The 62,121-nt window shown below is 36.6% G+C and overlaps 1 long non-coding RNA gene across 1 annotated transcript; it reads left to right on the forward strand.

The window, feature by feature from the left end:
- The first annotated feature begins 46,418 nt into the window (after positions 1-46,418).
- LOC149785196 (uncharacterized) lies at positions 46,419-59,740 on the forward strand. Its single transcript, XR_016425372.1, has 4 exons — positions 46,419-49,279; positions 51,469-51,729; positions 55,628-55,816; positions 57,506-59,740. It is a non-coding gene; the product is annotated as an uncharacterized LOC149785196 (long non-coding RNA).
- The last annotated feature ends 2,381 nt before the right edge of the window (positions 59,741-62,121 follow it).

Consider the following 62,121-nt stretch of genomic DNA (forward strand, 5'->3'; position numbering starts at 1 on the left):
TTTTTTAATAAATCTAAATTTTTTTATACCGCATCGTTCACACTTGCCCGTGAGCGCTTGTCGATTATTTTTTGTTGTAATTGTTGTTGTATCCCCAGTTGGGGTATGTGCTCGGCATTTCACACAATATAAATTCATATTTATTTTATGATATATCTAATGGAAATCACTGACTTTTCCGCGACAAAGCGACGAGAGCCAATCAAACATAACTCAGTGCTACCAAATTCAATCCGAATGATTATCATAGGTCCATCTGGGTCGGGTAAGACGCAGTTGTTACTTAATTTGATAATGAAGTGGATGAAGTGGGATAAATTATATTTGATAGCCCCGTCAGTGGACGATCAGCGATGTTATGAAGTGCTAAAAGATTTTAACGAAAGTGCAAAATCGATAAACGACGAAGATGTTATTAATTTTATAACTGATATCAATGAAGCACCGAGTATTGATGATATCGATGGGAGTATTAATAATTTAGTCGTGTATGACGACATCATGTTGGACAAACAATTAAATCCTGCCAGGATATTTTCCCGCGGTAGGCACAAATACACCGATGTGATTTATGTGACACAACGGTATACACAAATTCCGAAAGTGATCAGAGATAACTGTAACATTCTCGCGGTATTTAACGGCGTTGACGCACACACGTTACAAAATATTCATCGAACTTGGTGCGGCGGTGACATGGACTTTAATAAATTCAGAAATTTCTTTAGTCATGCTCAACGAAAACCACACGGATTTGTGACGATAAATTTACATGATCCTCGGACACGATACCGAGTTGGGTTGGATACAATTTTTAAATAGAAATCCTTTAAGATTAAAAATATTTTACATGATAGCAGCAGAGAGACTGAGCCCCACGAGAAGTTCGTCGACGTAACCCCGGTCAAGAAATATTTTTATAGTGAGTTATTTTTCATGAAATAACTCTTCTAGTCAGCAGAGAAGGCTTATTTATCATAGTTTTCTGAATAGAGGGTTGATTTTGTGAAATAAGACCTTCTATCAAAAATGTTTTCGATAGGGGTTCTGTTGAAACGAAATAGTTGGTGGGCTCAGTCTCTCTGCTGCTCTTCATCAGGAAGATAAGGTTACAATTCTGTTACACATGCAATAGTTAAACATGTCGGGAAAATGTTTTTTGATAAAAGAAAAGAAAAAAACTATAACGCTGATTATATTATTGCAGAAAACATTTTATGTATTCATTATAGTAAAAACGTCAGTTAAGATGTAGTTTATACGTGATCGTTATAGTGATGCAAGATACCAAAGAGCAACAACCAAAACGATTTTCTAATAATTCATTATTCATGCATGCCTTTAAAGTCTGTAAAGATATGAAATTGGTTGCTGCATGTGGACTACTTGAAATTTTAGAAAATGCTCCAATTTCAGTGCACAATGGCTAATTCATAGTCAAACAAGTCGCCATGAGCACGTGCGTATGACATCATATTAAATATTTTAAGAAGTATTAATTGCAATTTGAAGTTTCTCTAATATATATCACTATTTTGCCATGGTACTATCAATTAATCTCCTTTTTTGAAAATTTACATTTTTGGGGCCAAAATGGGACCTTAAGTACCTAAATAAATTGTTTTATGACTGATTTTTTGGCAATATATAGAATAATATCGAACATACTTAGGCCCTTCCCTACAATTAGCCTTAGGCCCTATAGCCTTAATCCGGCCCTGATGATCATAATATATGCACTGAAAATTCAAGTGTAGTTGCACTCACTTCTGTCTTACACTGCATCTAGCTGCAATGGGTAGTTCCGGTATCGAAAGATAAGTTACTGTTGCTCCAGCTCACAAGTACTCGTGAAAATGGCGGATTCAGTCGCATCAGCAATAGATTCATAGGAAAATAATCCCGACAATATTTCTGACACTTTTCTACCTGATTGCAAGAATTTTCAGATCATGTGTTAAAGACATGCTTTAACTATTACACACGAGGATATGCAGTGGCATCACTCGGGTTGGTGTCACCCAGTGCGGTAGCTCATGGTGTCACCCCCATGGTCCTCCTTCCGTAACAGACCATACAGAATCCTTAATAATGTCATTTTGGTGTCACCCCCTCTGATGGTGTCACCCGGTGCAGTCCGCACCCCCCGCATCCCCCTAGCGACGCCACTGCTGTGCCTGCTAGTCATGTATTTAACTATGATCGGTTATCCGCTTATGAAATCCGACTAGACCGAGCAGTGTGTGCTCTGTAAAATTTGAAATTTTTCATTTTGGTGTCACCCCTCTGAGATGGTGTCACCCGGTGCGGTCCGCACCCCCCGCACCCCCCCCCCCCCCAACGACACCACTGAGGATATGTCAATGAAATTGTGATTTTTTATGGCGAAAATCAGGTGAAAGTTGCAGCACGTTGTTTGCGGTCTATGAGAATGAACCAACATCCTCACAAACTTCAAGCAGACATTTCGCGAGAATAGGACAACATAACAGAACTTTTCTGTTCTTGCAAAGTTCGGTATGTTTTATAATTAAATCAGAATTTCTAGCATGACTTCAGTAAATGTTTTTATTTAGAAAAAATGTAAAATAAAGCTTTCGTTATGTATTCGCACCCGTTACGTTTATATCGTATATGTATAATTATCATGTTAGAATAAAAACCAAGTACTTTTTCTGATTTAAGATTTAAAAAATTGTATTTTTATCAATTAATAATTTAATCATGTTTATGAATAACATTAAAGTTACAATAATTAACAAACAATGTATACAAAGTGTCCCGAGTGATTGAAGGTAGTGTTTTACGTTCTTTACACCGTGTTAACACGCACCCTCAGTTGGAGGGATAAAAGCATTTTATAAAGATATAATTGATAAACCAGTAAATTTAAATTATTTCAGATTCATGTCAAACGATCATCATAATTTCTTGAAAAAGGAAGAAATAATAATGCACCTCGAAATAAACAACTACATACACTTTGGCACGGAGTATATTTTCATCCGTTTTTACCTTTATTCGCTAATAAGTGTGACGTGTTTTATCTTATTTCATAGATTTCCTAATATTTTTAAGGTGTTATAAAATCAGCAATTTGTAAGAGAAGTTTTATTTGAAGTCAGCATGACAACAATACATTAAATGGCAGGACATAACTTGCTGTTATTTAAAGTCTCAGACCTAGAAAAATAAAATAAATATTTTTTTTACAGTTTCACCTCTTCATAAAGTTCAAATATTTTTTTAAAAAAACTTTCATAATAAAACATTGTTACAAACAATTAAATTTAAATGTTAAAATAAAATACATGTCAAAATCCACTTTGGCAAGCATAAATACTGAATAAAATTAGGGTCATTCTAGACCTTAATGTATAAGGTGGAAATTGTTCAAAAACCCAACAACCAACATTATTTTATTACAGTTTTCCAATTAAAATAACATGTGCCAATCAACCATATAGTTGTTGCCAATCCATCAGATAATAGAAAAAGAAAACCATTTTTTTGGTCGACATCGGTTACAAGTAATTGCGAAAATTGTAAACTTTTAACAAATGCAACAATAATGAAGTATGATTCAGGATTCCAATATTCCAAATTTAATTTTTTTTTTAAAAAAAACAAACAATCCAAGGTAATAATACATGTAAAGACAAAAATAAACAACACATTTACACACAACATTTTCTTTATTGCATGCAATATTTTGACTGAAATAAGATATATAACCATATAATTAGCATAAAACTGTATTCAAAATTTTCACATCACAACAATTAATGTCATTATTTTAAAACAGCTTCATGTATTTATATATGAAATATTATTATAATTAAATGTACCACTTCCAACGCAGAAATTTTTCCATGTGCCCCAAGCACAATGGGGAACCAGTTGTCTGATACATTTTCAGTGATTTTCTGCGTAATGTCAAAATATTTCGCAACGTAACAAGAAGGTAATCAAGTGTGGTTGTTTGTTTGTGAGAAAATGTGGTGGATATCAATGCATAACTACACAGACAAATCAATCCATATTTTTGATTGGGCTAAAATGATCAATGTGCCTGGTTTAATTGACAGGTCGGAACTATCCATTCAAATGACTCCTACAAAAATCATGGGAGCACAAAGATTTGTAAATATGTACAACTATTAATGATGGCTTTAATATGTCAATAATCTCACAGTAATCCATAAACAAGAGGCCCAAGTCAGCATGATCCCACTCATTTGTCTTACATGACTTTGACAGTTGACCATTTCACTAAGCAGGCTTATGTCGTATTATAAAAGCACAACCTCAGTAAACCATCTCCCAAAATTTATATTCTGTTCATTCTACCCATTTCAGTATGTACAATTTCTTACTTATATTCAAAGTCCTATAAGATCTTGACAATACAAACTCATTTTCCAAGTATAGAAATTGGATAAGAAATGGTCTCTAGCTCAAGTGAGGTAACAAACTCATCCAATCTGATACTTGGTATCGCATTTATATGGCCTAGATTTGAAGTTTGATCAAATATCATAAAAAAAAATATGGTTTCATGAGTGGCAATAAACTCAACCTATCAGATTCAAAATTACCTCATTAGTATGTGTAAAGTAACAACAATACATGTATCTGGTACAAATATTCACAACTCCTCTACCTTCAACTCCCAGTGCATGTTAAATCTTTGGAGTATCCATCCTTACAACACAACTCCTCTCCCTTCGATTCCCAATGTATGTGAAGCCTTTGCAGTCGCCAATAGTAATAATTGCCTTTATCTTCAATTCTGAATTATATGCATTTAAATTCAGTTTCTTCCATTTTACAGCTTCAAACCAGCCTGAAAACGCAAGAAGCAATTAGAGAGGTAAACCATTTTCTTATTGTGTATTCACTTTCATTTAATTTGTTCTTTATTCTGGGATGTGATTTTTCAGTTATATTAAGAAGATCGCATTTAAACTTCACAACTGTATTATTCCCCTAAACATTTAAACAAGATGCTCCAGTGATGGCCATAGAAACTAATGGCAATGGACCAATAACCTGAAGGGGCCAACAGGCCGGGGATATGGCAGTCAAAAATAGATTTAGGAGCTTTTCAATCCCTTTAAATCTTTTCTCTTTGCATCCTTTTTTTTCATAATTACTTATTCAAAATTCAACTCTTAACAGTCATATTTTAAGCCACGCTTAACCACAATCTGAAAAGTTACACAATTAGAAATAATCAGTATTTACTGTGACAACATTTAACATGGCTGCAGCTTAAATGGTTTTGCACTGTTGACGTGATCTTCTTAGCTATGCATTAGACTATCGGAGTCCTAAAACTCAGCATGACCTGGGGACTCCTACTGAGCATACATACATAGAAGTTTACTATCATAATAAGTTCACTTGCAATCTTCTGTGCAATATGAACCACATGAACCACCTCATTCTGAAATCCCATTTTCAACAGTTCTGGAAGAATTTCAGTGTCGGGTTTGAATTTATTTGATTTAACACCATTATCAGCTTCACCAATGGAAGATTCAAAACTTCCATTTCCGAGATGTCATGTTGATCCCTGCCATCACAGATTAGTTTTGGTTTTCTATTTGTCGAAGCCATCACTTTAAATACGGAACATGACATTGGCTGAAGGTGTTTGCAAACCAATCAAAAATAGTTTAACATCATATCTTACACACATGCTAGAAAAAGTATTTTTACATGCAGCATAGCATCACCTGGATCAAGATTAGGCAATGACCTAATTCAGCAACTGACAATACAATTCATAACCTACAACTTCCATAAGTCGCACAGACCTAAATGCATTTCATAGATGACTGTTTGCCAGTTTGTCCCATATATATTTTCAATGCACCTTATATGATTTCAAGGCGCCAGTAGCTCAGCCTAAAGTGATCAGTGCTCCAATGTCCCCCCGCCCCATAATCCATATGTTTGGTGTAATGTTTAACATCAATTTTGAATTGAAACAGCAGGCCAGAATATCTGAGAAATAATATACATATTCTGAAGTTTTATAAGAAAATATATTTAATTCTAATTTTGTTAATGGTGGTCAAACTGGATGGTAGATCACCATCATCTGCACAAATTTTAAAGGCCTTTGGGCAAAAATGCTTCCTGCAAAATTTCCTTAAATTGTTTTCATTAGTTGAAGAGCTGAATGCACATTTGAAAGATTGTTTTTTATTGTTTTGTTTTTTTTATATTCCAGCCAGATTAATACAACAGTTAAAAGTATGACAAATATTTATTCAAATTCTGTATTTAACCAACAAGATTTCACAGTGCCTTGCATTTTACTGTGGACAGTTACATTTGTGAGCAATCCAATCTTGTGTTTTTAAAATCAAGACGCTAACTGTGGTATTTTCAAAGGTGACAATACATGACTGGCTGAAGAAGTTGCAGTTGTTTGTGTCAAATGTTGATTTATCCATCGTAACTTGTGATAGGCTGTTGTAAATATGTGGATTAGCTAGTTATACATGTAATTGTATTTCTTAGACCAAACTTTGATGGATTTATCAGGTATCAGTCACTATTTACCGACAAGTTTAAAAGGGTGTAAATTCAAGAATATCTATATACATATTTAAAAATAGTCATATCAAGGCGGATAACATTCAACTAATGTGATCCCCTAAAAACTCATTCATGGAGTTGCCTTTTATAAAAGTGTCACTTTGCATTTTTGCTAGTTCTTGCCAAGTTGTGCATTTTTTTTAATTGGTGGCTAACTGGAAAAAAGAACAGAATTGGGTAGCTTTTCGCATTCATTTTTTTTTTGGGGGGGGTGTTTTGAGAATAAGAATTAATGCAGACATTGTATATAACCATTTTAATGGAATATTTAAAAAATGGTGAGTTTTTTTGACTGAAAAGAATTTCAAGGAATTTAAGAAGACAATTTCTTCTTTTAAACTTCTGAATGCCGAAATCACCTGATATATTTTTTTATATATAGCAACAACAAGATTTTCCATTCAGGACCAGTAGTTACAAGATTTTTAAATGACTGCTAAGGCAGCAATATAAAATGTCAGATCAGAAGCAATTTCATTTAGGCCCAGCTACACGTGATAAAAAGTCTTTCAGTGAAAATTCAATGTTAATATGAGCATCCATTCTGGGGGATTAGCAATTCTTATGTCACGTGTTTAGGCCCGAATAAACAGTAACACAAGAACGAGTGAAAACAACAAGCTTTGAAAAAATACAATAATTTATTTCCCTGGAGAGAAAAAAAAATGTGAACTTACGGTTTTATAGAATCAAATCCAAAAATAATCCAAGAATAAAATTTTAGTATTCCTAATAACAACATGTTCTACTGATGTCACGTTCGAATCCCGACGAAGAATCTAAGATGGAAGACGATGACGTATGCTGCAATCTGTAGTTCTGTAGTACTGAAGTTTACAGTTCCTTGTAGAAACAAGAATTATCAGTCTGGTTTCTGATAGCTGAGTAATTTTTATAAAACAACTGTCCTTATTCCACAATATTACATGAGCACGCGCATTTTCCAGAAAAATAACATAATTAATCCTTTTGAATCCAATTAATTTGAAATAACTCCAAACCAAATAATTTGAAATAACTCCAAACAACACAACATACAACTAACAGTTTAACAGCCCAGCTTCTACTGAAATTAATTCTCCAAAACATGGGTTATATGGTCTTTCTAAAATGTAAACAAGGGGTCACGTGATCATCTTCTGGAAGATTTTAGAAGCAAGTACTCGTTCCAGATCACGTTTACCCAGTGTGACCCTGACGAAAACCAATCATTTTTACTCTAAAAAAAAATATAAAAAAATTGTTTTACATCTTAAAGACAAAGTCCCATCAAGACCTTGGAAACAACCAATCATTTTAAAATAAAATTAAACTTGTTTACGAAGGTTGCTACGAATTCCGAAACAATGTCAGGATTTAGATCAACACCTGGTGTTTATAAACAAACAGTCAAGGTCAAACTATTTTCTAAAAAAGTGTCCTCTCTAGCGAATACATTTGCATTACAATATCATATAATAATAAAATAAAAAAAGAAAACTGTCGAAACATTAAATTGAAATAAATATATCTAAAATCAGATATAATTCAATCAAATATACATAACACAATGATTTTCAAGATGGTCACTGTGGTTGCCATAGTGGGGGCCAGATCAGCACTACCTGTATGAAAACTTCTGCCCTAACTTTAACCAGATTCTAGGTGGAATTTTAAAGCAGATTCAGGGTGGAATATTGAAACAATCCTGACTATCTGTCAAGTTATATTCTTATAAAGTGTATTTGCACATATCATTAACGTTTGAGATAATGTATAATCTCCTTTTATTGTTAACATTCCCTTCATGTTGGAATGTTATACCTCTGTTTCCAATGCAAATAATAGTAAATGTAGTAAGTTTTTGATATATGATCCTTGCACAACAGAAAACTAATTTGATACAATATGTAAATCATATAAAAAGGATTTGTTTAAATATTTATCATCTGGATAAAGATTTTATTATAGCTGATGTGGAGGCACCACTTGTTTAAGGATATGACGTTTTGTATGGACACAACTGTCAAATAAATATAGAGAAGGACATCGTATAATCGATGAGGAAATGTTTTCCATATCAACGAGAAAGTCTGATGCATTCTGTGTTTAAAGTTACACTATCAGATGACATCAGTGTGCCCTCCAACTCTGAAATACTGGTTACAGGAAGGATAGATGGTGAAATTGTACGCTGTGTAGAGGCAGTTGTGGAACCTTACAAGTCTCACTTGGCACAGAATGGCATACTAGTCGCAAAAGCTGTCTTTAGCCCAAGTTCTGGTTGTATCCCACTTCGAATGGTTAATTTGTCTCGTAGCGCCATTAAGCTCTATAAGCATTCATGTGCTGCAATTTGTGAACCAGTGGCTTCCACTTTTCATCTGGAAAAAGCATTGAATGATGACCTTGTATGAAAGGTAAATAAAATAACCACCACTCCTTGTCCTCAGAAACCAGAACGCTTAAAAGTTGTGATTGATGAGTCAAGCAAATCATTATCTGAAGCTCAGCAAGATCGTGTACGAAAGCTGCTATGCAAATATAAATCAGTATTTGCCAAGTCTAAAAGTGATCTTGGTCGTACAAATATAGTTCAACACAGAATCAATAGTGGTAATGCCATTCCTATTAAACAGTGTCACGGAATGGTGTAAATGTTATTCATTAAATACATGTACTCGGGTTTCATTTTTTCGCTGTACAACGATACCCGAGGGTGATTATGTATATGGTCTATTGTATTTCGAAATCGTGAGTACGATTCGTCCTATGCCACACGTGCAAGGTGTTTCGATACGGCAAAACGAAAAGTCTAAACGTATAAATACTTTACAGTATGTAAAGGGTCTTTACAATACTAATGGTTTTGTCAGCAAGCGGCCTGCTTAAAGGATTCGCACAACTCCAGCTGTAGGGGTAGGTAATTTTTCGGTCTTAAGTGATAACTAGTTTATTACCATATTTAACTTTGCATGTTTGTTATATAGTTTTCTTTATACAGCATAATGCGTGCATTTTTTTTTAATTCTTGTTGCAACGTAGTACAGGATTTATATTGGCAATGTAAAGCTACATTTTTTAAAGAATTGTTTACTATAGTCTTATCGAGCAGGGTTAGGTTTACTATTGAACCTGTCATTTTGTAATTACCATAATAATATAATCTTTATAACTTACCGTGTATGACGTCCTTACGTTATTATGTCTGTATCAAGTTTAGTACACTGTATCGGGTATATTTTCAGCTGTCTGAGGGTAGGAATATCCGGGGTGCCAGGTGTTTGTCTGAGGGTAGGAATATCCGGGGTGCCCGGTGTTTGTTTGAGGGTAGGAATATCCGGGGTGCCCGGTATTTGTCTGAGGGTAGGAATATCCGGGGTGTCCGGTGTTGTCTGAGGGTAGGAATATCCGGGGTATCCGGTGTTGTCTGAGTGTAGAAACGTCCGTTTGTTCGGAGCGTTTAAGGTGCCGGAGTGTCTAATGTCTAGTGTCCGGAGTGTCTAATGTCAAGAGTGACTAAGGTGACCCAGCTGTAGAGCCGTCAAAGGACCAGGGTGTCCGGAGGGTCTAATATTTGGAGTGTCAGGAGAGTCTAATGTTCCGAGTGATCATAGTATTCCGAGGGTCCGGAGTCTGTGGCAGTTGTGAAATTGATTCGTTGGAGCTGTGGAGCGGATATGGTGCACGGGTAACGGAGTGTATCTCCATACATGTATTTTATTAGCTGTAGGCTAATTTTTGGTTAGTAAGACCCAGTGTATCATTCAGGACTGGAAAGATAGATGGCATATCCGTTCTTGTGTTTAGCAACATAATTTCGCTACCTGAGCGAATACATTTTTACTATAAGTAAAAAGCTTACATCGTTTACTATTTGAGTGAACTATATTCATCTTTCCATTATTGAATCATTTGTGAATCATTTATCCTGTGTTTATTTTTTGTGTTACTGAACTAATTTATTCGTATTTTTATTTCCATCTTTGAATCTGTGCGTTTTATGTTAAATAAGTCCAATATTTGGATTATAAATACGCACAGATCTTCATAATCTACTGCTCATATAAATCACCACATTAAACCATATATATATGTGTCGTCAAAACGTGTTCTGTTGTCAATCCGAAATATCCCACCCGGTTATCTTGTTACAAACAGCATCCCCAAAGACTTCCTTTGTCTAGGCGACAAGCTGCAGAGGATGAAATCAATCGAATGTTAAAGGATGGCAAAATTGAATCTTCTAAATCTCCGTGGGCATCACCCATTGTCCTTGTGAGATTATGTGTAGACTACCGCAGACTAAATGATGTTACACTGAAGGACAGCTATCCTCTTCCGCGTATTGATGATACCTTTGATGCTCTGCAAGGTTCCAAATGGTTCTCAACTTTGGACCTTGCCAGTGGCTATTGGCAAGTAGAAGTTCATCCAAATGATGCTGAAAAGACTGCATTTACCACAACATGCGGTCTCTCTCCATTTAAGGTTATGCTGTTTGGGCTCTGCAATGCACCAGGGACTTTTGAACGACGGATGGAACATGTCCCCCATGGACTACAGTGGAAAACCTGCTTAATCTATCTGGATGACATCATTGTCTTTGCTGTTAATTTTGAAGAACATCTCACTCGTATCCAGAAGGCTGGAATGAAAATATCTCCAAATAAGTGTTCCTTGGTCAAAGAAAGGTTTGTTTCCTCTGAAGGTATTTCTACTGATCCTGAAAAAGTCGCTGCAGTAAAGGACTGGCCTCGTCCAGAGAATACCCATGAGCTACGAAGTTTTCTCGGCACCTGCTCATACTATCGCAGATTTATCAAACGATTCTCCAATGTAGCTAAACCTCTTCACCGCCAAATAGAGAATAATGTTCCTTGGAGCGCAGACCACGAAATGGCTTTCCAAAGACTGAAGGAACTCCTAACATCAGCTCCAATTCTTAGCTACCCATATATAACCAAAACATTCATTCTTGATACAGATGCCAGTGATCATGGCCTTGGCGCTGTTTTGTCGCAAGCCTTTGATGGCCAAGAACATGTTATCGCCTACTTCACTTGAACATTAAACAAAGTCAAAAGAAACTACTGTGTTACTCGCCGAGAGTAGCTTGGAATTGTGGACAGTGTTAAGCTCTTCCATCACTACCTATATGGAACACACTTTACTGTCAGAATTGATCATAACGCGCTGACTTGGTTGTTACGTTTCAAAAATCCAGAGGGCAAAATTGCCAGATGGTTACACGTACTCAGTACTTACACCTTCAAAACTGAGTATCGGGCAGGCAAAACTCATAGCAATGCCGATGGATGGTCAAGGCGACCTTGCATGTCATGTCACCAATGTAAGCACCAAGAACAGAAGGATGCATCATTTGACCAGGAACACACCCTGGAAACAGAAGCAAATAAAAGCATGGCCATCCATAAAACAAAAGCCCGAACTTCAACAACAGATCTCTACAGTAAAGATGCAGTTGAAGAAGTAGAGTCTGCTGAAATGTGGTTTGCATAACACAAAGATCAATTTATTTCAGATGCACAGTCCAAGGATGAAAATCTTTTATCATGAAATGGAAGCAAGCTCGAGATAAAAAGAAACAACACAGTGGAAACATGTATCTCCATGCAATTCAATAGTTAAGACTTACTGGTCTCAGTGGGATCGTATACAGCTTCTTGATGGTGAACCCTACAGAAAATGGACAATAGTTGACGCTTTTAAAATCTGATGGCAACTGATATTGCCTAACAGCCAGACAACTGAAATCTTGAAGATAGTGCATGATGACCCCAGAGCTGGGCATCTTGGCGTGACTCGCATCATTGCAAGAGTACGAAGCCGTTTCTACTTGGTCGGCTATAAAGAGATTGTCAGACGATGGCGTCAAGAATGTGAAATATGTCAATGCCGCAAAGGCCCCAAGCTTCGCCCAGTAGCAGCTATGAAAAAAGACGTTGTTGGTGCCCATTAGAAAGGGTAGCCATGGATCTGCTGGGTCCTTTCCCGAGATCAAATAGATGAAACAATTACGTATTAGTAATTGCAGACTACTTCACACAATGGACAGAGGCATTCCCTATGCCAGAACAAACTAACAGAAGTTCGAGGACGAACTTTTTCAACAAGAGGGGGGTAGTGAAACAATCCTGACTACCTGTCAACTTGTATTTTTATAAAGTGTATTTGCACATATCATTAATGTTTGAGATAATTTATAATCTCATTTTATTGTTAACATTCCTTTCATGTTGGAATGTTGTACCTGTTTCTAATGTAAATAATAGTAAATGTAGTAAGTGTTTGAGATATGACCTTGCACAACAGAAAACTAATTTGATACAATATGTAAATCATATAAAAATGATTTCTTTAAATCTTTATCATCTGGGTAAAGATTTTTTGAAGCCCAGTGTGTACATGATAGGATTGTAAACTGTTATCACTTACCTTCTATTCTGGGAGACAAATAGGCAATTGTATCCATTTTGTCTCCAGAATTAAGGTAATATTCATGTAAGTTCATAATTTTTTGTCGCCCGTGTGATGAAACTGTTCATCGTCAATGTTGAATCTTTGTATAATTTATTGTGAAATAATTGCTATTTTTGTCGTTTGAAATCGTGCGCAATTTTTACTGCTGTGTGTATTCGGCGCTCGGCTTTCCACTAGAAGGCGCTCAGGTTAATCTTTCAGAATTCTTCCATATTTAGTCATATTCGTGAAAACTTTGTCATGAATTTCCCGAGTGTGTTCCCAAAATCTATAAATATGGTGGGATATACGCCATTTTGGCAGTTGTGGTTCTGCTGGTCTCCAGTAAAGGTCTCAAGACCAAACAAACAGAATAAAAGTCTCTAGTCATCTCAGCAGATAATTTCAAGTAAGGAAGACTAGTTACTACAGATACATTAAATTGAGTACTCGTAATGACTACTAGAATGTTTCTCTGAAATTGTTTTAACGTTTATTTCCTAGTTATATCAGATAAAATTTCTCATAGAGGGATTTAGCTGACGACTACTGTCACTGTGTCGTCATCAAAATAGCCATCTGCTATCCATTGGAAATTTAGTATTGGCATTATCGAATTTCCTACTCAAGTTCATGTATCATTTTGAAATCACAAATTTTCCATCCATTTTGTAGTGGGTGTGTCATTGTCGAAATAATATACCCGACACAATGATACACTTTGTTGTTAGAAAACGACACAGTATTGCATTCAACTCAAGCGACACACCATTAACATCTGGTTCCAGACTGTGTCGCTCAAAACGACAAACTGTGTCGCAGCCAACCCACGCGTCACACTATTAACACCCGGTCCCAGACTGCGCCTCTGCCATATTCACCTTTGGATTATAAAATACAAACCCGGGTCTGATTCCGAACCTTGACTGGATGTACAAAATCATGTGTGTATTTGTGTGTGATTTAGATTTTTAACGTAGCTTTAACAATGTTTCAGTCATATCGCTACGATGTCTGCAGTGTGACAGTTTATAGTAATGTCTAAAGCTGGGGCATTATGCCGCAGACATGTAGCATGATGTCCCACCCAATCACATTATCCTGACACCAGGCCGACCAGTTCTAACACTAACCTCTTAATGCTGAGTGCCAAGCGAGGCAACTGTAAGTACCATTTTTGTAAGTCTTTGGTATGACTCGGCCGGGGTTCGAACCCGCGACCTCCCGCATTTGAGGCAGACGCTCTAACCACTAGGCTACCGGAGCGGTCACACAAAATCATTACCACTTTGGTACGTCATATGAACAAATTTTGAGAACTAATAACTTATATTTCTGTGTAAGATTAGTTTGGGGATTGTGATTATTTGAGATATTATGTGAATTAGGACAAATGGAACATTTATGCTGATCTTCACATGCAATTTACCACTGCAACTATTGTTGTTATTTCAACATGCATTATCAAACATCTATTCTGCATATTTGCAAATATTATATTTCACCACTTTGAGCACTTAATTTTGTGAGAAAACACATACAACCCCGGAAGTCATATAATAAACTGTGTTGACTATTTATATTTGTTTCGTTTTGTACTTTTATATATAAATAAGAACTTTTGTGATGAACACACCATTTCTCGACACTACAATACACTGGAGAGATCTAGTACCTGAAAAAAAGCGTGAACTGTCCATCTATTCCATTTTATTTGACCTTGACCCTTGACACGTTACAATATGGCAGGAACTATGCAAATTACTCAGTCTATTACTAGGTGGAATCTGTCTATTCTGCCTAATTTTGCAAAAATACAGACAGAAATCCTGGACCAATAATTATTTACGTTGAAAAAAGTCCACATTGCATAAATTCTGCCTTTCGCCTGGAAAAAGATGCCATCAAGAGCTGCAAACGAAATTATGCCCAGAACCAAATACAATTTAATCAATTCTTTATAGAATTAATAAATGCACTGCATCACATACTTCTTGGTAAAATTGCAATAAATAAACAAGATGATTAAATTTTTTTACTAAACATTCCATTTGTAATCTCATCTTGGTCAATAACAGAATACAAGAACATCCTCTAACTGGAATAAATGATAACAGGGTATGACAATTAAAAACTGGTCCTGAATTCTAAATATAAATACAAGGGTCAGTGGAATGATAAATGTACAGTTTACTTCTATATAGTTTACTTCTATATACCAATAGCTTCATTGTGAAATTCTGAAACTTTCTGTTATTTTTTAATTGGCTGAGTCCCATCATTCTAACTTGAAAATATTAAACAAAATATAACTTGTGGTCAAATGTTTCTAGATGGACTACACTAACAAATTTATTTTACTATTTTCTGTCACTTAAAAAAGTATTTATTTTACTCAAAATGAGTAAAACCTTAAGTAAAAAAGTTTGTCATATGGATGAGTAATTACAAGTAACTACAGTAAAACCTGTAGCAACCTTTGTTATGAGCGACTACGTCATTTATGACCTCGTAATGTATGGATTAATTGTATTATATGAATGTCCTGTTGTGAGCGATCACCTGCAGAATGCGACCATCAACCATGATTTCTTGGCACAATAAGCATTTCGACACTGTTATGAACAACCACATTGGAAAAACAGCGATAAACACAAGTGAACTTTATTTAATCCTTTGTAACTTCAGCCACTTAAAAAGTAAAGACTGTTGGCTGGCTACCGCTTTCATAAATTTTACAGGTCATTCATGTAGTGTTTATACGATACGGATTGTAAACCAGGCTAAAGTACATTTTCTGGTATAACGGTACCAATTGCATAAGTCCAGGTGGGCGGAGCTTATGGTGTAGGAAGATTGCATTCAGAAATAGAAACAACACTAGCTGTGATTGGTGCATTATGTAAGAGTTGTACTTTCTGTTAGGCTTAAAAAAGCTGTGCCTCTTGACAACATGTGAGATTATGTTAATTCATATCTAGAACATATTTTGTACTTTTTATGATTTTTTTTAAAAATGTGGTACACATGTCTGAAACTGTGTCCGTTGTGACTAGATAACTCTTATCCCTGTCTAGTTCCAGCAGAGTTGTCTCTCTTAAATGCAATGGAGTACCTGGTTTTCTCCTTGTCAAATTGACAATCTCACACTGCTCTCTAGAAATGTGTGTGACATGCATGCTAAAGTAGGATAGAAAATATATTTATTTCCACAAACATCAGCATTAAGGTCTATGGAAAAACAAATGGTACCGTGATACCTTCTGCGGGACGAAAGTACGATCCACGTATTGACTGCAAAGTAGCGAATGGCTGATTGGTCTAAAATAACACTGCTATGAACGACCCTATTACGAGAACAGAGACAAATACCACTGACCTTTATTTAATCCTTTGTAGCAACGACCGTTTAAAAAGTAAAGATTGTTCTGAGGTGGAGCTCTACAGTTTCGCATTTTGCATTAGAATTTTAAAGAAAAAGAATTTCTCCGGCTTTCCTCACTGGTTATACTGGTATTTAAAAAAGACCTTGTGTATCTTAGGTATAATTCAAAGAAACTTTAATTCCTCTTATTTTGGTGTATGATTGATGGGTGTAATACGGATTATAGAATATACAGCTTGGCATAACTCTAGATGTGCATCTTTCAAAAAGTGATAGCTCCAGAGGTAAATTGTATAAAAATGAGCTGATAACCGTTTTTTTTTTTTACATTTTATATATTTGGTAATTCATTTATTGCACTTTTACAAGCTGGTATTGTCTAGTCTGGCAAAATTCATTTTCCCTTTTTTAATAGCTGCTATGGATAATGTGCTTTAGACTAATTCAGGCTGATTTTTAGCACAAGGGAGCAGTCATTTTAGTTAGCAGAGTGCCTAGCAGCAGAGAGGGTGAACAGCCTCTAACTGACTTATCTGTCAAATCGCAAAATAAGCCTTCCTCAGGAAATCGCAAAAACTCTAATTTACTCACTCTCGAATTGTGAAAATAAGCCTTCCTGAAAATCGCAAAAAAGATCGCGGCGGTGACTGGGGTGCCGAGTCAGCGCCCCTCGTTGTTGCTATCAATCAAAATAAAATTATAACAAATAATGCCACCAGCGCAGGAATCTTACACAGCTAGATTAGCTCCAGAACTACTAGAAACGATTAAGAAATATATTCCACTAAGAGATTCTGTTAGAGAAAAACTACAAGCGAGACAAGAATCACAAGCTGAATTCGCAGAAGGTGCAGAACAATTGTTTAAACCCGTTACAAACGTTGCTGAAAGAATCGCAACGGCTACTGAAGGTCTTCTTTCATCAGTAATACAAACTGCTGAGCGAACTGGAAAAATAGCAAAGGAAACTAAGAAAACAAAAAAAAAAATCTAAAGAAACTTCCGACTGAAATAGCTGCAGCTAAACCTCCACCTATCGAAGAGCAGATACGACAAATATTTTATAGTATTGATAAAGTCCGCAAGGAGGTCAGTGATAAAAGAGTCTTGTTACGCCAGAATCAAAACCACGTTCACTACCACCAGCTCAATTTACCCAAGATGATTATAGACAACTTCAGGAGAATCCTAGGATGATTATCGCTTACGGATATAAAGCTCGTGATAAATTATTAGATCCAAACACCGCTGGTGTTTCAGAAGAAAAATGGATTCCTTTTGTATTTCGAGAATTTGAAAATATACAAAGAATCACTAGTAAACACAAGGATAAATTCACACAATTTGAGAAAGAAGTTGAAGAGATAAAAAAAAACATCCGCTACCAATAGATATTTTATAATCAAAAACAACTTCATTCGCTCCACCTCGTATTGAGGAGGAAGAATTTTACGATCCGACTGGCACCAGTGCTACTGGTAGCGGTTTTACTATAGGAAGTGGTCTTATTGCCTGTCCTAACAACATACTCGATGACGTGCAACGACTAGAAGTTCTCATAGGAGGAAAACGAGCCGGTAACAATTCTCCAGAAATAATCAACGAAGCAGCTGATATTTGTCGACGATTGTTCACAGGTGGTGTCATAGATATTAACAATTATCGGGAACTTATTGACGAACTCGTTGATGACTACAGTGACTAAATGATTAGATAAATAACAAATAAATAAGATGATCATAGACAACAATGGTCACTGTAGACCCGTGATGGTCAGAGCAGTAAATTCGCGATTACCTGTTTACAGAGCGTATTACGGAGATGGACTCGGTAATATTCAGGGATTATTTAGAAGGATGGCACCCACATCAGCACCAATTGCAAAACAATTATCAATGAAAGCTGTCGACGTTATTCGTGAAAAAGCTCCTGGTGCAGTTGCTAGTGCTGCTGGTAAAGCCTTCACGGCAATCAAAGACAGAATAGCAAGACTATTACGCAGACGTCAGACTGTACAACCACAACAACCAGTAAAACTGCCATCCACTGAAGTTATGTCGGCGGATGCCAGTAAAATAATAAATCAGGCCGCAAATCAAAAACTAGCAGCCTTGGTAATTCAAGGAGAACCTAAAGAGGAAAAAATAAACACGAGTTTTATTTCAGGAAGCGGATTTTCCCGAAGGTCTAGGCGACCACGATTTCAAAAATGAGCAGTATAATAAAGCTGTTCAAACGTATATCCGATACAGCATTCGACATGGATGAACCAGTTCAAAAAGATGAATCCGTACGCGATTATCAGTATTATCCTTATGACGCACGTGTACCTATCGCACGAGGAAGAACTGAATTATAGGTCCATGATACAAGTATATATTTTCTACCCGCCGAGGCTTTCATTGAAGTAGAAGGCGAGCTTGTAACAGATGCTGCTGACAATGCATCATACGGCACCGGGATAATAGTTGGTTTTGTTAGTAACTGTATTATGGCATTATTTGACAGTGCCACATACATGATCAGAAGGATGTTGACGTTGCCACAAGAATAGTAGGGTTAGCAAGATACTCCGACAATTATACAAGATCAATTGGTCCGTCGATGATGTTTTACAAAGATAACTCTAATCATCCTGATCATAGGCAATTTCTTCAGGTACAAGTGACACGATATACCGTGGTTGACCCACAACCAGCTGGAGCGATAGCTAGACCTGGTGCTGCTTTTGTGATGCAACAAAGCACCAACGACAATTACAACCTTGGATTTGCTACGTGTAAAAATGTGTTGAGCGGTGACCGTAGAAGATTTTCATGTGCGATTTCACTATCGCATATCTTTCGATTTTACAGAAACGTTAGAAAAGTTATTTTTGGAGTGAAACACACAGTTGTACTTGTTCGAAATGGTAACGACAATGAAGCTATTTGGCGTGTTGATGGAGGTGCTGCTGGCAAGGTAAATCTACATAAACTTTCACTGTGGATGCCAGTAATGACTCCATCGATCTCTGAAGAACAACGATTACTTTCTTTTATGAACACAGGCGGTAATTCATTGCTGTCATGGCACACAATGTCCACATATAGTATTCAGAGCAATGTTGTTGGTATTTTGACATGGCAAGGAGCAACTCAGCAAGGTGTTTCTGCACCAAGACACGTGTTTATTGCGCTGCAAACTGTTGATCGGTTAAACAGTCAAACTCACAGTCACATGATATTTGGCAACCTTGGAGTTACTGACGTGTCTTTACGAATAAACGGACACCAAGAACTATCCGAGTATATAATCCTGAATTTTGAAAATAATAGTGTTGCGCGCGTGTATCATCGATTGCTGTCGTATATGGGATGTGATCAAAACATAGACACTGGTTTACAAATATCACAGTTGGATTTTACACCACTGTATACGATCTATTACTTTTCACTGGAGCACTTAGATTTATTCAGACAATCTGTCGTTGATATGCACTTCAGAGCTAACTTTACTAATCCAGGTGGTGTTAATTACAGAGCAATCGCGGTTATACTTAGCGACAAAGCAATGTTGCTTGAAGGTGTTGGTGGTCGAATGAGTGTCGTTGATTCACCAGTAGAAAATATGTAACGATTTAAAAATACGAGTATTTTATAAATGTCATCATACCATCACGTTAATGTCAGTCTGACTCCTGGTCATATTAAAAAGCTACAATCTGCATCAGTAAAAAAAATCGGAACCACAATAACGCTAAAGCACAGTCAGATCACAGGCGGTCAAAATAAACTATCGTTGACAGGCCGCCAACTTAAACATCTTAATAAAGCCAAACTATCCCGAACTGGAATACGACTTGAACTTTCCGCTGGTGCCTTCAAAGCTACTGCTAAGGCACGCGGTATATTTCCACTTCTCGCGGCAATACCAACATTGATGGCCGCTGAAGCGCCAGCCGTTGCAAAAGCGGTCGCGTTAGGTGCTGTTGGAACCGCTGCTGGAATGGCATTAAAAAAGCAACGGGACAGGGCTTAAGACTTCCAGAAACTCATCGAGGAAAAGGTCTGAGACTTCCAGGAACACTTCGTTGAAAAACAGTGGTTTTACACCCATGTCAGATTTTGATTTACTTGATGCAACTAAAAATAAAAAACTTTAGAGGTATTTTTGTGCGAGATCAAATACCACAACGACCAAGCAATTTTGAAATCGGCATTATTAATCTCGATAACAGCACTGGACCTGGAACTCATTGGGTATCATACGCAATTGATCCCCGTGAAATTGTTTATTTCGATTCGTATGGGTTAGCTCCACCTCAGGAATTTATCAAGTATGTCGTATCACCCCAAGTGAACTTGGGCGTAAAAACCTGGTACTCAACTCTACCAACACAAACACTGACCGATCCACCAATATGCGGCCGTGAAGTACTTGCAGTACTCGGTGCTGTTCAAAATCATCGTTGCCACCTCACAAAGTCGTGTCTTATTATACAAGTCAACAATTTGAGAAATCATTGATTTAGATCACCATTTGGAAAAACGACGAAGAAAATAGTGGTAGATATTTACGGAAGATCCCGCGGTGATACTACTGCGAGTAAAAAAAAAATCCGACAGATTTGTCAATTTACGCGACTAAAGACGAACTCGCTGATATCATGAACCTCTCTGGGGTTGACCGAAATGAAGTTGTTGTTTTTCAGGATAAATACGGCGTTTTAGATGTCATAAGTATGATTCCTGAGATCGTTTACAAAATTAATCTGATTAAAATTTCTCACAAGCAGATCACCAATATACACAGTGTCATCAGATTCTCGACATGGTCACAGCAAAATAATACTATCAAACATACCGCAGAAGTCACCAGTGTATACAGGTTGTCAGTGTTCAGCGCTGCAAAATTTAGTATATACACTACATATCCCTGGCGGCATTCAACCGATAAGTTTTCCGGGGTTGTGTCTATTGTGTTAAATAGCGGAGATGAAGAAACATTTGTACTGGAAGCAGCTGATAAGAAATTAACCGCAACATCTTACTGCGGTGTCTGGAATTTGTTGCTGAAACGACTCAATTGGTTACTACGTAAAATATAATGGATGTTCAAAAATTTAGATATGATCAAGTACGTGATTGACAAATAACGTTGAAAACCATCATTGACAAGTATACAACGAAAGTAAAAAAATACCGAAGATGTGCAGTTCTCATTGCTATTATTGTGTACTCTGTATACACACTAGTTGCGTCTACCGGTGTGTTGTTATCAGCGCTAACACCAGTGACAACAGCAGTATCTGTGACAATATGCGTTTCATCATCGGCGACCATCGCTGGGGTTTTTAATATTATCGCGAAAAAGAGCACAAAATTGCATGATTATGTTGTAAAATTACACACGGCAACGAACGCGTATTCTAAATTGTCGTCGTTGATATCAAGCCTTAACGATACAACGATATCAGATTCCGAATTTGATGCAATGCTTAAGATATACATTGAAGTCATCGATTTTGATTTAAATCATACGGGTTTAAATAATGACAGAACTACTTCAGCAGATAGCCGCAAATACAACCCCGCTGAAAACCACGATGATAACAGTAAACTCCACTAACCATGAGTTCGGTATTAATTTTCCAACCGCGATTCCAGTAAAAGAAATCGCCCTTGCGCAGTTGCGAGTATACTACAATTGGCCCAATAGCTGGTCAAGATCCTTAGATGGACTACAATCAAATAATTCGCTGGTATTTGCAAATAAAAATAAAGATGATGGATCACCTGACTGGGTAGTTGTTGTAATACCCACGGGGCGTTATCAGATCGAACAAATCAATGATGAATTTCAACGTAGAATAAAAAATATAACGGGGAAAGAATCCAAGATAGCCATAACAGTACACGATCCAACGCTATCATCCGCTATTGAAATAAATTCACTGGATTGAGTCGTTGATATATATCAGTCATCGATCAGAACAGTGCTAGGATGGCCTGAAGCTGCTCCACCAGCGCCTGTACCAGTACTTGAACCCAAACGGTTTATTTTTACCTCAGCGAATCACTGGTATTGGAATTATACTCTAGATTATGAGAATAATCCGCTGTCGAAAAATATAAAAAATAACAAAAGACGGCGCTGAATTACGATATATCTATAATGATATATGGTGGATATACGGAATACCCCAAAAAAGTATACTAAGCAAGACATCGAGATTACCATTGATAATATTAATTGTGAACATGAAAGGCAACGAAGAAAATTGCGCCAATTATTTACTGAGTATCTTTTTGACGTGACGTCTACAAGTAATGAAATCATTAAAGAGATCGAAATTTTGAACCACGTTGTATTTGACTTAGAACTTGTTCATCGTAGCATTATAAAGCTAGTAATCGAGTCAAAAAGTATAGTTGTTAGTATAGATAGAACTGCCTTACTCAGCTATTTCTTGATAAACATAAAATAACAGAAGCAGATATATCCACATTTAAATTTCCAGGATATAACCCAGACGAACTAAGAAAATCCGTCAACGATATCACCGACGAGTTCTCTCCTAAAATACACGCTGCGTGGAGTAAAATAACACCACAGCAGGATAACATTCTCAGATAAAATAATGGACAAAACGATCAATGCCGTCATATTTCTCCGGGAATTGTAAATATAACCTCAACGATCACGGTCAATTTTATTTGTGATGCAATTGATGGCAGCTATCAGGCAAACACAGAAATATCAAATCAGGCACAGCAGGAATATATCTTATATACGTTTACACCGCAAGTCCCACCCGGATATCTGATTGTGCAAGAACCGATCAATCCGGTCTATCTACGATGACATAATCAGCTATTATCAAGAATAAATTTCAAACTAACTGACCAATCCGGCAGCTTGCTTGACTTAAGAAATGATACGCTGTGTCTGAGTTTATATGTGAAATCTTAATGATTTTTAATCTTAAAATCTACGATTTTCGAGGATCTTTAATCGTGGAGTGTTGTCTCCCCTTATCAAGGACAAAAAGAACAACACATACTTTAAAAATGCCACTGACGAGTGATACACATTAAAAAAGTATTAAAAAATAATTTCCTTTGTCCTTGATAAAATCATTGGGTGGATATTTTTTTTAAATGACAAAAGGACTAAAATCAGTGAAAAAAAGTCTAAAATCTGATACACTTTCACTTTCATTTCCACGAATGACTCTAACTTTCATTTTCATTACCACTGACACTTTCTGATAGTATTTTTCTTAATTGTCTTATTCGAGTATTGATTGTATTTTTTCCTTCGTATTCACGAGACAGTTCTAATCTAATTTTTTATACTGCGAGAGAGTTAGAGGGTCAAATTCCCTCACCTAAATTTTTTTTACTGTAGCTAATGATTGAAAAATCGCCTTTTGAATTCGTTTTGGATTCCGATGGTAGAGTGTATCCACCTTCCTATTTACGTTCTTGTAATGTTTCGAAATCAGAAATGATTTTTTCAGGATTTAGTTCATCAGATATATTTATACATTGATATTTTCGTAATTCATTATATACTAAATATACGTTTAAAAGAAAATTATCTTACACTCTTATGTGAGTCTCTAGATTGCCATATGACATTCTAGCAAGTCCAGAAGGGTGGTTTTTTTCACCGAGGACGACACAACCGTATATGAGTACTAGATTACCATATGACAGTCTAGCAGGCTCAGGATGCAGTGTTTAGTGGAGGACGGCGCAATACATGAATCTTAATTCTAAATCTTAATTCTAAGGACGACACAACCTTCCATGTGAGCTCCAAGATTGTCAAACAACAGTCTAGCAGGATCAGTAGCGCTTGTTTCCAGAAAGGACTGCACAGTACATAAATCTTAATTCTAAGGACGGCACAATCTCCATGTGAAATCCCGAGATTGCCATAGGACAGTCTAGCAGGCTCAGGGAGATATATTTACAGTGAACCTTAATTCTAAGGACGGCACAGTACATGTAGTATATACACTCTTAATTCTAAGGACGGCACTGTGCATGTAGTATCTACAGTATTTACAGTAAGGACGGCATAGTACATATAGTATTTACAATTAATTAAGGACAGCACAACATATACAGGGGCCATTCTCTACGCTCAATATATTTTTGCACACCCTCCCCCAAATCAACCCCGGCAGAGTGCAAAAGGGCACCCACCAAGTGGTGGTATGTTCGGAAGGTGTGTTTGTCTATTGAGTTTCAAGCAATCGGAAGAGAACCCCCAATAATAAAACGGGTTCTATGATATATAAGCTAACTGATACCAAAAAATCAAACAGTAGCTCACGCGATGAGCGTGGCTTATTTGCTGTTTGTATTCTCATTTTTTCTTAAATATAATCTCAAAAACAATATCGACGAAACAGGACATACGACGGACTCAGTAAAACGAGAATACTGTTTCTGAAAATAAAACATCATTTATCCTTAATACAATAATACACCTGCCTTTAAAGGTAGTCCTTGATAGAAATCAACGGAGATAACTGATACTTCCTTGAAATACAATATGTCAACCGCGCTCTTAAGATTGTAGTTATTTACTTCCGTGTTTGTCGAATTAACATTATAGTAATATGTCTGTCTTTTGTGTTGAAACAATTCCTTCACAAATCGATTTGATTTTTTCCAACCATTAGATTCTGTGACTTTTAGGAGCACCTGACCAAAGAAACTCCCGAAGAGAGAATTAACCACAAAAAATATTTATTTACAAGTCAATATTATTGTGCAATCTATCCCCGTTGATTTTATCAAGAGACAACGTCCTTGACAGAGTCAAGGGGAATAACTCTATCAACCACATGACATATCCGTGGCGTTATCAACAGTGCCAACTGTTTTTTTTTTCGCTGAAGCGTCTGATTACACCATAACGAGATTCTTGATGATAGGATGTCTGACAAATTCTTTTTGCTCCATTATATAAATTATTTGTCTAAATTATCATTTGTGTTCAAATCTAGCTATATAATCTTCAGGTTTTCTTATAACTTTATCAAGAGCAGAATCCTTGACAGAGTCAGGGTTGTTATTTTTTTATCATAATATCATTTTAGTTCTCTATATCTTTTACCACAACATTGCAGCTACAACTGCGTTTTCCCTCTATTTCCAACACCACACCTTAAACACGGTTTTGGACCAAGACTTTCTCTTCTTACGCTCTGCAAATGCTGCCTGCAGAATTCATTTACGCAAGATTTGTTAAAAGGAGTTGAAGACCCTATCATCAACCACTTACACTAATTCCTTATTTGAGTCATTGTATATATAATACTTTTTATTTACATACTTGTCTAAAATATAATATGGAAGAATTCGAGCCCTGGAAAACTTCGCTTCCTGAATCCAGATTCGATCTTGAAAGTAGAACTCCTGACTTGCGGAGGCGAGTTTTGGTTGATCCGACGAATAATCTGATTAATAATATTCAGAATGCTAAAAAGCGTGGTCGACATTTAAAATTATACGCAACACAAAAAGTGTCAACGAAGTCATTGATGCTACAATGAACGATGAGCGGATGAAAAAGATTATTGATTATCTCAGCGATCAAAGATACTTTTTCAGAATAAAGTTTACTGTGCTAGCAGAAACAGATTCCGCTAAGTGGATTATCTGTGACAAACACGACCCTCTTTTTCATAATGGAAAAACCGCTGTGCTAAGTAAAAATTCCAAGCCAGAATGCTGAATGGAATTGATAAACGATATTACGCTCGAGCGTATCCTATGACCGCGGTTATTTATATAATTTATCAGCTAAATGATAACCCCAACATTAATGATCTTGCGCCAATGAGATTTTCAAAGCTGAATTGTGTAGCCGAATGAGTAATCGAACAGTTTACAAACGCGATGCGTGGAAATGGGTTAACGGATCTACGACGTGAAAAATTAAACAAATGTGCTGAATCGGTTATGGATACCGGAGCTACAATAAATGATGTCGCCGAGTTAGGAAGTAAATTGAAATTTCCAATAATAATAAAAACGAATAAGTCGAAGGGGGCTCCAATTAAAATTATTGATCATAATGCTCACGCTTGGACCAGAGCAGTCATAATATTTCCACGAGATCGAACCGTAAGATGTTACCCCCCAGGGAACTCTGGGAGGGGAAATATGTTTGATTTTATTCACGAAATAAGTAAAAACGATCCTGTATCAGTATAGTTATTTAAGGGTTCCGATAATGAAAAATATGATCAATTTGTACGACCAAACGGCGAAATATATCGCAAAGAATCTCTCCACGAAGAAATGAAAAGTCTTGCGCAGAAATTTTCAACAGAGAATACTGAACAATTGCTAAATAATTGTTTCACCGTTCCGTCAGTTGCAGCTCACTTTGCAAGAGAGATAAAATCGTGGAAGCCAACGCGATTTGAATTTCTCGAAGACATGTAGCTTAGTTGCTGTGAATACGGACACGGTGGATTGTGGAATACTAAGTATAATTACAGCGACGTTATTTCGGTTGTTATGGTCGCGTGTTATCCGGGAAGTTTTATTGGTTACGGAGAATGTTCTGGATATTTTAAAAGATTTGGACACCACACAAATGAAATGACTAGAGTATCGATAAATGGAGCACTACCCGATTCCGATCTAACTGGATTCGCTCGTATTGTATCATTTGAGTTTGTTGAAGGTCTTCATCCGATATGTTATGTTTGGTTTGTTAGACACTTTTCAGAAAAACGCTGGGCACCAACAGTTTTATTACGATATATGCTTGATTCTAAAATATTAATATCGTTGATTGTAAGTGAAGCAATTACATCATCTCGTCCTCAGACCGAAGTTTGGTTACCACCACCTGATGAAAATAAAATCTTAAAAGATCTTGGTAGAAGAATAATGGGTACATTTACTCAAGGCGGAGCATATGATCATAAACGACATTATGCACGATTAATCATGGATGATGTTGAATATGATTTTATAATCGCCGATGCAACAAAGAGATATATTTATAAGTCGACAAAACGCCTACTTGTCTAACGGAACACGATTAGCTACAATTGTTGGTTATATTGATGGCGAGTCACCTCAGTTTACTCATTTAAGATATTCAATGCTTGCGTATGTTTCTATAAATTTATTGTTGATGATAAATAGATTCCCTACCACTGCAGTCAGAATTGCTACGGATTCATTTTATTATCGAAACAATATACAGAATTACTGACTCAGTTTACAAGTACTGAGTCGTCATGGGGCGAATGGAGAATAAAACAAGAAATGTTATATAATTATTCTGAATCCGCAGATGTTGAAATTAAATACATTTATTACGAAAATAATCAGATATCAGAATTATCGTCTGCGGCATCTGTTTATTATCCAGTATGCAGACACAAGACGGTCTATCTAAACGGATCGGTAGGTTCTGGTAAAACAACGCGAGTTATTGAATTATTTCGACAGAATTCAGATGATATGGTTGTTTTAACACCTACACACAGACTCGTAGGAGAAATGAGAGAACGAGGGGTGCAATTATGTACTTATAGCTTTTTTCGATGGAAGGGAAACGGATGGATTCATGATCGAATGGGAGAAAAAAATATTCCAAAGATCATCATTTGGGATGAGATTTGTACAGTATCGCTAGATACATTAAAAATGTTTCTCGATTGGCTGTTATTGAAAAATACAGCTGTGATAATGTGCGGTGACCATGGCCAACCACCGCTGTTTGTTGGGTTATCTCCGCACGGGTGGCTAAATAATTCGTGGATTATTACCAGGAGATAACTGATGATCATAGATCTCTTGCTGTAGAATAAAGAGAGTTTAAAAAATTAATCAGACTACAACCGAATAAAATTCAGTGTGAAATAATGCGTAAAATGATCTCAGAAACTTCTATGAACGACTTTCTGCAAGTGTGGAGACCAAATGATTTGATAGTGGCAAGTAGAAAGATAGTTTGTGATACACTTCCACAGCGATTAGTTCAGTTGCATAAATAGAAGTTTTCAGACCTACGTGTACCATTGTGTTATAGACGAGCTGATACACGACGACAGAATATCGACGTTGATATACCAGGACAGACTGAGAAACAGAATCTCGTATTAAATGATGTTGTCGCAGTTGATGTCAGTGTTGTTGAGGATGCGCTACGTGCTGATAAATCCCCGTGGACACTGGGATACGCGATCACAATTCACTCATCTCAAGGGTTAACCTTCTCTGATACTCGAGTTTGGAATGTCGATGTTCGTGTCGAGTTGTCAAACTTAGTTTATCTCGCAGTGTCTCGTCCGAAGAATATCTCAGCTGCGGAGAGTTATCAATGATGTTACAGAAACCATCAATGATATCCTTGATTTCAGTGATATAGTAAGGAAAAAATTAGCTGGTTATAACAAAGTGACAACAACAAAAAAAAAAACGAGACTTTGATCTCAGTGTTGAATTTGTCATAGCGCTAAAACAGCAGCAGAATAATCATTGCGCAAGCTGTAATTGTATAATGTTGTGGCGATATTCAAATAATGAACCAAGACAATTTACGGTGGATACAAAAGATAGTAGTCTTGGTCATACGCGTGAAAATGTGATGCTGACCTGTCTTGAGTGTAATCGGCGTAGAGGTGCTAGTTAAGTGATCGCGGTGGTAATTGTATGTCTTCAGGAATTACTTGTAATTTTCATGTGTAAATCCACGTTGAGGAGCAGTTGAATCTAGTCTGTATATTGCAGGTCTACCCGCAGATCTTACCACGCTGGAAATTGTATGTGTCGTAATACTCCAGATATGATCAGTCGCTCTTTTTTTACCACCTTCAAGTTCACCGGGTTCATATAAATATAGTACAATCACATTACCCAATACTCGCTGCCCAGAAAAATCACGTCGTTGTTTTGGTATATGTTTTTTGTGATAGCGTTAATAGGTTTCATGTTAGTTGTTCGAGTTTGCAACCCATTCGCGAGATCTCATATCTTGAATTATTTCCTTCGCATACTGATATCCAAATAACCCTTCAGCATGTGTTCGATTAAATCGTTCGACAATTGCCTGATCATGATGAATTGCAGTATGTCCTCGTCTGATTTTGACATTATGTCGCTTCATCAACGATGATACTGCGCCCTGAAATTCTTTGCCAGGATAAACTTGTAACAGCTGTGGCCATTGCAAGTGTCCACGTCGATAAATTCTTTCAAACGCAGAAGCTACTTCAGTTGCTGTCTTTGTTGATAGCGGATCTGCTTCTTTATATCTGCCTGCAACATCAACGACAGTTAGCGCGTATTTGTATGTTACACGACGTCATGTGGTAAAAATAAAATATCAGCCTGATGAGCTTCATTTGGCACGCTAACATCAAAATGTGCAAGCTGAATTGTTTTAGGCGGTGGTAGGTAAATATGCCATATTGCCTGTCGTGCTAACCATTTTTCAGCAAGAACACGTGTAACATTTGTTGCTTCAGCGAGTTTACTAATCGCTGCTCTACCTTTCCAATATCCTCTTGGGCTATAATAAATCGACTCCATTATAATAATAATCGGTTGATTAATTACCAGCTCCTAATACAAGCTTACTTTTCATCGCAGATCTCACCAACCAATTAGCTAATGATTCTTTGAAAGATTTTTTGATGGAATTTAACGCATGAATTAATTTTACATCTGCAATATGTCATCTTGTAGGTTTGTACTTTCATAAGCTACATCATGAGCGTGACACGCTTTATCAATAGCGTTTACTGGATACTCACCGGGTTTTGGCTGTCAAGTTGGATATCAAGTCGAGTACCAGGACCGCAATAGTTATACCCGGGAAGGTGTTTTTCTCCTGGGTATTTAGCCCATGGAGTTCCTGGTAACTTTGTTAACTGGGCGGCAATATCACCTTTTTGTTTTTTAAAATACTGTTTAGAAATAAATTTAATTTTTTTGCGCCACATCGTTCACATTTACCTGTAACTGTTGATTTATTATTTTTTGTTGTTATACCTGTTAATCGGTTTGTGGGAGTACGCGCTCTGCATTTCACACAATATAAATCCATGTTATTTATTACATTTCTACATCATGGATGCAACTGACTTCTCAGCGACACGATAGCATGAGCCGGTCAAGCATCATCCAGGAATACAAAATTCTATCCGAACGATCATAATAGGTCCATCTGGAAGTGGTAAAACGCAACTGTTACTTAATTTAATAATGAGATGGCTCAAATGGGTTAAGTTGTACTCAGTAGCTCCGTCTGTAGATGACCAGCGATGGTACGATGTACTTAAGGATTTTAATGAAAATGCAAAATTGTTGGACGAGAACGGTGATGATGTTATTGAATTTATTACTGATATTAATGAAACGCCATCTGTAGATGATATTGATGGGAGTATTAACAATTTAGTTGTGTACGAGGATGTAATGCTGGACAAACAATCAAATCTAGCGAGAATATTCTCGCGCGGAAAAATTTAAAACACAGATGTGATTTATGTTACTCAGCGGTATATACAAATACCTAAAGTCATCAGAGATAATTGTATTATTCTTTGCTGGGTTTTTTTTTTTGGTGGGGGGCCGAGTGGCCGAGTGGTCTAAAGCGCTCTCCGTTACGTATCACTGCCATCTCACCTCTGTCTGCGTTGGTTCGAGTCTCGGATTCAGCTAATATGGGTATGTGAGAAAGCTTGCCAGTAGCTTCTCTTGGGTCGTTGGTTTTTACCGGAGTTTTCCCGGGTTCTTCCTCCACTATTAATACTGGCCGCCATGTATAGCCTATCGTGTGCTGAAAAATGGCGTTAAACCCTACAACAACAACAACAACAACTTGCTGTTTTTAATGGTGTTGATACACATACTCTGCGAAATATTCATCAGACTTGGTGCAGCAGAGATATGGATATAATTAAGTTTAGAAATTTATTTAGTCAGGCTCAGTCAACCCCTCATGGATTTATAACAATAAGCTGACATGACCCACGATCGCGTTATCGTATAGGCCTTGATACAATTTTTAGATAGTAGCAGCAACGAGGGGCGCTGTCTGGGCACCCCAGTGACCGCCGCGATCTTTTTTTTTTTTTTTTTTTTTTTTGCGATTTTCAGGAAGGCTTTTTTTACGATTCGAGAGTGAGTCAGTTAGAGTTTTTGCGATTTTCAGAGGAAGGCTTATTTTGCGATTTGACAGATAAGTCAATTAGAGGCTGTTTACCCTCTCTGCTGCTTGCCTAGAGCATGTACAATTTCCAAAAGTACAATATCCAAAGAAATATCATCCACATTACATTAATGTAGCATAGAGGTATGCCAACATTCTTTCCATTATGCATGTTTTAAATCCAAACAACTTCACTTTACATACGCCACTCTTTCAAAAGTACATAATAATATATGTTATATTTTGTAAACCAGACTAGAATACATACAGATCGTTCACGGTCTCTCTAAACACCCCAAGACACCCCAGGACACTCCAAGACTCTCAAAGAACACCCCAATATTACATATATTGGCACCAGAGCTCTCAAAAACGTACTAAGAAGCGAAAGAAGAAAAAAAGCAGACACACATACAGACATTGTTACCATCAGTGATTAAATAGTATTGCTTGATGTCCCTATTTCCAATAACCTACGGAAACCAACTCTTATGCATCAAATATCTTTAATTGTATAATATTATTAAACAATTTCCTTATTTAATGGCTATGCACCATACTTCTCTCATTTATTTTGTTATAAACTGTTTATATACAAAATTTCATTTTAAATCGTACATCAACATTTTTGACAGAGACGTTTAGAATACATGACCAAAGAGTTACAAGCTCCACGCGAGTGATTTCCCTTGATTTTAAGAGCCGTAAAGGAGAGTCGCTCTGTAATTTCTTTCGATTTTACATCAGTGTCATGCTTGATATATCAGATGTAATTTATCTAAACTGTCTGATTATACAGGCCATTTAATGATTAGTACAGTCACATAGACAATTAATTATCAACAATAACTCACAATTCACTAATTATCTGTATGAATTACTCTGGCTCAATAGCGAATCCAGAGGACATGCCAAAAATATTACCCAAATTACAGACTGATTAAAACAAGAAAAACGACGAAACACACATAACTGGTTTATTTTAGAAATTTTTAATGTTTTCGCAAGCATAGTAATAGAATATAAAAGGCAGATTTTCATCGTTTTAAATTTATTTAATATAGCAAGTTTCTAGCTGAAATCAGAAAAAGATATGAGCTATCGCATTTACTTTTATTTTTTACCAAAATAACTTTCCAATGTTTCCATAAAGAAAATATAAAATTAACTTTTAGTAAATCAGGCCATTATCAACACTATCAAACAGCAATGCATATTTATTGACTATTGAGTTCTCTAGCAAATCGTGCTTTCTTAACATTATATTTACAAAACGAATTGCATAAAGAGTTATTGACGAGTAAAACGATAGTACAACGTATCAAAGAGTTATTGATGAGTAAAACGATTGTATAACGTATCAAATAGTTGTCGGAAACGGTACAAACGAACATCCGATATGTTTTGATCCTGTCCTTCTGTACACAGACGCTTCTTACTTAACTTACAAGAGCTTTCTGGAGCATATTGCTACAGAGCTAGATAGAGGTGTTGAGTCCGTGGAAGTAAGAGTGTCTGAAATTAATTATGGAATTTGGAAGTGATGACGAGAAGAGTATAACCAAGCCAATAGAGCCTGTATTCCCCTCGGTTACACGCTATCTTTGCACTAAACATCTGAAGGATAATGTCAGGCACTTCCTTCAAAATAAAATATGGGTGGAAAAGGGTGAACGTGATATAATAATGACCCAAATATTTGATACCGGTGTCATCACAGACGCAAAAACTACAATAGATTTTGAAAGTCGATCGGAACTTTTGGAAACAATCATCAATGAACAGCATCCGACATTTGCACTATACTGTATAAATAACTTGAAACCAAGACTACACAAATATGTTTTCAAAAAGATAGCTGCAAAAATACTGAACGCGTGAATTTGACTAATGACAATGCATCCACCAATAGCATTCTACAACTTTCCGTTGACTGGAAAACACAACACGCGCAAGATCTAATACATAAACTTTTCAGCGTGACACAGCTCCATTTCATGGATGAGAAAGCGCTCTTTGCGACAGCGGGAATTATCAGTTAACGAAAAAAGAACACATTTGCCACATACATGACAGCGTCTGGAGGTGCAAATCCGAAAAGCAAAAGACAGATATTTTCGCAAACGTCCTCAAGGACATTAAACATATACAGAAATCAAAGTTCATGAAATCACAAAATGGAAAATACACCGTAATTAATAAAGCTATTATTATTATATACCACTAATTATAAAAATATATATTGTGTTTTGGAAAGTGAAATATTATTAAGAATTTACACGTATCTGTAATCGTAGTATTGATTTATTGTATAGAAGAATTCGCTACTAACTTCATGCTCAGTACTAATTAATTTAGAAATAAAATACATTAAAAACTACTGAACCTGATACACTGGTATTTAAAGTCAAACATCTAATACTTCGCAATTACTGCAAACACTGACAGAATAAAAAAAGGATAATTAAGCATTACACTAACCTGTATCGCAAATGCGATGCTGCCATTTCCCGCATCTATTACAAGATAAAGCAAGCTGGCGTTACTGCACCCGAACACTTTTCATCGAAATGGGAGTTATTTTCCTTAGCAACTCTATGACCTCGCTACTTCTTCCGTTAAATAAACAATCGCTAAATATTCACACTTTTTGTTTCTATGTTTGTTTGTGTTGTTGTTGGAATTTAAAGTAGGTAATTTATTGAGTCTTGATGTGTTCTTTGAGAGTCTTGGGGTGTCCTGGGGTGTATTTGGGTGTCTCTGGTGTGTCCTGGGGTGTCTTGGGTGTTTAGTGAGACCGGATAGTTCATTCGGAATTCCTCGGCTGTTTCTGCGAGACTAAATTACAATTCGTAGGATTTACCGCGAAGTTTCAAATGGCTGATTGTTCTAAAATAAAACCGCTATGAACGACCCTAGTAGTACAGTGTATGACATAGCACATGTTGTTTTGTTTAAAGTGCTACGCCCACAACATAACTATTGATCAGCGTCGATGTCTTACATGTAGGACTGTGAACGACCCTATCGCGAGAGCTCAGACAAACACCATTGACCTTTATTTAGTCCTTTGTAGCAACGACCGTTTAAATAGGTAGGTTTGTTCTGGCTACAGGTTACGTAAATGTCACAGGTCATGCTAGCTACGATGTCGTAGCCTCAACTTGAATTGTTGTGGTTGAGGCTACGAACTGATCCCATATCATGTAATGGAGCAAAAAAAATCATCACTAAAGTCAGAAAAACAAACAGTGTAGAAATCAACTACATAAGTATAATCATGTTGTGAAAGAAATTTGGCTGATTTTGAATTTATTCAGCCCTTACACGATAAAATAAATTGGCATGGTTACTCTAACCGTATACTGTACGCCATGACAGATAACGCGAGACTCTCGCCGTGACCCCTTTTCTACGTAAGGCTTGCCAGGCCATATTTTGGATATTCTACGCCATATTATTATCAATTAAGTGCGAATAATCGCTTCTTGGTGGAATTTCAAAGTTGCCGCTAAACCGTATTTACTTTTAATGCGCAGAATTTCTGACCCAAACGGCGACAAATTTTTACTACGATTTGTTTACATTTCCAAATATGGCGTCAATGTCCTTATATGGCACACAAACAAACGAGGCTGAGAACGGAAGTAATCATTATTTGAAATAACATGGCGGACGATCTAAACGAAAATATCGGCTAAAAAAGGTAAACGAGATTTTACAACTATTTCTACAATGATTTTCGATACTTCCGGTATTAAATAAGAGGACTACTCAATTTATTGGATTATATGCATGGACTTTGTTTAAAGTGTTATTATTAGGCTAAAAGAGTGCCGGGTATGAATCACACCCGGCTTGCTCCATTAACACGTATATGCTCATGTTAGTACCCTGTTCACGAGGTACGAGTAAGGGTACTAATATTAGTACTAAGGTCATGCATGAAGTGCCCTTTCTTACAGACTGTAAGCCAAACTAAAGTAAATATCACTAACTGCTATTTTAGTGCCAAAGACAATGTAGAGGCCGCGTACATCATGTGTCTTTGAGTTAATCCGTAATGCCTTGGATGAATGAGGTCTTTGTCTTTGTTTTTAATGTCTGCAGAGAAGGATCGTTTTCCAGATTCGATTGCCATTGTTAAAGGATTTCCTCACACCAAGCCGTCATATGTTCACCTTGTTATGTTTCCACAAGTGACCAAGATCTTAGAGAAAAATGTTTAGATAAACTTTGAAATGGTCGACGAAAACAGTTTTATGCCATCTCAAAGTTGATTTATTATTCTGTGTTGCATTGTTTATATACAAATCTTTTAAGTAGGCAAGAAGCTGCACTTAATGCCTGACATTTATATTAAAAGACATGAACTGCACACCATGCAATCTTTTAAATTATGTTTCATTTATGCTAGAATCAACTTGTAACACAGTAACAGAATAGATAACCGGCATGGTGGCAGTACTGGTTCCCTACCAATACATTATCATCCTGTTACCATGCTGGACATCAGTACTGAAACAAACAAAGAGTACAAAAACAATCTATGATTAACCTTATAAACACTTGTTTGTCTATCTTTATTTTTGTAATGGAGCATATATAAACAATGGATGATAATGGCATAAACTACATGCACTTCCAGTGACCCACTTTCCAACTGCTGGGAGTGTACCTTTTACCTATCTGGTTTTACATTTGCACACTTTCTAGAGAACTCATTATACATGTTAAAGCTTTGCATACTGTAGATCAATGGGGACCTCTAAAGTTTATGAATAATTCAAAGGAAATAAAGTGGAAGGAATGAATACAAATTCATAGTTGTTTGAAACCATATTTATCATAATTATGTTTAAAGCCATATTTAGCAAGGTTCAGGATTCTCAGTAGATTTTAAAACTAAAGAGTTATTTGACCTTTGACCCCATAACCCCAAGAGTCAAAATGAAAATGTCAAGTCAAAACTGAAATGTCAATAGTCAATAGTTTTTGACAATCTTGAGCTCATAACTGGAATTGTTCATTATTTTTGGGATTGTTCATTATTTGTGGAGCAAACTGATGTTTAAGATTTCTTGTCTCGTGTTGAATAAAGAGAATACTTGTACAGTTTTTTTGTAAGAGACAGATATGGCCATTACTGATTTTTGTATAAGTTATTCTTGTTCTAATTATGTAAGACTGTGTATATTTGGTATATTGAACAGAAAAGGATTGTTTTGTAGTTTATTATATTGTCTTCTCAACAAACCATCTCAGAATAAAGTCCCGTATCCTCTGCTGCTTATTGTGTTGTTCGGGTACCATCCACTGAAATAGATTACAGCAACATATACTATGTAACCTGGGGGGTGGGTGGGAAATGTGACTATTTACCTGTTTGGCAAAGCAGTGTAAGCATTTAATTTAGTTCAACATTCTAAAATCACTTCACAATTCTTTAAAAAAATCTAAGTGTTATCATGACTATCCTTTAAAGAGAGGAAGTGTCTATTCCCACGGCCGCTGTGTACCAACTTTTGGTAAGACTGTTCACATGGCTACCATGTGCCCACAACTAAGGAGAGACTATGTGCAAGGTGACCGGTAAGTATATTCGGGAAAAGTCCAAAATATTCAGCAACCCATTAACATACGTCCTTTCGACGGCAAAACTGGATGCTACAGGGCATAGATGGGTTGCGGCTCTAGCAAATCACAATTTTTCCATCAAGTTTAGAGCTGGCAAAAATAACGCTGACGCCGACGGTCTCTCGCGTTTACCACAAATGTTCCCAGACGTGGTAGAAGCTATTTGCCATGCAGCCACTGTTTCTGTACCCTTGATTGAGAGTACTGAGTATGATCCAGCCCCTCATTCGGCCGATGAGGTGTTTGCGTCTAAACATTATAATAACATCAAGTGGGACAAGGAACAGTTGACTGATAAGACTCTAGCGAGAATTAATGACCTCAAGAGTAAGGGTTTTCGGCCCGGGGAGGAGGATCTCCGGGAGAAAATTCGTCCGTGCAGAAATTTCTCCGTGAATGGAACCGCCTTGTAGTCGAAAAAGGCGTTCTCTATAGAACCACTTCTCTTGATGGTCAATCTATCAGACAGCTCATGATCCCAGAGTCATACCGGAGCCCAGCCTTGAAAGGTATCCACAACAATATGAGCCATCAGGGCAGGGAGAAGACACTCTGGTTAGCTAGGCAAAGGTTTTATTGGCCTGGTCTGGAGAAGGACGTGAACCGCAAGGTGGAGTCTTGTGAACGGTGCGTACGCAGAAAGACCCCGGTTAGGGCAATGGCCAAATTAACCCCAATTCACACCACCCGCACAATGGAGCTCGTCTGCATAGACTTTTTGTCTCTTGAGCGATCTAAGGGAGGGTTTGAGAACATCTTGGTGATAACTGATCATTTCACCAGGTATGCTCAGACCGTTCCTTGCCGCAATCAGACAGGTCAGACTACCGCTGAAGCCCTTTATGAACACTTCTTTCGACATTACAGTTTCCCGGAAAGGCTTCACGGCGATCAAGGACATAATTTCGAGGGTAAAGTTATAAAGGAGTTATGCAAATTAGCGAACATACAGAAGTCCGGCCCCCCCCCCCCCCTTTTCACCCACAGGGGAATGGCGCCTGCGAACGCTTCAATAGAACGCTCTTAAAAATGATAGGGACATTGGAGGAAGAGCAAAAACGTGATTGGAAGTCGTACATTGCTCCAATTGTCCATGCATATAATGCTACTAAGAACGATTCTACCGGATTCTCGCCCCATTTTCTTATGTTTGGGTGGCACCCCAGGCTTTCTGTCGACGCCTATCTGGGCACTACACCAGATAGTGGCGAGGCTGCTGAAGCGCCTCTCGCGTACGTGGAAAAACTGAAAGACCGCCTCCAATTTGCTTACAAGGCCGCGACGAGGGAGTCGAGCAAGAGCCATGCTAAGAACAATGCCCAGTACGATAAAAAGGTCCCCGAGTCCAAACTTGAAGTAGGGGACCGAGTCTTAGTGCGCAACGTTGGACTGAAAGGGAAACATAAATTAGCCGACAAGTCGTCCAAGGATGTATATCAGGTGATATTAATCCCCAATTTAGATATACCTGTGTACAAGGTAAGGAGGGTCGAGGGTTCGAAATCCACGCGCACATTGCATCGTAATATGCTTTTGCCCTTCGACTACCTTCCCTGTGATCCAGTACCCATGAAACAAGTTCAGAAGAAACCTGGTGTACCAAACGCTACTCCTTTGGAGTCGAGCTCTGAATCTTCGAGTTCTGTCTCGGACTCCGACCGGTATGTTATACCACAAAGACGACCCGGGGGGGGGGGCAGGAAGGATAGTGTTCAGTCCCGTGAACACTCTACACGAACTGCCCCTGTTAATATATCACCATCTATGATCGATCCCCATATTAGTCAGCCTCTTGAAAGCGTAAACTTTCAAACAAGTACGTCTAGGCAATATGGCAGTAGTTTAAGTGAACCCACGAGTCATTTTTCTACTCCCTCTCGCGTCTCGCATGAGAGTACTGAGTTCAGTTCCCCAGAGATATCTGCCGAAAGGTCAGTTCAAAGCCCGACCATCTTAGAGGGAGACCCGGACCGCCAGTATGTGGTGCTGATACTAAGCCCACTGGCGCCACAGGTGTCACAACAGAAAGACTCAGACCAGCAACCGTCAAGGCGTTCAACCAGAGACCGAAAACCACCCGACCGGCTCGGCCAGTGGGTGTATTCGCAAACTGTTTACTACGTGTGAATTACTGAGATCTAGATTACATGCCTGTTTTTATTTGCAGTTGATAGCTGGAGCGATGCAGAAGAACCCCTTTCATGTAAATTAAGTACTGCAATGTAAATTAAATACAGAACGGTATTTGACGACGACAATTCCATTTTTATTTTTAGTTCTAGTCCCTATCTCAGGGTTTTATGTTTTATCTGCAGGGAGAGTACATTAGTTAAGCTCTGTATTTGTAATCATTTCAAAGGTGTTATAGTTTTTTTTTTTAATATTGGTTTCCAAAAGACTCGAAGGGTAGTTCCAAACGATTGTTATTGTACTTTTTACGCGGCAAGCACAAATTTGCTAAAATGTCGGGAGACATTTACATTCAGGGAGAGAGTATGTGACCCAGGACTTGCGTCATGTACCAATGTGCGTGGCTGTCATGAGTGAGCGAGCGAGTGAGTGAGTGATCGATCGCGGTGCATGATTCCCGTGCGTCAGGAGTATTAAAATCACTTCCCCTCCAAACTAACAAAAAAGCTTCAGGCATTCCTACTCTAGGCTAGAGACAGACAACACCTCGAGCAGTGCGAGTTGTGAAGAGCACTGGTCTTTCACGCAAGTGAAAGACAAGGGGTTGAATATAATTTGGAAAAATTATACACTTCGAGTCTGGTAAAGGATAATTATTTTTTTTTTTTTTTTTTGTGATAAAATTATAAATGCAGGTGGGTGGGTTGTATACTGTGTGTTGTATTTGTGTCGGTTATATTCTGTATTGGATTTGTCTTGTATTCTAAGTATGCGTTTTGTATTGTTTTAGGTTTACCTCGTACCAATAATAAATCCCACAATCGACGAGCTAGTCTTATTATTTCAACCCGAAACGAATGGAAAGATAGCTCACACTTGCTTGTTTCTACTTTTGGCCTCGGTTTCTATTTATAGCAGCTATATGGCTTAGTGAGGAGAGAACAGACTGGTTTTGTAAGTTGTGATCTAGCTTGCAGAGTGTTTGTTCTCATTCATTCTGCTACGGAACCAGTCTGTAGGTATTTGGCGCTAAAAATTAAGTCAGATTTATTCTAGCTGATGCGTGTGAATGTGTTAGAGAAAAAATGTTTTTCAAGTAATTTCACAGACGGGTTAGGAAAAGACGAGAAACTGATTCAGAGATGAATACAAGAATTACATAATACAGCGTTCCATTCTAGGGCAGCTTCACACTCCTTGCAGGCTACGTGGAAAGGATTTTAATATTGGTTATGATGGTAAAACAAAGGAACCTTGAATTAGCTCATTTTACTAACTCCAGTACAAAGGTAACTTCTTTTTTTTACAGCAGAACTTAATTGTGGACACGAATTTTATAAATGCAGAGGCGTTATCTACTGTGTTCTTAATAGAACACAGACTACCCCTTGCGGTAGAAGACTACATTGGTCCTTTGTTCAAACGGATGTTTACTGATTCCAGAATTGCAGAAAATACGCATGTGCAAGGTCAGAATCATCTAATATTGTTAGGTGTTTAGCTGAAGATACTTCACTTAAAATTGCAGAAGCCATGAAAATTGGGCTGTTTAGTATTGCAACAGACAGGAGTAGTGGTTATGACAAAAAGTTGTACCCAGTTTGTATAAGAGACTTTGACAACAAAAAGGGCAAAGTCAGAGTGCTGTTCTTTCATTACCAGAATTAACAGTAGATTCCACTGGAGAAAAGTTTTTTATTTGCTTGATAATGCTTTGAATAAACATAAGTTTGGAAGCACTGTTTGGGGTTTTCAGCTAATACTGCATCAGTGATGACTGGAATTCATAAAGAAGTTGCATTCTATATTTTGAAAAATGTCTCCATCAATGTACATATCAGGTTGCCTCTGTTATATGATGCACCATGCTGCAGGAAAGGCTGCTGATAAATTAGAAGCAGAACTCTTGAAGTATCAAGTTGGCACTCAACCTGACAATGTACTTCATGTGGACAGAGTTTAATTTTTATCATCTTATTTCCCAGCTAAAAGACCCCATAACTGTAAGATAAAAATTTCCTCTTTGTCAGGTTATGAAAGGAATATTGGTTCTTTATCATTCTAATGCTGACTGTGAGAGATTGTTCAGTATTGTTAACAATAATAAAACGGAATTCAGATCCATGCTCTGTAACCCAGCACTTAGTGCTCAGCTAGTGTGCAAAACATTCATAGTCTCAGCTGGTACAAAGTGTTTTGAAATGCAGTGTGAGTCTGTTGCTTTTTAAAGCTCAAAGCGTTATATACGAAAACTTGATTCAGCAATTGATGTTAAAAATCCAGAGGGATAAATAATTTTGTACATATGCTCATTGAATGTTTATCATGTTATATGTGGATTACTCTTTGTCTGCTCGGATTACTGTTTTTGTACACTTGGATTATTCTTTTTCCTCACTAGGGGTTGGCATGTAATGTTAGCACAACTATTCAGCCTACAGCTGTGACATTTGACACATTATTATCGCCATGTACAGATGAGCTAATTGGGTTTTCACTTTTCCACTCTGAATTTTGATGTAGTTGTGGCCTAGATTTCTGCATGTTGCTGGAGTCTTGCATATATAATTGTAGTGACTACACTGTATCAATGTGCTTGCAAACTTTTTTTTTTTAGTTCACAACCAAAAGTGTTGTCTGATCCTTCAGAACACAATACGTATAAGTATGTGTAATACTAATTTTAAAGACCATTCAAGTTTTCCTTTTTATTTTCATTGGAAAGAATTTTATAACTTAAAAAGAGGAATGAAAAAAAATGCAAAAGAGAAAACTGGCTGAAATCATGAGACCAAAAGAAATTTTAAAAAAAACATGCAAGCAAGAATGTTTTTGTACCCACCAGTTTTGTGCTCATTTTGTAATGAGTGATCTTTTTTCTGAAAATGTTGAAAAAGTTATGCCTTATGTTCACATCAATGCTTTGAATCTCGATAATAATTGGGAAAACTTTTATTTTACATGCAAGATTCCCCGTCTCACAGAATGTGGAACTGGTTCCCTTAACATCTTGAAAAACTTGCCATCACTATTCCTTCTGAATGGGTGGTACTATCAATATGGTGTTTTTAACTAAAAGCTTTTTATGTCTAGTTGGTCTAAATGAAAATAGTGCTGATCTGATGTCAAGTGTGGCTAGCACAGCAGCCATCTTGAAAGTCTTGTTATTGCTACATTTTATGAATGGAAAGTAATACTGTCATAAGGTTTTCACCAAAAACTTCTTATTGTGTATAGTTGGTCTTAAATGAAAATGGCTTAAGTCTGTTTTCAAATGTAGTCACCTCAGTGGTCATCTTGACAACCTTGTTATGGCTACTCTACCGGAAAGGATGGTAATATCAACAAAAGCCTAACAAAAAGTGATATTGCCATTGGGGTTTAACAAGAAAACTTCTTGTGATGTCTAGTTAGTCCCAAATGAAAATGCTGCTGCTTGCACTTCATGAAAGACTTGTAAAGGCTATTCCTCCTGAATGGATGGTCATATTAATAGAGTTTTACTAAGTGACTGCTTGTGATGTCTAGTTGGCCCTAAATGAAAATGGTGTCCTTGAGACATTCAGTATGGCCACCATTAGTTGACCTCGTGAAAGTATTTTTGCTACAACTCCAGATGCCTGGCCATATCGATATTGTGCTTTCACCAAAAGACTTGATGTCTAGCTGGTCCAAAATGGAAGTATTGCCGATATGGCCACCCTGGTAGCCATGTAGAAAATCTCAGAGATCTCGATAGGATTTTAAAACTAGGAGTCCAGGACTCCCATTTTGGTAAAAATAGGAGTCCCATCATCAAAAGTTGCAGTCCCTTCTTTCCTACAGAATCAACACAGACGTGAGTGCATCTGTTTTTAGATGGAGAGGTTTTCATAATGTAATCACTCACTATAATATAGCTTCATTACAACAGTCCATTGACAGGATCGCAAACTTAAGGTTTATTTATTTGTATACGTACTTGTAGTAATTTTAGGCAAATAAATAGTATCTGATTTGCGGTCTTTTCCAGTATTTTCGCAAATACGTGTAAAGTCACAAAACAGCTTAGACTTTAAAGCACATCTCGCGAATTTCACAACATAGCATTGTCCCATACGTTTCTGACCTACATAATTTGCATTTGAAAGTTAAATCTTTAATAAAATAATACCTAGGCTTTGGTTTCAATGATTTGTATTTTTTTCTGAATATATTTGCCCCATGATTTAAGAAAAGAGACGTTCTAATAAACTGGTACATCCCAGACTTAGCAAAGTCCGCCATTATTTCCTGTTAGGCCTATTGGTTCACTTACAGTTTCAAACTAATTTTATGACGAAATAGTGTATAAGAGGCAGTTAATATATATCCAGATCACCTATTCTGATCTTAAAACACAAGTTTGTATGTCTTATCATCAAAGGATAGCATGCAGGAAATTGATAGTTGCTACCTTACTTGGAAATGGGTTAATGGTCAATCAGCTATCAAAACATCATGATGGGCAAGAGTTTGTTTGTCAACGTAATTGATATAAAAACTAGGCCTAGCTACTGATGCCTTGATGAATATATTTCGCTACAACACTAGAACCGGGCTAAGGCGAGGGGCATTTTTTAAAAAAAAAATATGGTATGGTCAGTCAGTGTACCGCTTAAATAATCACAGGGCAAAGTTGTTTTCACTTTCCTAACAGAAGGCGAAGTTTGTCACCCACTTGCGAATGGCATTTTGTCTAAGTCTCAAGATGTCTTGATTCTGAGGTCACGTGCACTGCTTATTCCGCTACATTCGGAAATGAACACAATAATGATAGCTAATGTTGTTTATCTGATGTACTTTTATAAATGACCACATGTACATCTCGGGGTCTTTCTGCCTCTGAATTCAATCACTGTAAATATCAGTGCATTTTCCCACCTGGCCACCAGTCAAAGCCTTTGAACTTACCACCCATCTATTGCATCATGTTCTTTTTTATGTACTCTTATAAAATGGCAACATGTATGTATCAAGTGGTCTTTCAGTCACGGAATTCTGTCATTGTAAATATCAGCACAGCTAATTGATCAACACATTTGACCACAAAGCAGGTGGCTGAAGCAGGACTGGCAAATCTTTGAATTTTGCCGCACACCTATTACATGCATACGGAGGACTCCAGCCTCAGTGATTTTCTGCATCCCAGATCAAAAATTGGCGTCCACATATGCGTAATTAAGCGTTTCCGAGATCTCTGAATCTAGTTACTTCTCAATATGGAAAGTAACATCAATATGGGGTTTCCATGGGAAGACTTATCTTGTCTTCATCCGAAATGGTTAGTCCCTTACAGGGCACAATGCAGTATTGCATCACATTCTAGCTGGCTCAAACTTTTGGCTATTCAACCTTGTGAGCATGTGCTGTAACAGTTGTAGACTATGTACCACCGTTACTGCTTAAGGAATAAGCATGTGGTTCACATTTCAGTGTAAATTCAGTGTATTCTGTTCTTTGTTATTATTTTAAATAGCAGTGGTTGTTATGTGGAATTTAATTGACCATATCAGAGGATTGCTTGTCCTTTGTAACAATAGGATAAATTTATGCTATTAAGAGAAGTCAAAAGATGTGCCTCATCAAGTCAGCATGCACATTTGTTAACAGTTCTTTGAATAAAGTAACAATGTAAAATTCTTGGCTACATTGTTTAAACTGAAATTGGAATGCACATTAATTTTTAATATCGGCAATTACTGCAGATAAAAGTATTTAATTGAAGCTGATCAACATTTTTGAAACATTTGTGTATTGAATATACAAGAATCTTTTGAAATGATTTTTTATAAAAATTGTCAAGATATGTAATCGATGTTAAGATTATTGATTTTTCAGTTGGTATCCAAATGTAAATCACCCTGATGTCTAAGTCTTTCCATGGGTGGTCTTCATTCATTAGCTATTCAAATATCTACCAGCTCACTCCTCAGTGGAGTTGCACATGACATGCCTGCTGAGGCACAGCAATGATTTGTAGGTATATTTACTTCTCCACCATAGAGTGAGTGTGGAGGAGATGCACTGCCCCCACCACGATGCATGGACAAATGAAAATTCGTGTCATATACACTGTACATTCACTGTTTCAGGTTTCATTGCCCAGTATATTTACTAATGCATGACACTATTTTATATGATTATAAAAACTGGACATAACATTCAAGTTGAATATGAGACATCTGAGCTTCATGTCTACATGTCTGTATTTTCTTTTATTGCAGATACTCTATCCATAAAGTTTAACACAAAGATGGTAGAAGTTTGATCCTTATAATGTAAGCCCAATGAAAACGAGGGATGAAGTTGAGATCAAATTAAACAAGTTAATCTAAAACTTGTAATGACAAAAGTTTAGAATCATTTATTTCAGGAAAAGAGGAAAGTTCAAAGATTCAGAAAATGAAAAACAAAGCCAGTATTAACCAAGATGTTTTTAAGAAATGTAATATACTCAAAGAAACCGGAGAAAGCTCAAAATGGCAGTACATATATTTAAGACTATACAGGAGATTTTAATGGTTAAATTTGTATTATAATCTCAGTAATGCATTGCCAGATGTGTCATTGGAAGAAGATTAAGTGACCAAGATTTCTTTTTTATATTGTTAAAATATATTACCTTTTCTCTCCAGAACATGTTCTTTGAAAGGTCTCCGTAGTTGTATCAGATCTCCTCTCCCAAGACTGTCTCGTTTTGAATAGAGACATAGTCTTGGGTATCCGTCAGATACTTCTAGCATCATCCTTGCATTACACAACGTACTGTCCTCTGGGGCATTATTGATAAAATAGCGTATATGCCCAGCAGCTGTTGTTGCATCAGTCCTGTAAAGGAAAAGGCAAGTTGGATATAGCTAATCATTAGTAGTAATAATGTATGTGTGACGTTCTGTCATATTGGGGTGGGGTTCTCCCAATATAATTTAATTAAATTAAATTGAAAGTTCCACCCTGGCTCGTTAGGTTAGAAAGTTAAATTAGTGATGATGTAGATTTACTGCTCTGAGCCCCCAGTTAGCAATGCCGACGGTTAAATTATAGAGAACACGAAGTTGAAATTCAATCAATGACAATTTAATAAATGTGATAATTTAAAAACGATAACTTCCAATCACTCGTCTTTCCCACGACCAAGTGACAGCCTAATTCATCCCGTGATTTACAGTGTGAGTTCGATTTTCCCCCTGTCCTTGCATCTACTCATCTATTTCTTCCCGCTGATTCTTCCTTCTTTCCGTTCCTCTAACTCCTTCTTTGTCTCTGTTTCCCTCTCTACTATCTCCTCCCCCAACTTCGATCCGGACTATAGCTTCTCCTTTCTCCTCCTTTTATTATCTCCTCCAATTCCGCTCCCAGACTTCAACTCCACCCTCTTCTTCTTCCCTCCTTTCCTCCGTCTCTCTATCCGAGACAACGGGACCAAACTTTGACTGGTCTGTCCCTCAAAGCTTCCTTTGAAGCTTTCTGTACTTAGAATTTCCCGCTCTAAGATTTTCCCGCCAATAACGAATGGCTATTCGGAGTTACGCTAACCTCTTCTCTGGGTAATTTCTCTCAGCGAAGTAACTTTTGCCGGAAAACGCAGGGATATCATTCTACCCAAATCAAGGTCTCCCCCCCCCCATCTCGATTCTGATTGGGTGGCGCTGTGCCCCTGTCCAATCGTCTTAGCGGCCAGTTCAACCTGTCTGTCTGTTTGCAGGGGAAAGAAGTTAGGACACTCCCACTTCTTCAGGCAATTTCTTTTGATCTTGGAAACATTTCGACACCTAGGTGATAATTGGCTGTCTGTGACTTTGCAACCCCAATGTCCGGTCCTTCGATTCTAGCCACAACAATCTTACGTAACGGATTAGTGCTAGCCTTCGGCAATGTTCGACATCAAACAATGACCCGTCAGAATTGCCTTGATTATACATGTTTCAAACTGGCTACTCTGGGTCGGGGTAAACATGACACCATGTACTGGTTTATTTAAACTGTTCAGGATAAAAAAACAAAATGAAAGATAATTGAAACACAGGAGCTAGCATAAAGTATATAATTTGTATAATGGCAATCCTGAAAACAATTGTGCATGTGTTTAAAAAATAAAGATAATATTTTTTATTTTAAAATAAAAGAACAATAAAAACATGCACACAAGTGTGTACATTATACCCTTGAACTGAGCATAGTACACGTGCTATATCATTCATCAAAATTAGCCTTCATATTTTGCTTTTAAACATCTTTTAGGCCAATCATTTACCATTTGGTGTGTTCCTTTTGTTAATTTTGAAGTAGATTTTTTGCCTTGCTTAGTGAGTGGCCTTGTGTAAATTGTAATCCCCTTCATAGTTCTGGTGATAGAGTAAGTATTGCCTTTTAAGTATTAATTTATTCCCCAAAATTGTGCTAATCTTGAGTCCAATATGGCTGTCACAGCAGCTAATTTGAAAATCTTGTCACTCAAGAATATCTGAGATAGGGTTCAACACTCAGCACTTAAAAAGAATAAATGATTTTGAGTTTCTGGAAGTTCTTTTCAGACAGTAGAGCATCATTTGAGGGACTCCTGTTAGATGGTTATACTAAACAAAAAAAAAATTCCTTCTATATTTACATCTGCTATATTATTGAATATTTCCTAAAAATTTTCAAAACAAACTTGGATAGCCTGCAATGGATTTATCATACCATTGTGATTTTTGGTTGAACTTAAATCAAAACATGTAGCATCTGTTAAGTTTGCTTTCTCAGTTGTCATCTGTAGATTTTTTCTCGTTTTTTCTGCCTTCTTATCGCATGTTTTATCCCCGGCATATTCGAGAAGAAAATCTCCTTTATTAAATGGCATGGCACCAAATACTCCATGTATAGTAAAGAAACAAATGAAAGTGTACTTGAGTTGTATTGTAGTTACTTAATTGATTAATTTAAAGATAATACAGTTTGTGTTTATATATCTTCTTCTTTATCAAGCATTGGTCTTTAGTTTTATTGTATAGAATGTATATAGTCAGTGGGACATAAATGTGTTCCCACAATGCTTGCTGACTGCCATACAAGTGTGTAGGACATCTATGATGTTCAGTAAACTGCATTTAATAAATAGACACTACATCCAAAATCAGACATTATACGCAAAGACGAAGTATTCAGTTTCCTAAAACACGGCCATTTAATCTTAACCTTTGGAAACGTCCTTCTCCAAAAACTGCGCATTTGAAGGAAGGACATCTCACAGCGGATGTGCCAGCTACCCAGGATTAAAATTAACTTACAAACAAAAAATCAACAGCTAACTGACATGTGGCAAGCAGTTTGACTTGATAGTAAATGCCACACACAAACTCTGCAATCTGTTCAAAAACCAAGGGAAAAAAAATTGTGCTAGGACCACCTGGGCTGGCCCTATGCCTAGGCCACAATCGCTTAAAGTGTGCTCAAATAAGGCATGGCATAGCACTGAGGCAAGATGATATTGCATACAGAATCATCAAGGTTTCTGGAACTCTTGGATGCTGAGTGGTCTGATAGTTTCCAGCACTGCCCTTGTATCACTGAAAATTAATATAAAAAGGAGATCCTTCCACTAACTTCAGATTTTGTTATGCTGAAATTATACCTCAGCAAACACCTGGAAGATCTGACAAAAAAGATGAAAACAGGTCCAGTGTATTCAGTTTGGAGGCAACTGGCAGAAGTTACCTTAGAAAAAGTAGTATTTTCAATAAAAGATGTGGGGAAGCAGCCCAGCTCCTAAATGACACATAGTCCAGGAGGGGATTTTGGAAAGAGCAGGCCAATGGAGGAGATCCTGGCGAGTCTTTCCAGTGTGGAAAAGAAACTCTTTTCTCGGTAGGTCTTTTTCCTGTGCTTTTTCTTAATTTGTCAATGGAGAGGCTTTCACAACCTTTAAAAGAAAAGCAAAACTAAATATTCCAGTGATTACATAAGGTTCAACTAGTTAAGTTTGCTCAACAATGGTAACAAGTTTGGATCAATTAGCACATTTTGTTTTCAATGATGTTGTAAGGTTTAAATTTAATGTATTTAATGGTTATGTGAACATATGATGGTGATGTGCTTGATATACTTTTTAATATTTAACAAACATTTGTGTCTTTTTATTTGGATTAAAGAACTTTTTAGGATTGCTTACATCAATACAAAAATTAATTCTTGAGCATGAGAAACAAAGTAAATAAACAGCAATGGACCTATGGCTAAAATGTGATGTGGAAGAATGAGATATGGTAAAAAGTACAAGTAAAGCAAAATCTGCCTTTAATATTTTATTTTAATAAGCAAGGATATAAGTGACATTAAGCACGATACATGCTGAGCAAGTACTGTAAACGATTGTCTCTTCAGTCTCAAAGTAAGCACTGGGTGGCCCATAAATTGTGAAGTCTTTAATTACCGTTATTTCATGTTGGTGAAGTAATAAAATATGCACATTCAAAATAATAATAATGATGATAACGCAATCATAGTAGTTTATACTAGTTTATTGACATGGTAACTGAACAAGACCTGGTCATCTTGCCGATAATGTTTCAATATATTTGCATATGTAAATGTAGGGATACCAAAAAGGTATATTTTTTCCTGTCCCAGGGCTTGTATGGTACATCAGCTTTCTGTTTCCTATTAGCATCAGCAATTGTGAAATACTTCAAAACTGAAGTTCATTTTAATTTGCCATGCTTACTTTCAGCCGTTTTGAATAAGATAAGCATACAAATTACAATATTTTGCCATGTACTTCATTTATTGTTTAAGCAGTAGGCAGATTTTGAAAACATTTACATGGCTATCATGAAATAATCTCCTTTATATGCGTACGGGTGACAACATTACTCCTATGCTGATTATTCGTATTGTTGATTTTAGTATCTGTGTATTAATATAAAACCACAAGTTTGTTTATTTTCTTTTTATTCAATAACGAGGTGGACAGATCGGTAGTCGGTATGCCAGTTACTACAAAATTTTGCCTTGGACTACTTAACTGTAAGATTTTAAAGCCCTAAGGACTAACAGTCACGTCGTTTTAGCAGCAAGTTTAAACTGCAGACCAGCATTATGGTATATTCGTACCATATAAGACATCGACCCTGATATTTATGCAAGGCATGGGTCAGAATCTTATTGCTTGAATAAGCAGTGCCATGATGCATGTTCTTTGGACTCGGAACTAGAGGCCATATTTTCAAAAATATCTCGCATAGTTTGTCAAGATTAAATTACAGATATTTGAGTGCTGAATGTTAAAAGATCCTTAGAAAAGCATAATTACGTAAACTATTGTATCGACTTGGAGCATTTGTCTGTTTGATTTCTGAACCTTTTACCACCTTGCAATTTAATCCGTCTGTTTTCAATGGCATGCTGAATGGAAATGTTTATCCATTGAAATATGTGGGCTACAACACCATGATTTGTTTACCACTGTATCACTTTGCAACTCAAATTTTGTGATGCTTCCATTTTTTAAAATTATTTTTAATAAAGAGTAATTTCAGCAAAGTAATAAGATGTTCATTTCATGTAAGGAACTATGAACATATTTCACATAATTGGATGATTCTGCATATGTAATTTAAAAAAATCTTCAAAATAATTTCAAATTTCTAAATAAAACAGTCTAACACCAAAAACAATTGCAACTGGGGGTGGGGTGGGGTACTTCTACTGCTTTATTTATTAATGAAACTCACATGTCTGAAGATCACAAGCTACTCTTTTTACTAAGAATTCATTAAATTACCTCTTGTGCGTGGACAGTAATGAAATGCAAAAACAAGACAAATCAACAGAAATATTCCAAATATGATTCACTTTGTAATTTCACATTAACATATCCATCCCAAACCAATTGATGCAATATATCAAAGCAGAAAATATTGTGACACCAATACATATTAATGAATCATTACATCTCAACTAGTCTGATTTTGTGTATGAACTGTTCCAGTACTAGTATGACGATACACAACTTGAACCAGGTATACCTATATCACCCTTTATCTGTTTCTCTTCAGTCTTGATATGGTCCAAACCCAGGGTAAACAAAACAAAGTTGTCCCAACACTTCTGATACAGGAAATGATTGCAGCCATGGATCTTCTTGTTAAACATTGGAGAAAATGTGGACTGAAAGACAGTACATTTTTGCGACACAAGGAGAGGGTCACCTACCTGCTTGGCGGGTGAACCAGGCTATGGCAACAGCCACAGGATGCAAACAACCTGAACTGGTCACTTCATCCAGCCTGAGAAAGTATATTGCAACTGTATCTCAGGTACTTTCAATTTTATTACATAAAATGATACTAAATTTGCAGCATACCAGGTAGACATACACAGAGAGATGCAGCATTTTGCCCACAAATTTTGCATGCCCTTCTCTTTTCCTGTCCCCAAATATTTCCTACTTTTGTTTTTTTTTTCTCAGTAGAGTGCCTTGAAAAACCCATGTTGATATAAACAGCCATTCAGTAAAAGTGCCTAAAATGTATGCCAGTGTGTTGCAGACAGATTTTCTGCAAAGTTTGGTCAATTTTATGAATAGGTGGCATCAGACTCCACAAATCGTTCATCAGTATCAGCACAGGTTTGGGTTGGAAGCTTTATCAGACTAGGTTGGCTATAGCAATTGCCAAAGGAGTAGCCAAGAAGTTGATAACTCTTAAGTTGGTGATCAGTTCTATTAAAATCAAATATCAGGTGACTGAAAAGTTATGAAATAGTTACATAATGTGATAATTTTGGTCCAAAATTTAACATCATTTCACATCTTCTTTTCAAGACTGTAAAAGGTCTGTCACCAACTCTGTGGTGTCATGCAAATATATACATGTTTAATTCTGCCATTTCAGCAATGCATCTTCCAGTTTGGATAAAAAGTACAGACCACATAATTCAAAAGCTCAAATTAGGGCAAGTGCATGGGTTAAAATTTCAAAAACATATTTCAAATATTGCTCTTTCTAAAAATGTGTGTTGAGCACTTAATTTGCAGATTAAGATCAAATGACATATGGACATTTCGATTTTTCTTCACTCGATTCAAACCATTTGCTAAAATGACCAGGCCAGGTATGCAAGGTTTGGGAGTTTTTGCTTCACATAAATACCCATAATTGCAAAAAGTGATTATGCGAGTACAAACTTTAATGCTAGAATACCTGTATTGGAAACCAGGTCAAATGTTATTTTCGAACTCGTGTTTAGAGTTATTTACCATGGGCTTAGCTGTTGTGTATTCCAATAATCAGGACCAGCACAAATGTTATACAATAATATAGGGGGATACATAGACAACAAGTTGTTCTTTTCCTTGTTTTTTTTTCTGATATGACTGGCAGTGATTGTGTTACATCATTAAGAAACAAACAGCAACATAAAGAACAGAACAACATGCTGGTCTAAGGGGAAATGGAGTCCCATTCTTTTTGACAACTTCTATTACATATTTACTGAATCATTTCTTGATAATTATCTGAAAATGCACACAGTAGCAATGGGGGGGTGAGGAGAAGGAGATGGTGGCCCTGTGTGGAAACTTGGTAAGAGTACCGTATATATCATAAATAATACCAATGGAGTGGGGACATAATTTTGGTAGTTGGCCATGGGCAGCACTTTGCCTCGCTACTTCACTAGATGCACATCCACGAAGGAAAAGTGCAGTCACATTTGCTTTATTCATCGGACTAGGTGCAACACTGATTTATCAGCATATTGCCAGAATATTTTGAAGATGTTACAGACGTATCCTTAAACAAATCAATCAGTCCTCCTATTTAATTCCAGAATTGCTGAATTTCAAATTCATCATTTACCTTTTTCACAATAAGGTTGTGTTTAGATTGTCCGCCATAATAGTTCATCTAATACTACTTCCGTTTTCAGACTCGTTTTTAGGTGTTCCATATAAGGATATTGTATCCTTCTTTGGAAACGTAAACAAATACTAGTAAATATGGTGCGCTGTAAATTGGAGAATCTGCAAATTAAAAGGAAATAGTCTGTTGGTGCCTTTAGAAGTTTATCAAGAAGCTATTATTCTTCATTTTAACAGATGAAAGATGTATTTGTCTTACTCACAATTGCTGTTCACGCTATGTCATTCAACAATTAATAACATCGTAGAATATCCAAATATGGTATAACATGCCTACTTTGGTCAATGAATTGCCGCGAGAATCTCGTGTTATCTGTGATGATGGACAATGTACGGTTAGTGTAAACATACCAATATATTTTACTTTATAGTGGCTTAATAAATTTATCATAAGCAAAACTTCCTGAAAAACATCATGCTATTTAGGTAGTAGACTTAGAATCAGTTTTTCTTTCTAATTTTGATTATGTTTTTATTTGCTCCTTTGCACAGTATAGTCGTTTCTCATATTCTTGCATTTTCCATAATGTCGCAGTAAATCATATTTCCGTAATATAATGGTGCGACACAATTTTGTTGTTTATCCCAGCAAAAGTGCAACAAGAAACTTATCGAAAAGTTTGAACATCAAATATGAAAGAAATGTTTTGTTTTGTGGTCAGTTGGAAAGATGAAAGGATAGAAAAAAAAACAATGAAAATTAAATCCAACTGTATACCCACCCTCCTTTACCAATGCACCTCTACCAAACAAAAACAGTAAATAATTTTCACATGACAGCTTATGACATCGCTCTATTGAATCCTGCAAACTTCTTTAAAGCACTAAAGCTTTGTTACTTTAATTCTCTTTTGCTTTTATTTTAAAAATAAAAATAGTAATATTTCATTATTATTGCATATGATAAAAATGAAAATACTGCATAATTATGAAATTTGTCTATTATTTAAGTATCAAATTAACAAGGGTAAAATTTTCGTAACAGTATGAACAGAATTGACTTGAAACGTGAAACATTTGCAGTTATACTGACCACCCTCCATACACATGCCACCATGACAAATTATGTCAATGAACCGATTATTGTGGATAATTTTTTTTACCTTTCATTCATGTTATTACTTTTCCGAGCCCCTTTAGGGACAAATACTCATTTACTGTGACATTATGGTAACCTCTCTTTAAAAATGATGGCTGTCTCCTGGCGTGTTGATGAGCAGAAAATGAACTATAATCTTTTACGGCACAAAGAATATGTTTGTTCCAAACTGGAAACATATGTTAAAGAATAAAACAGTAACAGATATATAGTCAGATGGGTCTTTTTTTAATAATTTGTAACAGTTCAATTCATTAGTACCATGAGATTACGAAACGTCAGTATATGTAGGATCACATCAAGTCGTAGCTAAATTTCACTATGCTACAAGACTACTCAACATTCAGTTCGTTGCATTCCTGGTATATTTACATGCAGTTTCATTTACAAGTTTATCTGTCCATCCACATGAGAATCACCAGTGTCATCGCAAGAAATTTTCCATGTTTCAAAATGTTGAAGTCATGAGCTGGTACTAATATTGGTACCCATCTTGAGGCTACGACATCGTACCTAATCTTGAGCTAGTAAATTGGTTACATGGTACATTACTATGGTTTGTGATAAGGTAAAATCCTTCACATTTCTGATATCCTCGAGACTGTAGAGTTAAGGTTATATCGTCAACTTATCCATAACGGTTAGCCCTTCAGTGTAAGACATCCATTATGATATTTATGTTGGACCACTTTAATTAACTTAAACTGCTACATAATAATTCTTGGCACACTGTTGTAGTTCAAAAAAATTGACACACTTAATATTATGGGTTACAAAATTGTAATTAAAATATTTTGTAATGACTGCAGAAAAGTTTTAAGCAAAGAGACAGAGGAGTAAGTACTAGTTTTAATATAAATATACATTTGAAAGACAGGTAAATGTTCTAGAAATCCAGATTGAATACTACTGAGGCATCACACTATTACTGACACAGATTTAAGGCTGTAATGAGAAAATTCAAAACATTTACAAGCCTGTTTCTGCATAGTATTTGAACATGTGGCACCGTTAGTAGCAATGCACTAGTATTCCAGCTGGTAAATTGTGCACCTGATTTTGTCTTATTTTATAAGACTGTACACCTGAACTGCCTTCTTTCCATAAATTTTGTGTGACTTTTTGTCTTTCCCTTTCTTTTCCTTTGCTTCTTCTTTTAATTAGATTGTTATTAATAGCATGTATTCCTTTTCAGGTCATTGACTTGAGCGATCATGGGTTAAAATGACTAGCAAGCCATTTAGCTCATGATATAAAAACTCAAAAACAGTTTTACAGGATGCAACTCTAGAACTGGCAAAAGTCAGCAGGCTTCTTCTGGCAGCAGATGCAGATAAATTGGATGCTTACTCTGGAAAAAAACTGGAGGATATCAATTTAGAAGGTATATTATCAAATATGCATAATTCAGATTTATATTTATTGGAGATAAGTGCAATATACTGGTCCGGGGCACCGAGTGGTCTAAAGCAATCTCCGTTACGGATCACTGCCATCTCACCTCTGTCTGCATGGGTTCGAGTCTCAGATTCTGCCAACATGAGTATGCGAGAAAGATTGCCAGTAACTTCTCGTAAGTTGCTGGTTCTTTCTGGGTTTTCCCGGGTTCTTCTTCCACCATTAATACTGGCTGCCATATATAGTCTATCGTGTTCTGAAAAATGGTGTTAAACCCAACAACAACCAGTGGCGTCACTCGGGTTGGTGTCACCCAGTGCGGTAGCTCATGGTGTCACCCCCATGGTCCTCCTTCCATAACAGACCATACAGAATCCTTAGTAATGTCATTTTGGTGTCACCCGGTGCAGTCCGCATCCCCCTAGTGACGCCACTGCTGTGCCTGCTAGTCATGTATTTAACTATGATCAATTATCCGCTTATGAAATCCGACTAGACCGAGCAGTGTGTGCTCTGTAAAATTTGCAATTTTTCATTTTGGTGTCACCCCTCTGAGATGGTGTTACCCGGTGCGGTCCGCACCCCCCTAGCGATGCCACTGTCATCAACAATATACTGGTCCAAAGAGAGCACTTGCAATAGTTCTAGTACTGACAATGCCAACTGGTCATAAATGATGTACTGCAATGCAATGCCTACCTTTTTCCCTTATATCGATCGTGTAACCGATTTTCAGGCTGAGTTTTTAATACATCATCTTTTATATTTTTATATGTAGAGTACTGAAATCATTAGTGAGAAAATCCAGTTTATCCCAGTTTGATAATAAATCTAAACAATATTGGTGAATCGGTGTGTTTAAGAGTAGAATAGAAATAAAAAATTCTGACATTAAATCCCAAGGCTGAAGCAAGGATGAACTAAGCTAGTTTGAAATATAAAGATGCATAAGGATATTAATTCTGTATAAAATCCACTGATCCACTGATACTCATGATACTATTAATATCTCATGTTATCAACAATGACCATGAACATTTTTAGGGTATTTATTCAAGGCATTCTTCACATTATCCCATATAGTACCTTCCATAAAAGCCCATTTATATTTCTTTGCCTTGTGACCTTGAAACCCAAGTCACAACCATGTACGATGAACAAAGGTCATAAATATGTATTACTGAACTCCTAGAAAATAAAATTGAGACTTACCACTGTATGAAATAGGTTAAGGTCCATTCATATCTATTTAGATCAGATTTATAGTACAAATACTCCGATTATTGCCTTCGACATTGTCCCAGAGATCATGAAGTCAGTTACTGAACATGCTCAAGAAGTTCCCCAGATAAACTAAATTTTATGAACATCAGTTCCTGTTTATTGATTTCAGTGCATTCACAAAAATGTCAGTTTTTGTTATAATTTGTATGTATTCTTTTATTTCTGCTAGTGAGCATTTTTGACATTCACCCCTCCCAATTTGTCTTCAAAACTTGTACAATAGTAGGTTATACAGATTTGACAGAAACAAGATATGATAAAATGTGCAGATCCTAATATCAAACAAGCTTGACTGCACAGATTAAATGCCAATACAGCCCCAAAATTAGCTCATATATCATGATTACCCACATGATGAGGACTTCAGATGAGTTATATTTTCGTATTGCAGATGATGTTTACGGTGAAGAGGATGAGGAGGAAGTTGTTGCAGATATAGATGATGACATTGATATGGAATTAACTAGTTGGTATTTTAGAAACAGTGAAACAAAACAATTTAATAAATGTTGCATTTTAATATCGGTGTCTGTCATATTCATGAATAACATTGAAACGTGGGAAAATTTTGAAAATATTACTTATGTTAAGCAAAAGCCGTGCTAATTCTCTTGAGGTAATTTCTGCATGACATAACTGATCATTGTTGGGCCATATTTTGCTGTATTTGTTTGAGAGAAGTATTTTCATTTATCAATTTACCTCAGATGTCATTTTTTTATACTTTTTTTTTAAATAATCTGACCTTAAGCAAGACATATATCCCATGGATACTGGAAGTTTATCCACACCTTAATCCATACCTGCATCAGTATGGTTTGAGTAGTCCATTAATTCAGTCCCAAAATCTGTATTGGCATGTTGGACGGTTTGAGGTATGATCTCACACATTCATAAAACTGCATTTTACTGCAGATAGACTTGTCTGCAACACGAGTGCACATATCGAGCATTTGAAGACTCTTGAGTTATGGTTGGTTGAAATGGTTTTACAGCTATCGGTACAGGACATTTCAGTATAAAATCTGATGTTCTACAACTTTCCACATTCACTTGGAATAATACAACCCTGCATCCTGTCATCATTTCGAATTACTGGGCACCATCAGTGGATAATCAGCTGTTCCATGAATATTAAAGAACCAGTCTTATATGAATCATTCTAAATGGTTTTTTCGGTCATGTGACTGGTGCATTTGTGAATGTGACATGTGACTATCATGGGATATCTCGTCAAGTTTTTGAAGCATGAATTATGAATTACTGTTAGCTGCTTTTATGCTGTGATACAGTATTCATCAAGACCTGTTGATCTATCTTAAAAGATCTATAAAAATGCAGGTGGTTCTACAATGACAGACATCATACATCTTATACTGATATGACTGATACTGACAAAGCACTCATTCAGTTCATTTTATTGCATAGTTGAATACCAAATTTTGATTGAACCCAGTGGTCCTTAATAAAGTTAAGCTGCAGTAACCAAAGTGACATGAGATGGATGGATACTGTTCTTTTATGGCAGAGCAACAGAAGTCATCTGGTGCCAAGTCAAGTAATATGCCTTGCCCAAGTACATTTTGAACGGGCTTTCGTAGCACAACCTTCGGGGAAAACCCCCTATTAGATTCTACATTCATTGCTGTGAGTGACCATTACGTCAGATCACGTGGTCGCTGTTTATGCTCTGGTCAAAATCTGCTATTTAAAGTAACTGGGTCGTATTCTCCACTCTCCAAAATGGAGGGCGCGGATTTTGTTCAGTACTAACTCGAGTTTTCATGATTAGAATTACAACTATGAAAGCTTTAATAACTTAGGTAAAGGCTCTGATATTTATGTAGGCAGCAGTTAGTTTTATAAATTATCAAATTTAGATGACTTAGTGATGTAGGCACAGATAAAGAACTTGTAAATTTCGAGTATGAGAAATGGCAGTTACGGTTGGTCACGCGGCTTCACTGACTTGACCGTGAACAAATTCTCTCAAGATTTTAAAGCACATAAAAATTCTTCTGTGAAAAATAATTACAAAGCTATGATGATCGGACTACTTTACTCTTACATTTTTCCACACATAATAAATGTGTACCAAAAATGTAAAATGGTTAAAATTGCTGTTAAATGTAACATACACTGCACTGCTTAACAGTGTGTATGGAGTCAAATAGGTAACAGGTGTTCTATTTATAGCACACTGCACTGGGTAACTTTGCTACATGTGTATCGAAGAGCTAACAAGCCATACACTCTTTTGAGAGTCTGTGTAAGAGACTTTGACAATAAAAAGGGCAAAGTTAGAGTGCTCTTCGTTCATTACCAGAATTAACAGTAGATTCCAATGGAGAAAACATTTTTTTATTTGCTTGATATTGCTTTGAAAAAATAGAACTGAGAGACTGTTCAGTATTGTTGACATAAATAAAACTGAATCCAGATCCAGGTTCAGTAACCCAGCACTTAGTGCTCTACTAGTGTGCAAAACATTCATAGTCTCAGCTGGTACAAAGTGTTTTGAAATGCAATACAAGAGTCTATTGCTTTTTAAAGCTCAAAGTGTTATATACGAAAACTAATTGATGTTAAAAATCCAGAGGGATAAATAAATCATTTTGTACATATGCTTATTGAATTTTTATCTTATTATGTGGATTACTCTTTTTCTGCTCGGATTACTCTTTTTGTCCTCTTGGATTACACTTTTTCCATGCCAGGGGATGGCATGTATGGTGTTTTCACTTAATCCATACCTGTTCGGTTTCAATCTTGTTACAGGGTACAGTCATCCAGTTTTTGTGTATATGTTTATCCCAGTATGCTCTGTCTGCATGGGTTCGAGTCTAGGATTCAGCCAATGTGGGTATGTGAGAACGCTTGCCAGTAGCTTCTCGTGGGTCAGTGGTTCTTCCCGGGGTTTTCCCGGGTTCTTCCTCCACCATTAATACTGGCCGCCATGCATAGCCTATTGTGTGCTGAAAAGTGGCGTTAAACCCCACAACAAGAACATCATCTCAATATGAACACACAGCGCAAGTTTTATGTAAATATGTTTTAGCAGATAGGAGTTACAGTCCAGACAGAAAAGATGAACTATTTTTTTAAGCAATTGTAATATATCTTGGATACTAGATCACAACATCACTCTGGTAAGCAACACAGATCCATAATTTACTCCAGTTTTGATGGCAGTAGGAGAGGAGGTATTGTGATTACAGTTCAGATACAATTTTTAACCATTATTTTTGGGTTCTGAATAAACCCTGAAAAGTCTTTGGTGCACAGCCCATGCTCATCCAAAGTCCACCCATAGTGCAACAAGTTCAGTGGTAACAAGTGAAGCAGCATGGACAAAGAAGACAGAAGATCGACACACAGAAGAACAAAGTAAACCCCATATACTGCCCACTTGTTGACATGAAATTATAAAAAGGAAATAGTTTGAACTGGCCACAGTTCTTGAATGATAGCTGTTGATCAAGGATTGTCTCCTTTAAAAAAATTAAATGATTTGTATAATGATTAATGAAACATAATTTTAACAAAATCAAGTATAAGTGGTCTAAGTGAGCCAGAGATGGCTCACTAAGCTCATATTCAAATAAAAGTAAGAAAATAAAAGCAATTTGCAGGTAAAACTAGGTTCAGAGATTTTTCTACATGTTGCATTCAGCTCGGGGATCATCCATTAAATGGAGGGCAGGTGGGATTTTAAAAAATTAAAATTCTGGGCTTTAAAAAATAATCTTAATCTCATTTGTAAACAACAAAAGCTTGTTATATCTGTTATATTAGTTGAAAAAAACTATCTCAAAGTAAAAATAAATCTGGTTTGAAAGAATATCAAAGCCCCCCCCCCACAACTTTAAAAAAATAAAGTTTTCCTTAAAGGGGACAAACATGCAAAATTGAAATTCGCGCAAACTTCATATATAATTTGCTATATGTATAAGGTTCATTTTCAGAAAATTTGTACCTTTTATTCTTACTAGTTACAAAGAAATTTATGAAAACCGATCATCTCTCCCGATCCGTTTTGAATAGAACAATTTGCTTTCCTCCCCTTGTGAAAATAGCAGGTGTGACGTCATTTGAAACACTGTGTACACGCTAGCATTGTTGATAATGAATTATGGAGAAACTCGCCCTGGGAGAACTCATCCCAGGTGTTAGGAGAAGTCGCCCCAAGGATCAAGTATACTAATTCTGAGATGTCGCCACATGGTTGTTAAGGCTTTATTTATTGTTGTTTTTCTTCAACTTAATAACTTATTAAATCTATGAAAATTTGCAACTTTTCAACTTTTCCATTTGGTCAACTCCGCTTCTGTACTTAACGAAAAATAAGTGGTATCTAACCCTTTTGCACTGCTCTTCAAATCATTAAATGCATTTTAATTGGAAAAATAGAACAGGTGTAAGGATGATGTGACATCTGCAGTTTTATACATGAAAGGGCTCCAACTGAAAAACTAAAGTCATCCTGAGACAACGTTATGGCATGGACCTCCATAACCTGAAATCGACTGAATTCTTGCTGACCATCAATAATCCAAAGGGTTATAGTATCATCTCTCTAACTGAACAATTTAATCTGATTTTTCATTGTGATTTGCTAACCTTTGACAAATGATACTTGAACTCGGTAAAAAGCATCATTGATGCCTACTCAGAAAATCCAGTCGCTATTGAGTTCAACATCATGGCTAATGCACAGAATTTGGATGGTTTCTGAAAGCTCACATGTACTATGCCCATCATTTAGTTAATTTCTTTTTTACAGTGTTTTGTAATTTTTATTATTTCTCAATAAAACAAACTATTTAAAGTTGAACGAGAAGTTTAAAAAATATTTCACTACTAAACTGCTGATGCACAATAAACATTATTACATTATTTTATTATATATAACAATACCAAGTAAGCATGGATTTTGTTACTTTAAATGCATATTTGAACTGCGCAATAGACTTGGAACTTAATGAGAAGATTATCCTTAAAAACAAA

The sequence above is a fragment of the Sinohyriopsis cumingii genome, chromosome 13, assembly GCF_028554795.1.
Source record: "Sinohyriopsis cumingii isolate HCF-2022 chromosome 13, ASM2855479v2, whole genome shotgun sequence".
NCBI classification, from domain to species: domain Eukaryota; kingdom Metazoa; phylum Mollusca; class Bivalvia; order Unionida; family Unionidae; genus Sinohyriopsis; species Sinohyriopsis cumingii.